Below are 65,946 nucleotides of genomic sequence, written 5' to 3'. Positions count from 1 at the left end.
ATCAGTTTAACGTTATAGTATTTTGTAATTTTTAAATATTACGTACAAAAATCAAGGTGCATAGATTGTAAAATATAGTCTTTATTCTAAGTAAATAGATCTACAATCCTCTCTGACGTAATATAACGGCCCCTCCTGCGAAGTTTAAAGTTCCGACTTCTCGCGCTTTGGTCCATATAACATCATTAAAATATCTCTATTCTATATTATAGACATTTAGAAGATACCTTATTGATTCGCGATCCGACGATTTATAGAACAAGCTAGAGTCACACGCCAGGAGGCCCACCAAAATCGCGCGCTATGCGATCTTGTTAAAATATCTCCCAAGATTTATAAGGGAACGTCAATATTTTAATGAATTCGCTTTGCTAGTTGCTACTGTAAAGAAACTATGTATATAAAAAGGCCAGGCTGTTTTTTATGAAATTTATGATCAATTATTAAGTAGCCTAAACTGCCACAGGCCTGGCACAGTTTGAATAGTAGAACTTTTTATACTTAGTAGAAATTTGATTCCCGTTTTATAATAATGTTCATAAAGATTATGATAGGTTAAGGTTATCAAGTAGTACCTAATTATCGATTTATATTAATTTTCACTCCGTACTTAAGTCTGCTAATCCACACCTGGCCAATTGGAAACCCTTCTCATCTGAGAGGAGCACTGGCTCAATAGTGAACCGCGGCGATGGGTTGATGACGATGATGATTTAAATATGAAAGGTAATAAAGCGCGAAAGTAGCTAGTCTGAATCGGCTGTGGTTTTTGCAAAAGTTCTATAATTTTAGAGACATTGGGTGTTTGTATTTTTTTTTGTTAAATTTGTTGGCTTGCGCTTGGCTGTAATCAGACCTGGTCGCAAGTGATGATGCAGCCCAAGATGGAGCGCGCTTACCTAGAAGGTGCCTTTCTCTCTTGACTTGAAGGTACCCATATGACAAATTGGCGGGGAAAACTGATGCTGGCAGGGGATTTTAAATCGGCTCGAATTACTTAGAAATGAGACAAATTATAAAAAGGTATTCAATAAAACTACCAAATTATATTGTATGTTTCAATATTATATTACTTTAAAAGTATAAATAGGTTTATTCATAACATACATAAAATACTATAACTACATAGGTACACTTCTTACTCAATAAACTAAACTTAAATCTAGAGCTTATATTCTAACAAGTTACACGGTGGTTACACGCGAACAAAGAAACTTTGGGTTTAGATCATAGAGTTATGATAATCAGTGGTTTAGAATTTTAGATACATAAATATCTACAGAAAATTCAGTGCAACTCTATGCATAAATAAGCATACAGGGTGTAAGCAGAACGCTAGCAAAACCGAAGGCAGGTGAAATTTTTATGAGTACTGATATGGTAACACAAAAAACGCGAAAAAAAAACCATCTGACTGACGCTAGAGGTCAACGAACGTTGCGTAAGTAGGCCACTCGAAGTCAATGTTGTGTTGTAGGTGGGCATTGACCCCAGTTTTGCACGCTATACATTGCGGGTTTGAAAAATATTAAATCACTAAAACTACAAAATGGATTGGATGGTGTTTAGATACTTAGTATAACAATTACGCTAAGTTTCTGCTAGCGTTCTGTTCACACCATGTATAATACGTACGAAGTGACAACTGACTCGCCATATTTGCTCTATCTATCATTTGACATTTCAAAAGTACGGTTAGCAATTAAAGTATTTTACTTACAGAACTTTTTTTATACAAATTATTTAAATATCATTACATATTGCATAAAACCCGACATTAAATTGTAATATTTAATATTGGTAAATCTCAAAGCACGAGTATTTAATCAGGGATTATTGGCAGATAGAGAAACTAAATGATATCAAGCGAATTGAAAAGAAAAACCAGCAAGGAAGATGAGGGGGACAACTTTAGTTTTATATAAACACTGGTAATAAACCACCTTTTAAATAACAGTCAGTAGTAGAAATACTCGTATTTAGTTCCTATATAAGCCTATGTTCTATTTTTTTTATAGTGGAAGGCAGCTATGATGCTTATGAAGATGATAACTAGTCTGAATGACGCAGATATCAGTGGATTTTATATACACAAATGTACTTGATTCGTAATAAATACAATTACTTATTCTTTTCTTTAAAATTGTTATTTTGTATAATATTTATGTATATAGAGGAATGTGCAGCGCCAAGACAAGTTGACAAGACTTAAACCTATGTAAATATCGATTTTTGTTATGGAGATAGGTACTATAAAATAAAAAAATAAAATAAAACTGACAAAATCCCTCACATTTTTTGAAACGCATAGAATAGTATTTTCATTTCAATATAATATTTTCTCAGAAATAAAATATTTTTTGTTGAAATTATTTCATTTCGAAGTTAGTGGTAATATACTTTAATCCTAGACTTTATTGAAAAGGTTTCATATTTTTCATTTATAAAAGTGCATCAATACATCAAATGTTTTACATCGAAATCCATTTTTTCCAACAGACACTAAAATAATGATATGGTGGATATGAGTGTTATTTCACTCCAAAGTTAATGGAATTATTTGAACCCCAGCTCGCGATTTCAACTTTTATTCTACTTTTTAGTACTTTTAGTTAGTAGTGTTTTAGTTTTTAGGATTTCGTACCTTAAAAGGAAAAAAAGAACTATTACAGGATCATTTCGTTGTCTGTCTGTCTGTCTGTCTGTTTGTCCGTCTGTCCGTCGTGTCTGTCAAGAAAACCTATAGTACTTCCCGTTGACCTAAAATTATGAAATCTGATAGGTAGGTAGGTTTTATAGCACAAATAAAATTGTCGTTACTTCACAAAAAAAAATTGTGTTCATGAACAAATAATTTGTGCTTATTTTCAACTTTCAAAGTAAGATAATTATACAAAGTGGGATATCATATGAAAGGGCTTTACGTGTACATTCTTAAACAGATTTTTATTTATTTTCATATTTAATAGTTTTTGGATTATCGTGCTAAACGTTAAAAAATACGACTGTAGTACGGAATCGTAGGTGCGCGAGTTTGACTCGGACTTGGCCGGTTTTTAATACATGGTCATATTTGGGCAACCCAAATATTAAACGAATACTATTGTTTTGAAGTCTCTCATGATTCGGTTCCGTGGAATAAAGTCCTAAGGGACAATTTTAATGCTTGCAATTAAAGAAAAACCCCTTTATAATAACTCTAAAATCCTTTACCAACATTGTGAACTAAGATTGCACACATGCTTCTGAAAAATAGACCTCTTGTAACAGTATCCTTATTCGTAGGGTCCGACGATATGTAGGTGAGATATAATGTTATCGCAGGTATGTTTTAAGGAAAATGTAGGTACTTATTGGTCAATCAACTTCTATGTATATCTCGTATACCTATTAGTAGTTAACCTGCGTTCAATACTTGCCTTCATGTTCAAACATCAAACTAAACTGACTAGTATCACTGCTTATATTATAATAACATTATATTATGATTATCATGATTACATTGTCAGTTCACAGTGACGTTTGCGCCTCTTACGCCTTTCAGCGAGAAGCTACCTTCTTGTTATAGATTATTTATTTACAAAAACATATATAATAAAATAACAGAATATATTAAGTATTTTAGCAATATTTAACTAATAAAACTATAATTAACTTAAACAAAGTGACCAAGACTGGCAGCATATTGGTTACTAGGTAGTATATTAAAATAGTCCTATATCAGTCATAGCATTGAAAAAAAGATGCTCAATGATGATGATTATAAATGCAATTGGTCATGCGATAGTAGCCAATGTGCGCCCAGCCTAACAAGAAATAAAGGATGAGTATTTAGGGTACTAATATCATATTGTAATTTACATTTTAATTCTAGTTACAAACGATTTTTACAGGATTCTCAAATTCTACATTTACTATACCTCATTATTTTAATTTCCTTCTATTTGTTATCGATATGCATGAAATAATTAAATTATATTACACTGGAATATTAAATAATAATTTAACAAACAATGTTTTTCAAAGGTAGGTATTAGGTATTTAGAAAAGTAGGTATTTAAAATTTAGGTATTTAAAATTACATGTCAACGGTTAAAATGTTAGTGTTAGTTGTTAACCAAATTATTGTGCCGTTTATCAAACTAACACGTGTATATTACATTATAATACGATATGAGTAAATTTACCTGTTAACAAACGTGATACTCGAATTTTGGTAATAAATGTATCGGTACGTTAAATCACAACGTTTGGCCCTCGTTAATTTCGCTTTCATTGAAACTGATACCTCAATGCAAATGTTTACGTTAGTCAGTGCCGGCCCAGACATAAAGCTGTAGGCGACCGTCTAGGCCCCTAGGGTGCTCGATTTCGGAGGACAGCAATCTAACTAGCTAGACTACCATGCTTGCAACAAGCGTGTTTGACTGGCTGGCGCGGGCACGTGCAATTAGCTCGCGCTTGTAGCTACCTACCTACTATTATATCGCATTCTGTGCTCGCGCTCTTCTTCTGTAAATCTAGAGTTTGGCAGGGTAGCAAAATTATAAAAGTATTTGTTTTCAAAAGCGCCATTCAGCCCCCGTGTCCTGGAGGGTTACTAAAAGTTAAAAAAACTCTTTTTAGTCAAATCCCAAATAAGAAAGTTTAATAAATAAGTAGATACCAATTTGAAGGCCTCTGCTTATGCCCTCGCAAAAACTAATAAGTGACGAAACGTTATGAGTACTTATCTAAGGATCGTAGTTGTAAAATTAAAGAAAATTTAACTATATTTATTGGATTGATGATAAAGGAAAAATGGAACCCTTATAGGATCACTTTGTTGTCTGTCTGTCTGTCCGTCTGTCATGTCTGTCAAGAAAACTTATGGGGTACTTTCCGTTGATCTTGAATCATGAAATATGGCAGAAATAGGTCGGTCTTATAGCATAAGTAAAGGAACAATCCGAAAACCATAAATTTGTGGTTACATCACAAAAAAAATGTGTTAACGGAAAAAAAATACTAAATCACATGATCACTTAGCAGCGCAGTCCGTCAGTAATTAACTTGCAGTACTTTACATAAAAGTGTTCGATGGTACGGAACCCTTCGTGTGCGATCCGACTCGCACTTGGCCGTTTTCTTTAACAAAAATTACATTTGCGTTTTTTTTAGATTCTTTTCTCACAGGATGCGATAGGTTCCATTTATTCGCTTAGGGCACCGAGTTGGCTTGGGTTGGTGCTGATGTTAGTTACCTTGAAAAGTTACATGAGGACCATTGGATTTAGTGCGAGGTAATCAGTACCCTTATTATAAATGCGGAAGTGTGTTTGGTTGTGGGTTTGTTGGTTTATTGGTTTGTACTTGACGTGACGTGATTGACGTGATTTTTTGTATGGGTATAGATAAAGACCTGGAGAGTGACATAGGCTACTTTTTATCCTAGAAAATTAAAGAGTTCCCACGGGATTTTTAAAACATAATTCCACGCGGACGAAGTCGCGGGTATCAGCTAGTTATTTCAATAATTGAGATAACAAAAATCGCTATTACCTACATAAGGACAAAGAGCACAAGTTTACTAGCCAGAAAAAGTTGGTGAAATCTGGTTTATCCGTACTTCTTTCAATTGTCAGTACATTTCATTAAAGCTCATTGGATGGGGAGTGTGAACCCTTAAATCGTCCAAAGCTTGCAGTGGTTCTGATAACATCAGTGTGCCAGGCACGCAGGGTGGAGGAACGCCTGCTGCCAGACTTCCGTTTGTTGAGTGACCCGCATTACCGTTCGATACTGACCCGTGGTGGTTGGACTCTTGCCTCATCATATTCCGGCGCCATTTCGCCCTTGCATTTTGGAACCATACCTACAAATAATCTACATTTGAAAAGTTCTCACGCCGTAAAACATACTATTAAAATATTATGCTACCACGCGATGCATGTTGAGACCATGCTATAGCAAAGGCTAATCAATTCGTCTGTAGTTTCTTTTTCACACGCTTCGAGTGGTGTCAGTAAGAATAGCATGTTATATTATGTAATTGTTTATTATTACTCAGCCTTTCTGTTTGTAAAACGAAATATTTGGCAAAAATTATGACAAAAATGCACTCAAATTTCTTAATAGGTATTAGTATCCTCTATAATAATAATAGAAAGAAAGGAAGAAAGAAAAGACGTTTATTTACCAAACTGTGCCACACATCACATCTTATAACTAAGAGCTAGTTATTCTGGCGCTTCTTCCACCTGAGCATAAGCCTAACGGGCTTCAAGCAAAAGAAGCGCCGGAACAAACTGTCATGTATGGCACAACCCAAAAAAGGGTCCCAGCTCAGCATCATGCTGTATGCCTTGTTGCACAAGAACATACAGCGCTGATTTTCAGCTATGTGTTTTATAATATGTTTTATAATGCACTGACCTGCAACACACGTTTGGAAAGACCAGTCTTTTGAGCCAGTTGCTTAAGATCCTTCGCGTCAGGATTCTGGTTGATTGCGAAGTACGATTTCATGGTGCGAAGCTGGTGGTGCTTAAAGCTGGTACGCATGCGCTTTGTTCGTTGAGTGTGACTTGACACGCTACCTGGAGACGCCACTGAGGAGTCGTAAGCCAGTGACTCCATGGAGGATGAGAGATCGCCGCGATGGAGTATTTCTGGAAAGATTCACACATTGTTACCGAAGAGTTTCTGCCATCACAAGTCCCTTGTTCGTCCTAATATTAATTAATGTACCTACGTTTACATCAGTAGTAGGTTCACAAGGGGAAGAAGAAAATGAAATTTTAAGTAGGTAGGTACCTACTTAAAGCTACACGGGTTCAACGATTTACACACAAATCTTTGAGCTCTTGTAACTTTGAAACATTTTAAAATTTTAAAAACGTTACGGAAATCTTGCAAACCACAGACACGGATATCTACTTATTTGTTCTAAAACGTGTCTACAAAATTTCATTGAGTGTTATTGGTTAGTATTTAAATGAGTTATATAAGTTAGTATTCAAACGAGTTATAAATAGTACAACCGATAGACGTTGGGGTCCCAAGGTGGAATGGCGACCTTGCACCGGAAAACGCAGCGTTGGAAGACCCCCCACTAGGTGGACGGACGGCATCAGACGAGCCGCTGGATTCAGGCGGCGCAAGACCGTGGCGTGTGGAAGTCCCTACAAGAGACCTATGTCCAGCAGTGGACGTTTATTGGTTGATGATGATGATGATGATGATTCAAATGAGAACCAAACTCGTGCGCAACTTGCCATAAATAAATAAGCAAAAAAACGCTCCAACCTAGCCATCGGTCTCGGCCACATCCTACAGTTTTTCTATTGTTGGTGACAGGAAGACCACGGACTGATGCTGCCTCTGATTGCAGATCCGGTTGTGGTTTCAGACAAATTGCATCGATTTCAGAGCTTTTTGCTGTTACATCACGAACACATTTAAATAAAATCGAGAATAGTGGAAACCGCGTTCAAATAAATTGTGTTTGTACTAACAACCAAAATATCGCCAATATTTTATTTACGTATGTACGCAATGATATTTTTTTTCTGGATAAATTTCATTTATCTATTACTTTTATAATAGGTATATGTACATAAAATTATTTATTTAAAAATAATTTCGTTATTACGTATATAATGTAAAAATATTTACATTTATACGCGCATGATACCTATTATTATAATTTCATTTATATTTTATCAAAAATACATGGTTTTATACTATTAACGAACAAAATCAGTAGGTACCCTTATTATAAATGCGAAAGTTTGTTTGTTTGTTGGTTTGTCCTTCAATTACGTCGCAACTGTGTGACGGGTTGACGTGATTTTTTGCATGGGTGACCAAATGGCATGGCATAAAGACCTGGAGAGTGACATAGGTTTATCCCGGAAAATTAAAGAGTTCCCACGGGATTTAAAAAACCTAATTCCACACGTACGAAGTCGCGGGCATCAGCTAGTATAAAATATACGTAAAACAGCATGAGTAGATATCAAAAGCGTGTGATGCATAAAAAAATTAATAACCTTTCCAACAGTTACATGGCTGTCCGGGCAAATAACAGGGGATGATAAATGTTAAAATAATTGAAAGATCGTGATCTATAGATAGTATCATATCGGTGGTTGGTTAGAAAGAGCCGGTGGCTTAATTTATTAGTTTCTCGCCCCAAACCCCTGGGTGGTTGCGGTTAAGCGCACCGCTCAAGAACAACTAATTATTTATAATTAAATATTACAAACCTTGTTTCGTTAATTTACTAACCGTTATGAAAGACGGGCTAGAAAGAAAAAAGTCCATTTATTTTTTCCCGTCTCATAGAGTCCACAGGTGACCGGAAGGCCAGGAGTACCTCGACGCGCATTATCGCATAATATCAGCCTGGCGACATTATAATAATAGGTAATGCTGACAACACTCTAGACACCTTTTCTTATTGAAATTAAATTAAATATTTTTAACAGTTTTTTAAATCCCGTGTGAACTCTTTGATTTTCCGAAAAAATCACCTATCCAGGTCTGTAAATAAGTATATCCATGTAAAAAATTACGTCGATCCGTTGTTAGGTTGCCGGTGGCGGCACGATTGAAGGACAAGCTAGCAAGCTAACAAACAAACACACATTCGTACTTATAATATGGGTAGGGATCAGGCCCATCTTCCCCACATGGGCACTCTGGGCACGTGCCCAGGGCCCACCATAGATAGGGGCCCAGCCAGATCACCGAACTATAACCAACCGACCGATATTTTATTAGCAAAAAACATATTTATTTCGATAAAATCAAAGGTCAAAAAGGCCCACTCAAACAGAGGACCATAGAGATAGTTAACTATAGTCAAGACTGACTTATATTTGATCCTTCTCGTTTACTCCCGACCCACTACTCTGTCAAGGTCATATTCAAGGCCTAATTATTCTATATATATATATATCCAATAGGTAGGCCTCCAATAGGTTAAAGATGGCCCTGTAGGGATAGAGCAATACGAACTGGAAATGGTTCGTTTTAAAATATTATAAAATACCTACTTACCTAAATACAAATTACTTAATACTTAGTATAGTTTTAAAGAAGAGCTGGCTTGTGTTGCAATGAGTCTATGTATCTCTATTCTCTATGTATTTGATGGTAGGTGCTATGTCAGAAGCCTTACTGAAAGTCCCAAAAATTACTAAGTTTTAACTCAGTCGGATAACAATGCTTCATCCATTTGAGCCTCAATAGCTCAACCGGTATAGGAGTGGACTGAAAACCGAAAGGTCGACGGTTCAAATCCCGCCTGTTGCACTATTGTGAAAAAAAAAAAAAAAAAAAAACTTTTACCTGTAGTCCTGTACAGTTGTCCGGTCAACCGAACCACGGAAAAAAAATATTTTCCGGATATACGATTTAAAAATACAAATTTATTGTGGCCACTAAAAAAATTAAATATTAACACAGGTAACGAACCAACAGACAGCCACACAAACGTTATTATTTTTGTTTGAAATTGGAAGAATATGCGATGTAATCTAAATGACTGTCTGACTGACTGACTGACTGATCTATCAACGCACAGCTCCAACTACTGGACAGATCGGGCTGAAATTTGGCATGAAGATAGCTATTATGACGTAGGCATCCGCTAAGAAAGGGTTTTTGAAAATGCTATCTCGAAGGGGGTAAAATAGGGGTTTGAAGGGGTTTTGTGTAGTCTGCGCGGATGAAGTCGCGGGCATCAGCTAGTATTATAATAATTCTGATAATCTGCCGCTTACCTACTGTGTTAGTTATGTCATTCTCTAGGTATTTAACTACACCCATGCTAAAAATCACGTCGATCCGTTGCACCGTTGTGAATTGTGGCGTGATTGAAGAACAAACCAACAAACGAATAAACCAACACACTAACAAACAAACATTTTGCATTCGCATATATGTATACCTATAATATGAGTAGTGAATGTACGAAATGCGAAAGTACGTGTACCTATCTGCGATGTCTGTCTGTCTGATTGCTTTTCATGGCCAATCCGTTTAGCCGGTGTTGACATTTGGTACAGAGATAGCTTGGGTCTTGGGGACTGACTGACATAGGCTACTTACCTACTTTTGGTCCCGGAACAAAGAATTCCCTAGGAATATTTAAAACTTCTAAAACCAACATCTATGGTACGCGATAGGTCGAGATGCCAATCGGGGAGGGAACGCCCCGCTCCTCCGCACAGCCCCCGTGCTAGCACGGGTGAATTGCGGGTGTGCGTGGCGTCCCCCCGCCTCATACCCCGATTGCCATCTCGATGTCGTGTAATATACTTGATACGGAGTCAGCTTGCATCCTGGAGTCGGAAATTATACCTTTTCCCCAGCTAGGTGCTTACTATTTATCACAAAAAAATCAAAGAGTTCCCACAAAAATTAAAAAAAAACCTAAATACACGCGGACAAAGTCGCGGGCTTTATATAGTCTTTAATAAAATACAGTGTTAAGTACCAAAACAAACTTCAGTTCAACTTAAAATGATTCAAAACAGTCGTTGTTCAAAGGTATTGTACGCTCGTCCGGCTGGGTGAGGCGAGGATCGTACCTACACACGGAAACAATGATCGGTAGAATTGTATTTTTATTGCACACACAAAGTTTAATCTTATTATAAGTAGTTACTGTAGATCATAACATAAGTGATCTTATTATAATATTGTAATTATTGAATCTTCACAGGCCGTGACCTAGAGTCAGTGTGAGGTCTGTGTCCGCAGACTCACAACCTCTGAAATGCCAAGTCCCTTTTCGCTGGGTATACAGAGCACAACCGCTCTACAGACCACAGCGAAAAGAGACGGCATTATTATGCCGCCACAGTATCTATGTCCCTATCTTCGATCATCAAAACATAGCGGCATGTTTGTTTGGAAAAATACTAACGACTTCGCTATCTCGAGCAGTTGCTCTCACCATTAAATAACTAGATTTTATTGACAGAATTAACATGTTACCGACTTTACGTGAAACCGTTTTTTCTCTTTAAAACCCGGTAATAAAGCATCGCGGTCGTAAAGGCTTCGATATTAACGATTGGTTATAAAAAAATAAAGGAGCCATCCAGGAATACGTGTTTTATTGCACAGATAGGCGCCGCGGCCTGTGGTACGAGTTAAAAGTTAAATAAGGTTTTTAAAATTTACCATCTTCACCATAATCAACCCATTCCCGTACTGAGTACGGATCTTCTTTCAGAATGAAAAGAGTTTGGCCATAGTTTACCACGCTGGTCAAGTGCGGAATGGCAAACTTCACACATGTTTGAAAACATTGTGGAAAACTCTCAGAGCGGTTACGGCGATGACGCACTACACTTCCGTCATCCGAGTTCTATCCGTCATCCGCGAGAAGACCAGCGATTATCTACGACATACTTCATAAGCTTCCATGCTAAACAAAAACCTTTTATAATAAAATCCCGCAAACTATTTTGGACTTACCTTTGCACAAGTTTAAAAAATCTATTAAAAATATGCTCCTGAAAAAGCATATTACACAATTGAAGATTATCTAAATGATAAAAGAGCGTGGATTTGACCTGACTCGTTCCAGCAACGCACAAGACTGCAAATACTATTTTATACATGGCATAATCTTGTACCTATATCAAATATTTGAAAAGAGCAACCGCCGAGTTTCTTGCTGGTTCTTCTCGGCAGGAAAGGCATTCCGAACCAGTGGTAGATGCATCCGACTATTCGTAAGCACTTGTAAAAGTTTATACGAATAAAAAAGATTTTCATTTTCATTTTCGTTTTCATTTTCAAAAAGAATGTATTTTTACGGACTCGGATCTCATGTAGTGCGTAACCCCTCTTACGGATGACTGAAGTGTAGTGCGTAATCGCCGTCAGGCATGCAGGTTTCCTCATGATGTTTTCCTTCACCGTTAAAGAAAAATTGCGCCGAAGTTCGAGTAGGTAGGCCCAGTATCGATCCCCGGCCCCCCCGACCGGAAGGCTGACGTTTTAACCCATACGCTATCACCGCTTTTTTACTATTATTTACTTTTTGTTATTTACTTTATTTATTTTTACTTTACCAACTGACGCGCTACGGCGCAGTTTTTAATGGGCGCCTTTTTCATAAACCAAAAGTCAATATGTGATGCAATTTCTCCCTTTTGAAATGTTCTAAATGACGGTAAAAATTCAACTGAAATCCACTGGTATGTACTTATACGTTTACGTATTTATAGAGCCAGTAAAAAAAGGAAATCGTGTGAATATTTTGTGTGCGTTGCTCTAAGATATTTTAAAAACTGTTTTTGAATCAGGGTTTTGATATTTTGGTTAACCCACTTGCTTTTTATTATTAGATGATGATTTCATAGGAAAGAAATTATTAAAGAAGATGGTTCAAGGGCCGTTGTGGCAAAATTTCATGACATGACGTCGTCTCCGCAAGTATTGTGAAAGGGCCCATAGGGCATTCTAACATCCTTACAGGGCGACGTCGCATCGCAAGAACAACGTTCACACTAATTCACACGCAAGCACGATGCGTTCTGCGTTGTCGTAGTATTTTACAATGTGACGTCACACCGCAAGTAAGTAAAATAAAACATTATATTATTATGTATTAAAAACAACCCAAGGAATTAATCTCGCTGTAGTCTGTCACTTGGAACATTAAGCATTCATAAAATTTTGGTAGACCTTGTAAAACGATATTGATGTGAAAGGAAAGCTGCCAGTTTGGGTACATATTTTATTTAGATACATTCAGACCTTTGGTAGCTATCAAACAGTTCATGGTAAATCAAAGTATGCCATAGTTTAACGTTAACATTGCTTATACCAATAGTATCCTCAGGGCAATAGCTGACAGGTTCGATTTTCAGTTCTTGAACAACTATTGTTACGATTCATGTTTCCTCTATAGCAAAAAAAGATTCCGACGAATTAAGAACCTCCTCCTTTTTTTTTGAAGTCAGTTAATTAGTTAAATGCCGATTAGGTATCTGGATTTTTTAACTTTAAATCGGATACGGCACTTGATTGTTTTTGTAGTTTCTCTAATGTGGGTAGTTACAAATTCCAAAAGTGTCATGTTTGTTTTTCGATTGTTAATTAATTTTATAATTTAACTAGCTTATGCTCGCGACTTCGTCCACGTGGACTACACAATTTTTGAAAAAGCTATTTCACCCCCTTAGGGGTTGAATTTTCAAAAATACTTTCTTAGCGGATGCCTACGTCATATTAGCTACCTGCATGCCAAATTTCAGACCGATCCGTCCAGAAGTTTGAGCTGTGCGTTGATAGATCAGTCAATCAGTCACCTTTTCCTTTTATATATTTAGATTATAAGTCATTCCGAACCTTTCACATTCAAAAGTACTTGTAAAAAGTTTAATTAAATATGAAAAAATATGATTTGATTTAATTTGATTTGATAAGCTGTTGCTTGCTTTGTGCTTTTGTTTCCTATAATCACAATATTAAGTGAAATTCCGTGAGTGGGAAAATGTGTACCGCGAGTTGAACGCCAATGTGTCTATTGAAATACCTATCAGCTTTCTAGCGTCATCCAGACCGAAGCTATGAATGCTCGAAAATACGATGAAACGCTTCGAGAAAAGGTACGTAGTGCCCCGTCCTTTAGTTTGGCTCGTCTTGGCGGGGGCACTGCCGTGCCCCCTGATAAGAGGAAAGCCATTTTATTTTGGGAGGATAAGACACGCGCGTGTGTTTGTCCGTGCGTCACTCGTGGACATTGCTCAGCGAAATTCCGGCAAGTTTTACCGAATCCTACCACTTAACACTCTTTTTCCAATGTCACAGAACCGATCAAGGAGAATTTTTGTAGCGAATTAAATTTCGTGCGCTGAATTTCCGCTAGATTTGTTCCTAGCGCATTATATCGTCACCATTTATGGTCACTATGTTAAATCCAGCCATCGGTTGAAGAATTTTTTTTTAAGAAATCAGATTCGATCGGCACTTTTGGCCACCGCCGCCGCCTGACCGGAATGCCGCTTATCTGAACTCAACTATCTGAGGACACTCGGCCAATAAAGTTGTTAGTAGTCTGTATTGAGTAATAAATAAGTAGTCGTAGGTGTCGAGTACTGACAAGACAGCTTATCCGACATGCACTTTGAATAAATTCTGTAGTTTTCTACACACCTACTACCTATAACCTACCCATACGACCTGTATATAGAGTCTAGACTTATTTATTTATCAAAGCAATGGCAGTCTTTGGTAGCCTTATGAGTGGCAGTGGCTTTGAGTCAGTTAAACATTATGTAGTGTCTAATATTTATTTAGTAAACTATTATTTATTTAGTAAATATTAGACCATTGAGAATGGTATACTGAAACATACCTACATGTAATAATATTATGAGTTATGACATAGATAGGTATTATTTTATCATCATCATCGACCCACTACTACTATAAGTCCCGCAAATTGCTATTGCACTGGAACGATGTCTCATTATGGAAATGACATCATTTTGACGTCAATATACTATGAGCTCGAAAGTTCAGTCAGTCTAGTGCCGACGTCACTAAATTGGAGGTCACGCGCATTGCAATATGCGAGTCTTATACTATATTAAGACGGCTAAGTGCAAATTGGTAGACTTTACACAAACACACTCTTGCATTTATAATATTAGTATGATAATACGGTTTCTTCAAGCTATCGTGCAATGACGAGATTAGGCACATGTCGATGATATCTGTGTGACGTATCGGGGCCCAACAACGAATATCCTAAATACATGATAAGTAAGTAGGTTAATTGTTTTCGGGAAAGCACGTCGCCGGAAAAATAAGTAAATTTTCTTATTAAGAGGAGTAGGTATAAGCCAATTTTAATCTTTACATTGACTCATAATAATCGTACGTTACAATAAAAAGGAGCACGTTTTAATAAACTAGATGAAAGTTAATTAAGGCTTATTAGTAGGTTTCTTAAATAAAAAAGTTAAGCTGTTCTTGTGACATTGAAATGTAGGTAAATAAATGCATGTGTGAACTGAACGATTATGGAAGTTAATTACGGGTTTCACTATGTTCGACGGAGTGCGCGTTCGGTTTCGATTATTATCACAAACATCTGATGGTTATCATTTACCCTAAGTGGTAAATTATACTAACCTATGCGGTGTGGTTCATTATTATTAATGGCTAAATTCAGACGACAGCCTTACCTTAGTTACTTTTAAAAGATTATGTAGGTATACCTACTCCTAGTTAGGGGGATTTATATATACCTACGTGATATAAAAAATCCATACCTATTCATATTGTATACCTACCTATTGTATGTTCTGTGTAAAGCTTTGTACTGAACGGCTGAACCGGTTTTGATCAATGATACGTCATTAGATTTTTCTTCATGACGCAAGTGTCACTACGAAGCTAAAATTCTTAAAAAGTCAAAATGGCGAATTTAACGCACTTTAATGTGCGGGCTGATTTTTTTTTTCAAGACCCTCAAGTGGGGTATCAAAATAAAGGGCTTTAAAAGACGAGTACGAAAAAATATATAATTTATATGTTTGAAAACTGTTTGGAGTGAAAAAAATCCTTCCGCATAGTAGAACCGGATCGATAAAAGTACGCGATTTCAACTCTGGTTCAACTATTTTTATCAGATGTTAATGACAATAACCCAGGCTAGCTAAAGTGCTCTCCGAACCACGGGGGAAGGGATATGCCCATTGCCTAATTTAATCCCTCTTTGGTCATTTCGCCAGTTACTTATCGACTTAGGTCAACTCGACTGATTTGTACTTACTATTGCAACACTTGTTCCAAACTAGACCTCAAATAGGTAGGTAACAAAAATAAAAAGTAGGTGCATAGCAATGAATAAAGTATCAATCTAAATACTTACTTATATAAAAGGAAAAGGTGACTGATCTATCGACGCACAGCTCAAACTACTGGACGGATCGGGCTGAAATTTAGCATGCAGATAGCTATTATGACGTAGGCATCCGCTAAGAAAGGATTTTTGAAAATTCAACCCCTAAGGGGGTCAAATAGGGGTTTGAAATTTATGTAATCCACGTGGACAAAGTCGCGAGCATAAGCTAGTTGGTAAGATAATCCTAATTTAAAAAGAATGTTTGGGAAAAAAATATATTTTTTACGCACGACAGGTGAATGCTTGGCGCATTTAGGTCGGCGATTGAACGATTTAGTTTTGAGGGGCCTATTCCAAACGATAGGCCTTGTTTACTATTCTAATTTAGTTTTTTATAAGTAGGTCTGAAATGTTGGCGGCTCTTTAAGCGAATCATTAATTTTTAATTAAACTTGTGGGCGATGCAATCGTTACGATTATTGCATTTAATGTTGTATGTTAACTTGGTTTGATTAGTTTTATCAAATGTGGTTTTTATTTGCATAATTAAATAATAGATAAGTACTTACCTTCGTAAGCTTTATCACTTGCTTTAGTGGTGAAGAAAACCCTCAAAAGGACACTAAGTAAGTCCCTGGATGCCCGATTACTTACCTTTTGCGTAACGTTCTCAAAGATCTGAAGTCATATGTGTATTTAGCGAGCGTGGTGGATTATGACCTAAATACTTTATTAGGTGACCTCTTAATACTACTTATGCAACTTTTTTTACTAACATGACATGTGTAATGTGCGTTGCTGTACCTAAATCTGCCTAATTCATAGCTACTTGATTGTCTAGTGGGAGGCTTCGGCCGTAGCTAGTTAGGTACCACCCTACCGGCAAAGCCGTGCCGCCATTTAGCGTTCCGGTACGATGCCGTGTAGAAACCAAAAGGGTATGGGTTTAATAAAAACTGCCATACCCCTTCCAGGTTAGCCCGCATCCATCTTAGATTGTTATCACTTACCACCAGGTGAGATTGCAGTCAAGGGCTAACTTGTATCTTAATAAATTGCAGATAGTTATTTTTAGATTATTATTAATAATTTCGGCTAGTAAGTACGTGACAGGTCAAGATGGCAATCGGGGTATGAGGCGGAGGGGACCCCGCACACCCGCACGCCACCAGCGCTATCACACATTGGGTTAGTGCGGGTGACGTGCGGGTGTGCGGCGTGGCATGATGTCCCCATCCCGATTGCCATCTCGACCTGTCGCGTACTATAAGTACCTACATATTATTTGCATATTTCAACAACGTTGATGTATTGACAAATTTCAAAGCAAGTTAAGTTAGTTAAACAGACGCATTAAGCTCTGTTCAAACTGAGGCGAATAACGCGCGGGACGCGGGACGGAAGTCGCTCGCGCCGATTGTGTTAGCTAACTTGTATGGACGTGTTCAAATTGACGCGAGTAGTCGCTCAAGTTGAAGCGAAACTAAAGCGGGACGCCCGGCGGGATTTTTCGATCTCGCAATGCCGTTCAATATGGAACTATTTTTACAAAATTGAAATAGAATGTATATTACTTACCTCGGATCTTGTGATTCTTCTTCTGCTACTGCTAACAACAGTAAAACTTCATCTTCGAAATCAAGAGACATGATGTTTGTCTATTGAAGAACCAAAAATGACACGCGGGAAGTCGCATCAGTTTGAGAAGCTGCGAGCGAGCGAATTGCTCTAAATCGCGTCCCGCGTCCCGCGCGTTATTCGCCTCAGTTTGAACAGAGCTTTAAAATGTTTATTTATGTTTTCTTATATCTCAAAAAAACCGCTAGCATCGGCATTACTAAAAAGCCGCTTGCCACAGTGTAGGTAAGATAACTTTTTGAAACGGTTGTTATGCCAAAGAAAAATTGACCTTATTACTAGTACATAATGGTTTAAAATATATCTACTAATTTAGTACACTCATGCTCACTTTGTTCACGATTGAGTAAAAGATAAGCAGCAGAATGTCATTCTACGCGATGCCTCCATTTAATTTTTCCATTAGTTGGTTTTTTGAGAAATTAATTAATTATAAGTTTTATTTAGTGTTGTTTGACGGTTATTATATCTATTTATATTAAGTATAAATGTTCTGATCTATCTATACTAATTAATAAAATTGAGGTGTCTGTCTGTAATTTCGAAATAGGTAGGTACCTACCTCATAATGGTTAATTTGAAATGTACCATAACTGAATCACACGTTTTAAAATTTTTGTCTGTCAGTCTGTCTGTTTGAACGGGCTATTCTTCGGAACGGCTAAACGTATTTTGACGGTCTGCTAGCTTTTCACGGCCCATCCGTTCATCCTGGGGAATGACATAGGCTACTCTTTATCCCGGAAAATCAAAGAGTTCCCACAGGATTTTCAAAAACCGAAATCCACGCGGACAAAGTCGCAGGCATCATCTAGTTATTAATAATTTAATTTGCAATGGTTGGAGACAAAGTTCTGATTCATTTTTAAATGTGCCTATCATCATAATACTCATAAGATCTAATACTGCGATCGGTTTTAGATCGCAGTCACCCTATTGAGTGACTTTTCAATAATCAACATTTCGATTGTCGATAAGTCACGTAACATTTTCAAGAGTGCTTAGTTCCCATTATCGATGTCACGCGCGCGTCTCTAGTGGCCGTGTTTGCCAACATGGCGAATTGCTTGGCGGGAAAGCACTAATTGATAACTTGTAGTGGCTGCAAAAGATCGTAGATATACCTATTGGTGTAATTGATAATAATAGGTCCTTCTATTCATTAGGTACATATTGTATTATACCGAATCTTGAACAGATTCATATAGTTAGTACAGTAATGTAGGTACATCGGCCTTTAGAATGACGTTTCGGTTATGTGACGTTTTGTCGGTCTCAACGACAGAGACAGCGCTCTTCAAAACCTCTTTCTAAAGGTCGATGTACATTACTTTCTGCCGCGTACTGTAGGTAGTACCTAAGGGAAGTACATGTTTGTAGGTTCGATAAGATAAGATGGACAAAAAAGGTGACTGAGTGGGTTCCAAGAAACAGAAGAAGGAAAAGGGGACGACAAAGAAAGAGATGGCGATATTTTTTAGCCCAATATGCAGGACCGAACTGGATGAGGAAAGCTCGGGATAGGGAGCTTTGGAGAGATTTGGGGAGGCCTATACGCCAGTGAGACGACTAAAACGTTTTGACATACCTAAATATCAATTTTATATGACGATGAATGGACTGATATATTTTATGTATTGATATTGCTTTAAGTATGACGAATTTATGAACAAAGATAATGCAAAATAAATAAATTATTCTAATAGGAGATATAATTTTACTCAATTGAAATTAACGTAGATACTTAGTACCTACCTACATATTAGATAATAAAGGCTTTTTTATTTTTTATTTTAATTTTATTAGATATCTACTTATAGTAGGTACGCGACTGGTCGAGATAGCAATCGGTGTGGGAATGCCCCGCATACCGGCACAGCCCCCGCGCTACTCGGTGCGGGCAAGCGCGAGTGACGTGCGGGTGGGCGAGGCGTCTCCCCGCCTTGCCATCTCGACCTGTCGCGAACTATACCTATAGGTATTACCTACTAGTGCTCATGATGTATTTCAGTTCTTCATAGTACCTACTTCCCTACCCATAGGTACTTACGTACAGTACGCGACAGGTTGAAATGGCAATCGGGGAGGGAATGCTCCGCACACCCTCCGTGCTAACCCGGTGCGGTCGAGCGCGGGCGAGCGCGGGTGGATGCGGGTGTGTGGGGCGTCCCGACTCATACTCCGATTGCCATCTCAACATGTCGCGGACTATAGTTATGTACCTAGAATTGGGTAAGAGAATAAGATTGTTGTTATTTTTATCATATTAAGTACTTAGTAATAATATTTCAACAGCATTTCAACAACACAACTCAAAGGTACCTATTAAAAGGTTTTTGTCTTCGTTAAATACCTATAGTAGGTATCTATGCGACAGGTCGAGATGGCAACCAGGGTATGACACCGGTTTAGCGCGGGGGCTGTATGGGTGTGCGAGGGTCCCCACCCTGATTGCCATCTCAACATGGCGCATACTACAGGTACCTACCTACTTTGACGGCATTCCGAACCAGTGGTAAATTAAACTAGTTGACGATTCAAAAGCACTGGTAAAAGATTACTTGAACAAAAATATTCTATTCTATTCTATTTCTTAAGAGTTCAAAAGGAAATACAAAGAACAGCTTATCATATTAATCTAAAGTTTGTCGACACTAAGCTCTAATCTCAGATTAGTCTGTGGCTCCACTCCAACTATCGATATGTCTGAATTTCGAGCGTAAAGCCAGAAACATAACGATGTGTCATTCCGTAGTCCATTCAGACTAGCGCCATGATTAATCGGGTCGAGAAGTCACACAACCTGAATTCACCTCAACGAGTGCCTCGCGTTTCGACGCCATAAAGAATAATCCAGACGGCCGACCTCACCAATGGGTCCAACATTTTCAACCACGTTTTTCCTACTCCAGTGAATGAAGCTTCCGCGTGCGAAAGGGAGACGAGAACAGTTTTAAGAGTATGTCGTCTATTCATTAGTTGTGATTACGACCGAGTCGGGATGAATTGACATCTGGGACGCCCGCGCGGGGAATCCGTCCTCGTACTTTCCCTTCTGAGGTTTTTGCTAAATTTTAAGCGACCATTTTATTCTATGAAATATGTAACGAATATTATCAGACGAACGATCGGGCTCTGATGTAGGGAATAGTTCCTAGAACAACCTGCTTGAGCAAACGCTTGGGAAAGTCGTACGCGTAATTCGCTAGTGGAACATCACATTAAAATCTTTCAAAGGTAAGCGGGTTGAGTCGTAGGCATTCTTTTGCGGCGAAACGAAGTGAGGAAAAGTAAGGGCTTTTTGTAAGCGTTTTCCGAGTCGGACGAGGAAAATAATTAAGGGGCTGACAGTTTTTAATTACATTGAGAGTGTATAAAGAAAAATTCGCTTGATAAAAGACAAAATTCGCAGTCGGCGGCATTGCGTTAATTGAAAAAAAAAAATATATATATTGCTTACCTAGTGCTGTGCTAGCCATTCTCATCGTTTGGACTTGCATGTCTTCCGGAGAACCTTGGTGCACTTTTCTCTTCCTTGGTCTTCCTTTTAGGCTCGGACCTCCTGTGTAATATTGGTTTGGAGAATCACCCTCGCTATGCATTTCTTGGCACCTATTATAATAGAACAAAGAAGTTTAACACATTTTGCTTCTACTTACAGAAGTTTACTACATTTTACTTATTCATCATAGGTATTTCTAGTTAGATTTACATAACTTGATAAGTTGTTGCAATAATATTCAACTTGAAAAAAATCTAATATATTTAGGCTTTGGATTAAAAATGAAAAAATAAGGGTATCTATACCTACTAGGTACCTAGGTAATGTAGGTGTGTTTTCCGATTTTTCGAAAAGGGATGCCTTGGAGTTAAATAGAAGACGAGTAGTCCGACATTTTAATTAATTTATAAATTCAGGAAAATTGGTATCTACCTATTAGACATTTGATTAAAAATAAAGAGATCCATGTTCCGGAAATTTCGTAAATTCCACCCTCAAGGGGATTACCTAAATGTTGGAAGGTTTGAAAATTCGCCATTTTCCATGAAAATTCATATTTAGAACAGATATACCTAAGAAAGAAGTAGAACAGGCGTGCGAAGTCAAGGGAGGTCAGCTACTTATAGTATAAACTATTTTTCCTTAGCTGACTTAAGAAATAAGACCGCGGCGCCGAAGATTTAAAGTTGCTTTTCACTTCTATCAAGGTTTAATTGTAAGAACATGAGTAACATTGTGTAACAACAAATTGACAGTAAGAACGTTTTGAAAATCTTACTTGTTTATAAGAGTTCTGGTTTGTTTGCCTTTCAAATCAGCTAAGGAAAAATAGCTGGGTAATTTGACTAAAGGCGTCATTACCTGTAAACGCTATTGATATCCTCATCACAGTAATCGTCCATACATGCGCTATCATAGTGCGGCCTGCAGTAAATGAGGCCGTTCCTTATGCCGAAGACATCGCCTTTCGAAAGCAAGGTCCCACATGCGACACATGTGAAGCAAGTGAGGTGAAAGACCATATCCCGCGCTCTCATGACCAGCTCGTTCGCCGTGATACCGTTGCCGCACCGAGCGCATCTCTTCACACAAAACAACCTGAAACAATTTTCTGACTTTGGTTTGTGGTGTATGACTATCAAATTCATTTGGTAACTAGATGTTCTTCCCGTCCTCAGTCCTCACCTATGGACTATGGTGCTGAAACGTGGACACTGACAAACGGCCTTGTTCACAAATTCAAAGTCGCTCAGCGAGCTATGGAGAGGACTATGTTAGGAGTTTCCCTGAGGGATGAGATCAGAAATGAGGAGATCCGCAGGGGAACTAAGATCACTGAGATAGCCCAAACTATTAGCAAGCTGAACTGGCAGTGGGCAGGTCATGACTGTCGTAGAGGCGATGGCCGTTGGAGCCGGAAAGTCCTTGAGTGGAGACCGCGTTTAAGCAAGCGTAGTGTGGGACGACCTCCAGCACGATGGACCGACGATATAAAGAGGCTGGTGGGAAGTGGCTGGATGAGGAAGGATGAGGACCGGGTGTGGTGGCGCTCTTTAGGGAAGGCCTATGTCCAACAGTGGACGTCCACAGGCTGATGATGATGATGATGAGGAACTAGTTTTTGCCCACGACTTCATCCGCGTGGATTTAGGTTTTTAAAAATCCCGTGGAAACTCTTTAATTTACCTGGATAAAAAGTAACCTATGTCCGTCCCCGGGATGTAAGCTCCGTATCAAATTTCATCAAAATCGGTTAAACTGTTGGGCCGTGAAAAGCTAGCAGACAGACAGACAGAAACACTTCCGCATTTATAATATTAGTATGGACTATGTATAAATTTTTCGACACAACAATATTGATCTCTATACACTACGCTCTATCATTTAAAGGTACTAGCTCAAAGTAGGAAACATTATTTTTTCAACCAACATAACAACATATTGAACACAAACAATATAAAAGAATATAGCAAATAATAAAGACAACTAAGTCACGAAAGGGGTTCCAGACGGTAGTAAATGGTAAATCCATGATAATTAAATGCCTGGTTCTAAGTGTACCTACTACTTTCTATCTGGAACTAGCTTATGCTCGGGACTTTATCCGCGTGGACTACACAAATTTCAAACCCCTATTTCACCCCCTCAGGGGTTGAATTTTCAAAAATCCTTTCTTAGCGGATGCCTACGTCATAACAAGTAGCTATCTGTAGTTTGAGCTGTGCGTTGATAGATCAGTCAGTCAGTCAGTCAGTCAGTCACCATTTCCTTTTATATATTTAGATAAATATAATTTCTTTATTTATGCAGGTCAAAATGTATGGGCCGGGCCTACTTTAGTTATTTGAAACATACGGTTCGTATCCGTACACGTACCTAATCGTACGGTTTGTACTTATACGGTTACGAGTACCTACTTCAATTATTACTATAAGTCCCGCAAATTTCTAATGCGCGTGGCTGCCATTTTAGTGACGTCAGCATTAGACTGAAGTTTAGAGCTGATTCCTGATGGTATATTTATAAAATGACGTCATTTCGATGTTAATGAGACATTATTCCAGCGCAATAGCAATTTGCGGGACTTATACATGTAACAAACCTAGTTCCTAAAATATTTTAAAAATCAATTACACCATATGGCAGACAAAGAGGTCTATAGGGGAGAATGTTTGTCAAATTATGTCAAGTTACAATCTCAAGTGTCAGTCTCGATAAGGGAACACCGGATAATGACGGGCATACACCTGTTATGTTTAGACAACTTACCTGGTTAGTAAAAGTTTTTTTTCGTAGCTTTATAAATAGATAGTACGAAAAACTTAATTTTACTGAAAATAATTCGTAAACCAAGTTTTGAACAGTTTTATTTAGCGGTTTTTTTTACCCGACTGCGGCAAAGCCAAAAGGAAGGGTTATGATGTTAGCCTACTACTACCTACTACTTACTTACTACTAGTACATCGGCCTTTAGAATGACATTTTGGCTTTGTAGAGCGTTGTCTCTGTCACTCATACCTATATGACGTTTTGTCGGTCTCAACGACAGAAACAATGCTCTACAAATCTGCTATCTCCTTCTAAAGGTCGATGTACATAAGTATTTTTATCTCACGAAGCGACGCGCGCTTTACTTGTGGTAACCAAGTGTACAATACAAGGTACGTATGTGTGCGTGAAGACTAGTAGCGTTAGCACATACATCCTAACAAATGGAATTAGGAATTATATTCCCAAGCGTGAATATGAATCTGTGTTACTTATTTTTTCTTTATATTTTAGTCTTTTTGTTGTTTATTGTGTAAAATAAAAGATTAAATAAAAAATAAATGATATACTGAAGGAACAGATCTTTTAAGAACTGCATAAAATAACAAATGGTTACTTTCTAAATATTAAATCAAATCAATCAGAATCATTCGAATCATCATCATTATCAGTGTCAGTTTCATCGAAATCAGCTTAAAATCATAAGTTTATAATCATACTTACAAAAAAACATACAAAATTCATACTTATAAATTACATCTATCGATAATAATAATTTACGAGTAAAACGTTGTTTTTGACACAATATTAGTCTATCTTATCTGTAAATACATAAAAAAATCTAAAAATTAAAAAAGTAAATAAAATAATATGTAAAATAATGAACCAACCTCACTATGAACGACTTTTCAACGGTTACTTTCTATACTGACGTTACCTCACACGCCGCTCGCGCGCTGACGCACACATTCACAACGTGTTTGTACATTGGTTACCACAAGTAAAGCGCGCGTCGCTTCGTGAGATAAAAATACTATACTTTCTGCGACGTAAGTACCTACTGTAATATTTTGCTACGACTCAGTCTCGAAGCTAAAAATAACAATTAAACAATAATAATTACAGTCGGTACCTATTAATCTGTAATGACTAGGACCAATGAATACAACCTTAACAAAATACAAACTTAGGCTCAAAGCACACACGATATTTTTTGCATAGTGATCTGTGTTGTAGCAATTTCTTTAAACCTAATTAATTTGTTGCGTTTGAACATGAAATGCCAGATTCCACTGCACTGACCTATACACAAGTAGGTATGTTGGATCCGCAGAAGCAACTTGATTTTCGCCATTTTGGCATTGATAACAGTAGTGAGCGTCATGTGAGCGTACCCGGAACCGGTTAGTGATGAGAGATTAGTCGACGTAGTGTCAACACGAAGACCGTTTGACACAACGTGTCAATTTTAATCCCCGGCAGCACTGAACCAACGAAAGGCGATCACATCGCCGATCGCCGATGCTAAAAGTATCGAGTGTACGGAGACCCTTATAAGAACGCGTGTTTGAGCACAAACAGATGCATAATGTATTTAGCTCGGCGAACAGGTGTGTGAACCGAGCAAGTGTGTCGGATCTTGAGTGACGTAGACACCGCCCCTTAACTGCAAGAGTTGACACGTGACAACATTGGAAAACTGAAATATTTATTTCATCTTTTTTATCCCCACATGCTCAACAATTTTACTCACTAGGTACATATACGGTCGGCCTCAGAATTCAAGCATAAGTCCCGCAAATTGCTAATGTGCGTAGCCGCCATTTTAGTGACGTTAGCACTAGACCGAAGTTTCGAGCTGTTGGTATATTTTTATTTCGGCTGACATCAAAATGACGTCATTTCGATGTTAATGAGACATGATTCCAGTGCTGTGATCAATTTGCGGGACTTATAGAAATTCCGCAAAACTGTTGCTTCAAAATCCAGTCGCACTTATGACCTTTTTCTATAAACACACCACACAAACACTCAAATGTGCGCACAACCGTGCCGTGCAGTGCGAGCGAAAAACGAAACGAATATTGCCTTTACTGTACTTGAATAAAATTATTGTAATCATTGGTAAAAATAATGCAATTTCAACTGAGGGTTACCATTATTTTATGACCACTATTTTAATCGTCACGTAACGCGTTGTAGTATTGAACAGTGCACATTTAAATACGGGATGAAATAAATGACAAAATAACAACGCCCAGCCTCAATTTCGCATCGACAAAAGTTCGGTGTCGCAAAATAACGCCAGCCAGTAATTACACGTTTTTATACAGTTTATGGTGAAATTGGTTTACAAATTACAAAGATCAACATTTGTTATTTTTTTTATAAGTTAAAACTTAAAGGTCCAAACGCATGCGATGCGCTGCGCGACGACGCAGTGCCTTGGTCCATACAAACTCATATGTAATAATCTTATATTTGCCGCGTCGCTCGCCGCCAACACGCCGCGTCCCTCAAGTGCGCTTTGCACCATACAAACTCATATAGACTACTAGATGATGCCAGCGGCTTCGTCAGCATGGATTTAGGTTTTCCCCGTGGCGTAAGTAAACTGTACCAAATTTCATCAAAATCGGTTAAACTGTTGGGCTGTGAAAATCTAGCAGACAGACAGACGGACAGACTCACTTTTGCATTTATAATATTGGTATGGATTAGTACTTATTGATATTTGCTGCACAGCTCAAGTGTGTTTTAGGACCTTTAAAATGAAATCTGAGTAAGTTTACTACCCCAACACACATACGGATTACTTTGTAAACCATTTTCTGAGGCACCTCAGTAACTTTTCAAAGTTAAACGTGACACTAGAGTAACGTAGGTACCTATATCTGCCACATAAATACGTTTGATTTACGGCCAAAGTTTATAATCAATCTATCTGTAATCTGTCGATAAGTTACTAAGTAATGTTGTTATTTATTGAAAATTGTATGATATTTTCCGCCACATAACAATGTTGCTAAGTAACTTATCGACAGCTATATTATTAGGTATGTCTTGAGGTTTGATGGTAGTCTTCAAATTCTTAAATCGAATCCCATGTAGCCTTACGACAACTCAGAGGCGTCTCTAGCCCTTGTGGCGCCCGTGTGCAACCAGTACCCTGGCGCCCTCTAGTCTAGCCGGAGCAGGGTCAAAATGTTATATTTTCAAACGGAAATTCGGATGCAAATGGTGCAATTTTAAATGATGATTTTAAATGATGACGGCGTCGGCCATAAAACGAGCGCAGGGTCTTTGAGAGCGCCGGCATCGACGCATCTTTGGCGGTGTCGCATTAGAGCGCGCTCGGCGCCCCTTTAGACCCGGCGCCCGTGTGCGCCGCACACCCTGCATCATAGGTAAAGACGCCTCTGCGACAACTCACATGACATTCTTGAAAAGTTAATCTAGGGCCTTGTTAACAACGTTAAATATCTGCAGATATATGAATCTGTATATACCTACCACAGTTTCGTAATATAGGCACCTACGTGCGTAAGCGTTTTACGTCCAGATAAAACAAATTAGGGTTTTATCTACAGACTAGCTTATGCTCGCGACTTCGTCTGCGTGGACTACACAAATTGCAAACCCTTATTTCATCCCCTCCCCTTAGGGATCCCCTTAGGAATTTAATTTTCAAAAATCCTTTCTTAGCGGATGTCTACGTCATAATAGCTACCTGCATGCCAAATTTCAGCCCGATCCGTCCAATAGTTTGAGCTGTGCGTTGATAGATCAGTCAGTCAGTCAGTCGGTCACCTTTTCGTTTTATTTACTTATTTAGATTCTGCTAGGCAAATACCTACCTACCTTTGATATCGCATAACGTATTCATAATTTGAAAACTTCAACACCGCGGCTAATTGCCTCTTCATGGTGACAGAAGGACTACCTCATTTTTTGCGCAAATAATCGCCTGGGTAGTAATTACGTAATGCAGCTGACATTCTTGACACCATTCCGCGCAGGCATGATGCAGTAATTAGGTAACTTTTATAAAATTGTAGTGATTAAGTTAAAAGCTGTGATAGCCTAGGCAGTGGTTAGGACGTCTGCCTTCTAATCGGAGGTCCGGGGGTTCGATCCCGGGCACGCACCTCTAACTTTTCGGAGTTATGTGCGTTTTAATTAATTAAATATCACTTGCTTTAACGGTGAAGGAAAACATCGTGAGGAAACCTGCATGCCTAAAAGTTCTCCATAATGTTCTCAAAGGTGTGTGAAGTCAGCGTGGTAGACTATGGCCAAACCCCTTCTCACTCTGAGAGGAGACCCGTGCTCTGTAGTGAGCCGGTGATGGGTTGATCATGATGATGAGTGATTAAGTACCTATAGTAGTCCTCCTTGCAATAGATATTCCCGTCTCTCGAGAAGCAGGTCAACTCACTGTCCAAAGGCAGACGGCATTCGCAGCAGCGGAGGCAGGTGCCGTGCCATTGTCGGTCCACTGCCAGCAGGTAATATCTACGCACAGTACAATAAACAGTTCATTAATAAACCTTTCCCAATTATTTTACAAAATACAATAGGTACATACCTACCTACGTCTTTACCTACCGATTTCGTAGTTGAAACTGCAGCTTTACTAGTAACAATTAAAATAATTTAGTTTCTACTTGGTACCTAGCGAGTCTAATCATTATACCTATATCTTTACCGATTTCAATTAAAATAGTGGAAAAACATTGTATGTAGGTATTGCCCATTATGACAAACATCATTTCGAAGAGTGTTTTAGGTAACAAATAGGTAAATAAAATATTTGTATGTATTTGTTAGGTAATTATAAGGAATACTAATTAATAATGTTATTATACTTAAATAACAATATAACAAGTAAATAAGTTGAAAAGACCACAACTGATACGTTTCTAATAGTAAATAATGGAATTATTAATGGGATGATTGTTATTCAAATGAGCTAAAATACGTCAATGTGACGTCAATGTTTCCTTCTTTAATTGTTATCAATTTATAATAATTAAACATAGATTTTATTTTACTTTGCAACATATCAAACATTTTTGTCTCTAAGCTTTGGAGAATCAGCGAATTCAAAACTTTATGTACCTACTCTCCAAATGCTGTCAAGCAGAAGCTAACTAAAAAACGTTCATCAAAATCGTTTAATTGCCGAAATTAAAATAAATAAATAAACGAATAAAAATATTTTTATTCAAATGAACTTTTACAAGTATTTTTGAATCGTCAGCTGCATCTACCAATAAAAAAAAGGCAATATACTACGTATTTATAATCTGTCGATAAGTTACTTAGCAACATTGTCATTTGTCAAAAAACCAAGAGCCATACAATTAATCAAACATATTTGACAAAATATCAACGTTGTAAGTACCCATGAAGGTAAAGTTGTACGTAATTGCCGAAATTAATAAGCATCTATCAGTAACAATAATATGTCGATAAGTTACTTAGCAATGTTGTTATTTTGTCAATAAAGATAACATAATTCAGCACCCATATTATTTGGGAAAATAACAACATTGTAGTAACTTATCCACAAATATCCGATAGATAGATGAAGTAGGTAAGTACCTATTAATTCTGACCCCATGCGAATCCCATGAAAGAGGTTCAACGGATTGCAGAAATCTTGCTCTTGTATTTATTTAACCATGTATCGGTGCACTTTTATGAAGATGCATTTAGCAATATCAATTTTGAGATAATGATAATATTATGTACTTATCTATAGTCATGGTGTATGGACATTGGAGAGAGATAGGTAGGTACACGTCAGTAGAACGTTAATAATTTATTAAACTTTAAAGGTGTCTGGCAGGGGATTGCCACCATACTAAGTGTCTGGCAATGCATGACGTGATTTCTAGTACTATTCTGAAGAAAATATAAAATTGTTAGATTTTATTTATTCATTTTTATTTTTCATGTACCAAAATTGTAGTTACAAAGTAATAATAAATTAAGTAATAAGTTAGTAGTAATAATAATTTTTATATTTTGACGTAAAATTATTTACACTTCTATTGCCTGTTTTCTCCCAAAGCCACCACGATTCAAACAAATATTCGAACAGACGTTCCTCCCAGTGTTGGGGACAATACGCAGAGAAACTTTCAGCTTTTATAAAATATCGAAGGTCTGGCACACGCTGGCTCTTAGGCCATCCATAACTGAAGATAATAACATAGTACGAGTAGTAATTATTATAAAACACCCACTTGCATATATAGCTTTTATAATATAGTATATTTATAGCTTTTTACCTGTCCTGTATCCTGCCTCCGCATCCCGCACATTCGTCTGGGGTTGCAGGCGACCCCTCTGAGCTCTCTCTCTCCTTCAGCATATTGTTATCCGTCTTGCTCTCCGGAATCGAGTCTTGGTCTCAAATAACAAGGTTCAATTCCCCTTGCACCTTCTCCTCGATACCGTTTAAAACAGACATAGTGCGATTTTTTCTCGATAGATTCGTAGCAGAATTCCTTGAAAGGATCTGTATACAAAATAAAAACAACAGTCAATAATTTTATAACGTACATATAAATACTGTGGAGATAACGTGATTATTTTATGTTTCAGCTACTTGTCATAAGATTAATTAATTACCACTACTTTTTTCTTAATTTCGTTAATGTTGAGGTTGGGTGAGCTTCATGCTTTGATTTCTAGTTTTTTTTATTATGCTCGCCCGATTTCATACATACATACATACAGGTGTAGAAACAAAAAATATTTTTTAATTTGTAGTGGTTTTAGAAGTCGGTTTTTTTTAAATATTTTATTTTATTTTAAGCTTTTCAATGTAAGTAGTCCTAAAATATCAATTCACCAGCAAAACTTTCCAATCCAGGTAGATATTTACAATAATATTTCACCAGGAACAGTTCCTGAATCTCTATAGTTTAGGAGTGCTGTACCTGCCTATGCATCAGGTGTGAGGAGTTCAGACTTGGAGTGTAGCCGTTGCTTGATGCTTAAGATATCAATTCACCATCAGAAATTCCCGAATCCCCACGGCTCAGCAGTTCAGTACCTTGCAGCATCTATTTTTTTTTTTATTTTTTTGGGATTAAAGAGTTGGGATCCGAAGTTCTTAATACCTACCTGCCTATGCTTGATACTTAAAATAATATTGCACCATCCGCAATCCCTGAATCACTATAGTTTAGGAGTGCTGTACCCTGCATCATCAAGGTTGAGGATTTGGGACTTGCAGTCCAAGCATGAAGTCTTTGCTAAGTACCTACCTACAATATAAATTCACTATGAAAACTTCCCGAATCTTGATAACTTAGGCGGGCAGTAGCCCTGCAGCATCAGAATGAAGTAGTTGGATCCAGAATTTTTTTAGGACCACCACAGAAACTTCTACTAGGTATTGATGAAAAAATTGCAAATCGTTCCAGAAACCTCGAGAAAAATCGGTGAAGGTACATTAAAAAAGGCTGAATTGAGCACCCCCTCCTGTTTGGAAGTCGGTTAAAAAGACAAGCAAATGTTGTTTAAGGTATGATTCCGAACCACGCTGCACGCAGCAGTGCTGCCGCAACAGTGCTGTCGCGGCACTACTGGTCCCCATACAATCTCTATAAGCTTATATCAGATTACATTCCAAGCTAGGCAGCAATGTTCCGCTACAATGCTGCCGCGACATTGCTGCCTAGCTCGGAATGTAATCTCATATAAGCTTATAGAGATTGTATGGGCAACAGTAGTGCCGCGACAGCACTGCTGCGGCAGCACTGCTGCGTGCAGCGTGTTTCGGAATCATACCTTTATTTAGCAACTGCATTGCAGAAATTAAAAAGGTGAATTCAATACGTAAATTTGAATGCGCTGCCATAAGTTTCCCACAATATAAAATGCTAGCTTCTGCCTTCTTAGCATATCATTTATAATTCTCCTGCGTCGACTGGCACAAATCAGCATCTGTACACAATGGGACATCTATAGGATCTTATGGAGGTTTATACTAACGTCCCTTTTATTGGGAGAGACAATGGAGATTGTTTGTAGGTTTTTGTTTTGTTCTGGTCTGGAAGACCGTCGCGTACCTTTATAAAACGGCAAATATTAAGTAAATAATGTACTCCCCATTATCCACCCCCAATCCATCATCCTTGCTATTTTAGCTAGTTATATAAAACTAACTTTTCCTGTGACTTCATCCGATACGGTAGCATTTTTAAGTAGTTCGGTAGGTTTAGGTAGGTTGGTATTTATGTACACATCTAGTTGCATTATAAATACCTATAAAGCTTAATCAAAACAGATAGGACCTCTTTATGATAACTCTGTTTTTCTATAAATGTGTCTTTTTGTCCACTTGGGACTCTTATTTTAAACATTTACGAATTATTGTTAAAAAACCTGCAAATGGTTTTAGTGGTAAAATAATATGGTGGTAATTAGTAAAATATATGAAAAAAGAACAACAAATAAGATAATCAACCCTTCTTGGAAGAATTTTTTAATTAGGTAGCTATTCTTATTAAAACTTACACTTGTATAGGTAGGTACCTACCTAGTAACTTGTGATCACAACGGGAGCGACTAGGCAAAATCGGCTTAATAAAGTTGTATTTCTAATCTTCATCGTCAAAGGATACGTACTTAGGTAGGTATCCCACCTCAATGTGATGACGAGTAAGTCAAGACTACTTCTCGAATTTGATTTTTACTAGGAGTCCTAAATGCTAAGTTTATGTTTTACTAAGGTCTAAGGACCAAATGCGACACCCAAACTGGGTATCCATAATACTTTGTACATACTTAATATGATGTAGGTAGTTTATGAAAATGCAATAAATGAAAATTGAAATTGAAATTGAAATTGAAATGCTACTACTTACTTAGTAATATTCATTTTTGAATTTACAAATATTAGAAACGCAGTCAAAATTTATATCAATAACTCGTGATTCAAATAAACGTAGAGAAACGACGATTACATGGAAAAATAGACAATAATAATATTTTGTAGACAAACGTAGTAGTCCTAACTCAAATCAGCAAAAAAGTGAAATAGGACAGTTATAAGTAGGTACCGGTTATACGCACTCGTCCGATCCGAGTTCGTGAAAATACGAATATAAAAAACTCGGACCGAACTCTGATATTGCTTACGCACTAATCCGATCTCTGATCCAAATCCAAGCTATTCAAGTGACATCTTTGACATAACTACGTCAGACCTATGTCCTATATTTGATTCTGAGGCACATCCGAGATATTCTCACGGATGATGGAGAGAACTCGGATGACGGAAGTGTAGTGCGTAATCGCTCTTAGTCAAGCGAGCGACGAATTGCTTACGTATCAATTATTATTTACCATACACATCACTACCCCTATTATAAATGTAAAAGTGTGTTTGTTTGTTGGTTTATCCTTCAATCACGTCGCAACTGAGCAACGGATTGACGTGATCTTTTGCATGGGTACCTCTATCTATAGTTTAAGACCTGGAAAGGGACATAGGCTACTCTTTATTCCTGAAAATCACAGAGTTCTCACGGGATTTTAAAAAACCTAAATCCACGGTTACGAAGTCGCGGGTATCAGCTTATAGTTCCTAATATTTTAGCACCACTAAGAAGTATTTACTTACATAGCTACCTATATGGAAATCCATTAAAACACAAAACACAAATGACCAGTTGCCTTATCTAATCAGAAACAAAATAGCTCCTAAAGTTTTTATCAAACGTTGCTTTTATTAACCTAAAAACTGTAAATAGTTTTATTATAGTTGTTAGTTTTGATAAGGGTGCTCTAAAACTGGGGTTTTCAAATCAAGAGCAATCAAAGGTTTTATTGTTGCACGTTTATGTTTGCTTTCTATGCCTATACTTACTCGATACGGTAATTACGAGCAAGGTTTAAACATACCACACATAAATAATAATATTGGTAATAACTAATAATTCGAAATAAAAATTAGAATCAGGCGTACCTATAATACTTATACTCGTATGTCTAATATAGATATCTAAAATTGATAGTTAAATTGCATATAATTTTTTTTATGTTCCAATGCTGTAGTAAATAAAATAATGGGAACTGCCATGCTTTGCTTCATTGAAGGCGAAATTAGGTACCTACTTACTAGGTATACGAGTTGGAACATTGTGCCTTAGTTGGCAGTCTTCACTTTAGACGCTTATGTAAAATAAACCTCTTTTATACATATTGTAGGTACTAGTTTATTCCCGCGACTTCGTCCGCGTGGACTACACAAATTTACAAAAATCCTTTCTTAGCGGATGTGTACCTACTTACGTCATAATAGCTATCTGCATTCTGCAAGTCAACTTTCAGCCCGATCCGTTCAGTAGTTTGAGCTGTGCGTTGAGATTACAATATTTGTAAATAGGTACCTGATGAAATCGATCCAATTGCAGTAGCCAAAAAAAAACACAACACGGAAAAAATTCACAAATATGAAAAATAAACATCAAAACATCGATAGCCGCAAAACTACGCCACGTCGCGACGCGGATAAATGGAAATACTTTTCGCTTTAACAATACACAATATTCGAATACGAAATTTGCAACTGCAATGTATTCGAATCTCGAGCGAGGGTAAAAAGTGTGCTTCATCCCCTCTGGGCGGCCTCACTCAGCCTCCACGCCACCCTCCGACACACCCCTCAAACTTGAGCTCACACAGAATTTGTTACCAAGAAATTCCAAAGGACATAACCAAACGCGAATCCTGCTTTGAATCATGTCTACATTTTACTTACCTCTTACAAAGACGACCTCGTACGTACTTAGTCCTTTTATAGAGGGGCGTAGAGTGTAGTGACTAGAGATGCTATAACACACAGTTAACTTGCTCTTTTTAAATCTGGTAGATACTTACCTACTTCTAACCATCACAATCGCTAAAATGCTAATAAAAAAAATTGGCAGTCACTTTAGACATAATACATCTATCGAGACTCCGAACCTCCGAGACGCGACCTTGAAGTTTTACCCATCCCAAAAGCTCAGCCATTGATGCGCCTGAAGAAGTTTTCATTCGCAAAAATTTAGGTAGGTTTAAAAATATATAAGTCTAATAGTCTTACATAATATTATTCCATCAGATAGTTTTATTTAAAAATGTTCTCTTCACTTGAAATATTATATTAATATATGTATTTAAGTACCTACCTACCTACTTACCTAGCTCCTACATTACCTAATGTAGTGGTTTAATTTTCGTTACCAGCTAATGGTTTCCGAATCCCGATACTGATACTTTAATTATCTACTAACAATGTTGCGTATAAGCGTAAGCGTAGCGTAAACTAGCGTGAGTGATTATTCGTTAAAAATCTATAGGTACCTACGTTCTTAAATATGACCGGTTTAAATCACTTGTTTGTTAGAGTATCCAATATCATACATATTATTATACTTAGATACAATATATTATTAGACTAAGATTGTAAGTAGGTACCTATATACCTACGTATAGTCCGCGACAGGTCGAGATGGGAATCATCGGGAAAATAATACGTAGATTTTTTTTTCAGATATTGCTATAGTTCATCTTTTACAGTTCACCCTTATTAAACCGGCCAAGTGCGAGTCAGGCTCGCGCAACGAGAGTTCCGTAGGTAGTACTACAGTCGTATTTTTTCGACATTTTGCACGATAATTCAAAAACTATGATGCATAAAAATAAATAAAAATCTCTTTTATGAATGCACCAGGTGAAGAACTTTCATAGGATACCCCACTTGATATACCTAGTTATCTTACTTCGAAAATTGAAAATCCTAATTATTAGTTTATGGCCACAATTAAATATTTTTTTGTGATATAACCACAAATTCACGGTTTTCAGATTTTTCCCCTACTGTCAGCTACAAGACCTACCTACATGCCGAATTTTATGATTCTAGGTCAACGGGAAGTACCCTGTAGGTTTCTTGACAGACAGACAGACAGCTGACAGACAGACAACAAAGTGATCCTATAAGGGTTCCGTTATTCCTTTTGAGGTACGGAGCCCTAAAAACCGGCCAAGTGCGAGTCAATCTCGCGCAACGAGGGCTCCGTACTACAGTCGTATTTTTTCGACAATTTGCACGTGTACAGACCGACAGACAGACAGACAACCAAGTGAGGTCCTATAAGGGTGCCGTTTATCCTTTTGAGGTAGGTACGGCATCCTAAAAATAGAGAACATAATAATAGTAGTAATAAGAAATATTAATGTGATAGGTATGCAGAATAATGTTTAAAATATAGTACATATTTGAAATCGCGAAAATAATCAGGAAAGTATATCTATATAATACATAATACTTAAATAAATAATCAACCGGACGAAGATTCCATTTAATAAGAAAATTAATTAAAAGAAGTAATGAGACAGACTATAGGTAACCTTACGGAACGCTAGAGATTGATTACGCCTCAATTAAAAATGTTAAATTAAAAAGAAATATTGCTCGGCCAGTTTCTTACATTACAGGAATGCAATTTTTAATTGCGTAATATATGCTTTGTATTAAAAGTATATATATTGACATTTGTAACAAAAAGTTTGTCCTGAGCATCAAGCGTAGGAAATAGAGAGAGAGCCAGCGCGTGCCAGACCTTCGTTATTTTATAAAAGCTGAAAGTTTCGCTACGTACCTATTGTCCCCAACACAGGTAGGTAGGTACGATCAGCAACTATGAATTTTCGCTCATACTTAGTGGCTTTGGAAGATAACAGTTAAGTAATTTTTTTTTATATAAGTATTTTCTTCGGAGTACTTAGTAGCAGGGTCTCGCTAGCGACCTTCGGGTACGGAACCTTAAAAATGTACCTATAGTACGCGACAGGTTGAGATGGCAAGCGGGGTAAAAGGCGGGGGGACGCATTGCACACCCGCACGTCACCCACACTAAGTATACCGCACCAAGTTAGCGTGTGGGCTGTGCAAGTGTGCGAGGCACCCCATCCTGATTATAGACCCTGATTAGAGGTATTTATACTTACAAAATACTGGCAAAATCATTCCAATTATATTGAAGTAACTTTCGAATAAGTTGGTTTCAGATGTTCTCCGCACAACCAAGTTTCACTGCAAACTTGCAACTCGCTTGCCAACTTAACATTCTTATTACACATTTATTAATACGGCAGATAAAGTAAGAGTTGTATAGTCCATTCAATGTTAACTGGCGCGTTTCCCCTAAGGGGATAAAATAGGGGTTTGAAGTTTGTGTAGTCCAAACGTTCGAAGTCGTGGGCATAAGCTAGTTAAGTACGTATAAATGGCGAAACTAATACATATTTATTAATGGGTAAGTTCTCTAGCTGGTCGGAAAAACAATATTGTAAACATCATTCATTAATGAAATCAATGGAGCTTAAATATCGGAAAAAGTTGGTTTCATTCATACATTCATTCAGCTAGTTAAGTGATGTGCCTCTTTATAAAAATACTTGAAGTGCGTCTTATATGTAAGAGAGCTGGTGGAGGTGTAATTTACCGACCTACCTACCTTAATCTACCTTTTTCTTTTATAAAAATGAATTGACGTTTGTTAGTAGGTATCAAACAAAAAACTCGAGAACGGCTGAATCGATTAGCCTAATTTTGGTTTTGCAATAATTGTTGGTACAAGTCAAAGGAAGGTTTAAAAAGTGACTTGCTGATTAAGGGAGGTACCTATCCCCTTTTGTCTAAAGTCATGAACCAAATTATTAACACCCAGCTGCTGGTATATCTCGAGGAGCATCAGCTGATCAGTGATCGTCGTTACGGTTTTCGCCACGGCCGATCAGCTGGTGATCTTCTTATACTTATGTCTCACGCACCGCTGGGCGGAAGTCATTGATTGCAAGGGAGAGGCCCTGGCGGTTAGTCTTGGTATTGCAAAAGCCTTTGATACGGTTTGACATGGGTCACTTCTATCGAAACTACTATCCTACGGACTACCAGTGAAGTTGTGTATAATTGGGTCACCAGCTTCCTTAATGGTCACAGTATCAAAGTCGCTGTCGACGGTTTTTGCTCGGAACTCAAGCCCATCAATGCTAGCGTCCCACAGGGCTCGGTTTTATCACCCACACTGTTCATTCTTCATATCAATGACATGTTGCATGATAATAACATCCATTGCTATACGGATGACAGTACGGGTGATGCCCTTTACAAATAACATGCACAGCTTTCTCGTACAGTGCTGGAGGAGTGTAGAGCCAAACTTGTGTCTTACATAGAAACCTGCCTATAAAGTGTCAGAATGGGGTTTACAAAACCTAGTGCAATTTAACACGACACAAACACAAGATTGTGCGTTTACCGCCAAGAAGACCCCGTTTACATTACCTCTTCTCTTTCAGAGCACTCCCCTCATCCTTTCCAACAGAATTGGGATTTTTGGAGTCCACAAGTCGAGCGAGGTCCAATTTCGGGATCACTTGGAAGGTAAAGCCAAATTAGCCTTTAAAAATCTTGGGATGCTTAACAGGGCTAAGCGGTACCTACTTTGCGCCCGAGTGAGCCCCCATTATGGAGTAAGTACCTACTGCTCACACTTTTGGGCTGAAGAACCCCAGTGCCGACTCCTTCCATTTGATTCGATCCAAAGGCGTGCTATTCGACCTGTGACTCGATATGTGAGTCATATGAATAAATGGGTGTTATTTATAATAAAAATATCCTCAACTTATAGGAACTGACTTTATTCCATTTAGACAATACTTAATAAACTTCAATCTTAGTTCTAAACTATTAACTTCTTCAAGACATAATTATAAATTCTAATTTTCCCTGCTTCAAATCAATAGCTCCCGCTCTTATTGCCGCCATTTTTCCCTCTCCTCATAATTCTTTTTTTAAATTCAACTGTAGGCAAAGCAATGTCGCTAACATTTACTACCGAATTTATGTATTATGTATATGTATACCTAGGTAGTTTTTTAATAATATTTTTGGAGACGGTGCCAATTAGGTGTTATTGTGGAGTCTCAAAAAAAATAAAGAGTAGGTAGACGATTCGCGCTGCTAATTGGTAGGTAGGTACCTACTGGCTCTAAAAAATATTATTAGGTATAGAACTACCTACATTAGCTCTTACCTATTCGGCAATAAATTATTACTTTTTAATTTCTAGTGTTTGTGGTTATTCCTCGGTGGTGGTTATAGGAATCAGTCTTTTTTTTTAATTTTGGAGCGCGTTAAGACATTAAGTATTTACCTAAATAGGTACCTAAATTATTAGGTAAGTACCTACCTACACACCTACATACCTAGCTACTCTTCTAACGTTACTACAAAAAAAGTTGTGTCTACACTGTAGTGTTGTCATTCTCTTATTTACGTTTTCACTACGCAACAGATAAGTAGGCAGGTAAACAAAGTGGATGCCGGCTAGAAAAAATAAAATTGAAGTAATAAAACGAAATGGAGCAAACGTAAACAGGTGTAAGCTTTATAATAATTACCCCTTCTATAAGTAACGGGGCCAAAAATATCATAATTCAATTACCTCCGAAGTCCTTAACCAGCACGGACTGGCAACGTCGCGTTTAAATTTCACCGCCAAACAGTTACAATACGCATTCAACTGTTCGTGAACGCGGCACTGTTCAAGCCCGGCAGACATCTGAGGGGGCGCAGCGATGCTGCGACGTTGCCACGCCTCCACCTCCGAAATCGCCAATCGCACGCCTCACTCACCGAATGCGGTTTGGTATTCGAAATGTTCGGTGTTGTTCTTATCTCTTTCTACACCGCAAAATGCTGTTTGTACCAAGCGAGATGAATTGATTACAGTCATTTAGACCTATTTTTTGTTTTGACAAATCGAATGGAGGAAAACCGCATAAGTTAGAAACTTGCCTAGCGATTTAGAACTCTATACCTCTAGGTCAAAGTGAATTATTTTATGCACAATTATTCGGTTTCAGCGAAATTCCGGGCGATATCGAACTATGGAGTTTAAGATAAACACATCACATAAGTATGACGTGGTTTAATATCCATCAATATCAACAGGAATACCTACTATACCCTTAAAATTAAACTTTGAAATTTATTTATGCTGAACAAGACACAGGTCCACAACATAGACAAGTAGGTAATAGAGAGAGAGCCAGCGCATGCCAGACCTTCGTTATTTTATAAAAGCTGAAAGTTTCTCTGCGTATAGACGCATGTACTTATGTATGAAGTTTGGATCATGGTGGCTTTGGGAGATAATTTTAAAAGTTCAAGTCAAGAATCGAAGGATGTGCCTACCTAGGTAGCTACGTACTTACTCAAATCTGATACCTACCTACCTGGGTAATAGAATAGCACAGCTTTGAAATATACAGTCCAATTACGAATACTACTTGTACCTACAGTGCAACGGTGGGGTGGGTTGCGGAGCGCGGGCGGCGCGGCTCGCTGCGCGCAGATTCGCGTAGTCTGAGCGTTTGATGGACGAGGGTTTACGTGAGCGTGGTTTTAAATATTTTAAGTGTCGTTTAGTAAGTTCTACCATAAAATGGTGCATTACTGTTCTGTCTACGGATGCTATGCGAATTCTAAACAGACCAAGGGTCTAAAATTTCACCGGTTTCCCCGCGATTTTAATCCCAACTTTGTGACAACCCTTGCATATTTGCGTAGGAACACGTACTTATATACCTACACGAGCGGTGACATTGCTCGACTTCAAAGGCGTCGAACAACTGGTAGTATTTCGTTAAACTGTGGTAGGTAGGTAATAGGTAGGTAAAAATTTTTTGAATTTTGTACCTACTGATAGGTATGGAAAACACAGGTACCTAAACTGAAAATCATGATGGTTACCTATACCTAGTTTACATCATTATCATCATGAACATCATGATCAATCATAATTATCATTTTGGCTGCGTTTTATTTTTATTAAGTAAGTAGGTAGGTAGGTATACCTAGTAGGTAGGTAAGCGACAGGTCGAGAAATCACAATACACTATATAAGTCATCTTGCCGTCTTTAATCGGGGTCTGCAGGGAAGTTGCCATAGAGACCCCTCTTCAAAAACTGATCCTGTAGATAGATAGATACCTACCTACCTACACGACCGCAGAGGTCTATCTTGGGACCACTCCTGTGGAATATTGGTTACGACTGGGTGCTGCGCGGAGCGCTTCTCCCTGGCCTTGGCGTCACATGCTACGCTGACGACACGCTGGTCACGCCGTGTGGAAACACGCACCGGCAGGCGACGTTGTTGGCAACGGCCTTTTTTTTAAAGAATATTAGCCATGTTAAATTCCCCTTTCCTCTCCAACTAAGCGTCAGGCTTGTGCTAGGAGTAGGTACGAGGCAACGGGCGTGTTTTGAACCGTCGACCTTTCGGTTTTCTGTCCACTCCTTTACCGGTTGAGCTATTGAGGCTCTTGCACAGGACATGAAGTTCGAGCTGTCAAGTTCCAGCGAAAAGTACAAGAAAGAGGGTAGTTCGCTACTGCCCTTGACAGCTCGAACTTCATCTCTCGTATAGCACCGCAGTCCCGTCGAGACCACGACCCGCGCAATGGGCTGAAATATCGACTAATAAAAACATCAAATTAATCGTGCTATATGTACCTACTTACCTACCCGTTATAATAATTCATCATCATGATCAACCCATCGCTGGCTCACTGCAGAGCACGCGTCTCTTCTCAGAGAGAAGGGTTTTGGGCATAGTCAACCACGCTGGCCATATGCGGATTGGTAGACTTCACATAGGTACTTACCTTATAGAACTCTAAGGCATACCTACAGGTTTCGGGTTTCCTCACGAATCATGATGTTTTCCTTCACCGTAAAGCAAATGATATTTAATTAGGTAGGTAGGTACTTAAAACGCACATAACTCTGAAAAGTAGGTAAGACGTACCTACGTGCCAGGGATCGAACCCCCGACCTCTGATTAGAAGGCGGACGTCCTAACCACTAGGCTTTCAGAGCTTTTTAGGGGGTAGGTAATTAAAAATCTGCTAAAAAAGATTTTGCGAAAATCCACTCTAGAGGGGGTGAAATGGGGATTGAAAGGTTATATGAAAGTCTAATGTTTTTGAAGTTAGAGATATGAAAATTGGCATTTAGGTATTCTGGGTTCCGTGCCTTCTAAATGAGTAGGTAGGTAAGTGAGGCCTTTTGTAGCGGGAAATTTCTGATCTCATGAGAAACCAGAAATTTTTCGCGGACGTAGTTGCGGGCAACTGCTAGTATAATATACTTACTTTCGAGTTAGATTCAAGAAACAATGGCCGACCATATCCTGCCGGTCCTACACCTGCAGAATACTCAAGAGGCCTGATTCCGAATCCTGTCTCAATTGGTCACAAAGAACTTGTTTTTATATGGCTATAGAAGGGAGCCCACAATTATTGATATTAATTTCATGAAATGGAATTGATGTAAAAACGAGCAGTCGCGATCAACGCTTCCCAATGAGACAAGATACTTACTTAGCTGTGTTGTGTTTTGCTCAAATCTTGGATGATTGCATTACACCAGTAAAGATCGTTACACACTTACTTACCTATCTTGGACTTATTTGGTGCTATAGGTACCTTCCTAGATTATATTATTATCATAAGGTATATTGGGTTTTATTCATCGATATAAAATATCGAATGTAATCGATACAAAATATCTGTCCACTAGCTTGTGCCCGCGACTTCATCCGCGTAGGGGTTGAATTTTCAAAAATCCTTTCTTAGCGGATGTCTACAACGTCATAATAGCTATCTGCATGTCAAATTTCAGCCCGATCCATCCAGTAGTTTGAGCTGTGCGTTGATAGATCAGTGAGAGTCAGCTTTTCGTTTTATGAATATTTATGTATAGGTATAGATTTATATTACCTAGGTAGGTTATTATGCCAATAAATACCAATCCGCAAATGGCCAGCGTGGTAGACTATGGCCAAACCCTTCTCACTCTGAGAGGAGACCCGTGCTCTGTAGTGAGCCGGGGCGATGCATATGGGTTGCTCATGCTGATACCTATTAGCAGTGGCGTGCAGCTCGTAGAGGCATAAACACACTGCTTACCCTCATTGTAATAAATCAATGCTTATTTTTTATTATAACCTGCTATAGGAGAAGTTCATACCTAAATGCATACCCTGGCTTGAACTCGTGTGCACGCCACTGCCTATTAGGTATGCAGTACCTACTCATACCTACTGAAACGTTTAATTGTAATACTTAGTGGTACTTAATAGGTATTATGTATGTACTCGTAATATCAAGAATTTTGGCTTTTTTGAAAGAATTTTTAAATAGTAAATACCTACCTACTACGTATTTTAGACCTTACGTCGTCGAGTTACAACGTAAACGCGGTGTCGTCAATCAGCGGAGATATAATTGTCCTTCTATAACGAGATGAAAGCAATGGCATCTATTTTTGGCTGCTGAGGTAGCAAGGGACACACAAATAATCTGTTAAGCCAACATAAAAAATTAAATAAAATACCTTGCTTGATATCCATACTTCCATACTACTTAATACTTATTATAAATGCAAAAGTGTGTCTGTCTGTCTGCTAGCCTTTCACGACCCATCCGTTCAATAAATTTTGACGAAATTTGGTACAGATATAGCTTGCATCCCGGGGAAGGACATAGGTTACATTTATCCCGGAAAATCAATGGGTTCCTACGGGATTTTTAAAAACCTAAATCCACGCGGATGAAGTCGCGGGCATCATCTAGCAATTTATATGTATGAAACTTTATTCCTTTTATACGTGTCATTATTTGAATTAGGTAAGTTTTAGGTTCTTAATTTTTTTTGGTTGCTTCAAAATTATGCTCTCGGCAAATCATCATTCATCAAAGCCGCAAAATACCAGATTTTTGTAGGTACCTACCTTTCACAAACGAAACGTAAGACGTACCTACCTAAGGTGCTCCAAAGATTCTGATTGAAATTAAAAGCACAGTTAAGGTAATTATTATTACACTAGAGGATACCCGCGACTTCGTCCACGTGGATTTAGGCTTTAATAATCCCGTGGGAACTCTTTGATTTTCCGAGATAAAAATTTGCCTATTTCTGGGATGCAACTTGCAAGCTGCCAAGTTGGGCCGTGAAAAACTAGCAGACAGACAGACGGACAGACAGACACACTTTCGTACTTATAACATCAGTATGGAAGTATGAATGCATATATGGATGACTTGACATTGGCGAGCGCTGTGTGTAGAGCTTCTAATTATTATAAATCTGTCGGCGATGGTGAGACGAGACATTGTGTAGTTTTATTTGTACGAAGCGAGTAAATTCATGCGGACAAGTGTTAGAGATGTTAATAACATGTTCTTGTGTTAGGTATATTGACACCGATGACTTCAATGTTTTGTTTGCGGAATGGCTACCACTAATAGCTACCTATGGCTAATTTGTTTACTATGGGTAATGTTATACTAATATATTTCGTTCCTTATTAGGGTTCCGTACCGTAAAAGGAAAAAAAGGAACCCTTGTTGATCACTTCGTTGTCTGTCTGACGGTCAATCTGCCCGTCTGTCTGTTTGCCTGTCTGACGTGTCTGTCAAGAAAATATACCTACTTACCTACATACTTACCGTTGAACTTAGAATCATGAAATTTGGCTGGTAGTTATATGTATATATATATATAGGTAGTTATAACACAGTTCACATAATGGAAAAAACCCGAAAACCGTGAATTTGAGGTTAAGATCAACACAAAAAAAATTGTGTTCATGAAAAAATAACTAGTATTTTGAAATTTCTAAGTAAGATTACTGTACCTAGTGGCGTAGCATGTGGAAGAGCTGTATGTACATTCTAAAACATTTTTCATTTATTTTTATGCATACCTAATAGTTTTTGATTTATCGTGTAAAATGACGTAAAAATACTACTTCGGTGCTCCTTTAGCTTTAGGGACTCCAAAGTGCTAGTCAATTTGGGACTGTCCACAAGTCAAACGGTCCATTTTTATCCAGTTGGAAGGAGCTGGTTGTGAGGTGGTCCGGCCCAAAATGTATCTCAGGCTCCTGTTGTAAACTGCGCTTGACCGTGAAGTACCTTTCGTTCTGTTAAGCACTAAGTTTTTGAAGTTAGTTTGGCTTTTCGCATTAAGTCATCACGAAACTGGACTCGTTTGTTATCTTGATACCAAGAATCCCAATATCCCAAATTCCCAAAGCAGCGTTGGAAGACCCCCTAGGTGGAAGGACGACATCAGACGAGTCCCAGGGAGCCGCTGGATTCAGGCGGCGTAAGACCGTGGCGTGTGGAAGTCCCTACATGAGACTTATGTCCAGCACGGACGTCTATCGGCTCATGATGATGATGATGAAGTAGAACCCCAATGCTGTTGGATGGAGTTAGGCGAATGTTCTATTAAAAAGGAATAGGCAATTGAAAAGAATTATCTTATCCTAACGGATCATCTCGTAGGTACCTAGGAATACCATTCCCCTTATACCTGCGGTAATTTTTAATTTCCTTGTTTTGTAATAGTACCTATGAAGTGATATTTAAATTACATTCATACTCCATGCTAATATTATAAATGCGAAAGTGTATCTGTCTGTCTGCTAAACTTTCCGATTTTGATGTTTGGTACAGAGTTAGCTTACATCCTGGTAACGGACATACCTAGGCTAAGTACTTTTAATCTCAGAAAATCAAAGAGTTCCCACGGGATTTTCAAGAACCTGACTCCACCTTCCTTTCACCAACCTGAGGCCGCCTTTGCATACAATAATTTTGTTAGTTTAAGTTTCTGTAATAGTTATGTAATATTTTTTGTGTGCAATAAAGTATTTCTATCTATCTATCTATCTATCCACGTGGACGAAGTCGCAGGCATCATCTTAGTAGTAGGAAATAAATTATGTACCTACCTACACGTATAGTTGGTACGGAATCTCTCAAGTTAAAACGATAAGTTTATCAGTAGGTACACCCTAATAAAAACATTAACATAAAAACAAGCTCCATAACCCAAGACCCAAATAATTAAAAAGTAAGAATAATTATCAATCTAACTAATATATTTTTAGTGTTCCGTGGGTACTTTAAAAGAAAAAAACGAGATATCATATACAGCTGTACTCAGAGTCCCTAATCGTTACTTAAGAATTAAGATGGAGTTAAAACGAGACAGATTTAGGTACCTGTGTGAGAGATATAGCTCTGTCTCGTTTTAACGAAACTTAAGTAACGATTAAGCATGTCTAAGTGCGGCTGATAGACACTTGTTACGGGTTACCACTTGCCTAACAGTTTTTCGAAAATATTGACCGTTTTTTCATCGGACACCGTTGACAATAGTCGGTACTACCGTACCTATCCTCTAGCTCGTAGGAAGATCTTTCTAATGTAACGGTCGAGCCCACAACACACTGCTCCCATTCAATCTGGTCGTCGATTTTTCAATTCAAAACAATTTTTCCGAAATTTTAAAACGTTACTTACCCAATCACTAGTGGTCAATTAGAAACTAATGATACTTATTCTACTGAAAGTTTATTAGCTTTTAACTAACTGTCTGTTTTTCAATTAAGATATCGCGAGCATTAGTTTCTTGCTGGTTCTTCTCGGTAGGAAAGGCATTCCGAACCAGTGGTAGATGCATCCGACTATTCGAAAGTACTTTTAAAAGTTTATTCGAATAAAAAAGTTTTTTTTTATTTTATTAGATATATTTTTTCATAATTACAAATTTTGTTTATTGTACGTTATGTGTACGTGTCATTTTTATTACGGAACACTGATAGCGCAACAACAAGTTACCCTTGTCCGTTTTATTGCCCAACGCTATCAGCGGAAGAAGCTGATACGGTATCGCGCGGCCCCATCGCTTTTCTATGTATATTTTATTTCCTACTGTTAATAAGTAGTATTTACCGCTGCATTCCTAATTACGGATGATTGGCTTTGGCGCCTAAAGTAACTAGGTATATTGCATGGAGATGATACTATATTTTTTAATTTTTGATGACACGGTAGCCCTGGGGCAAGGGCTAACTTGTAAGTGCTTTATGTTAATCCATTTTAATAATAGTGTGGTTAGGTAGAGAATGACCACAACTTCACCCGCGTGTTTATAGATCCTTTAGGGACTTTTTGATTCTCCCGGTTAAAAAGTTACAAATTACAAATTTACTCTCGGTTACAAATTAACTCTGCAAGTAGGTAGGTACTAAATTTTGTCAAAACTAGTTGCATGGATCAGTCGTGAAAAGCTAGCAGACAGACAGACAGTTTCACCTCTATACCTATGGATTGTGATAATGGACGATGTAGTCTAAGGCAGAAGTGGGTTAGCCTAGAAGAGGTAGGTATGACATTGAGTGTAATTCAACTCTAACTTAGGCATAAGTGTGCCTAATTTCACCAAGTAAATTAATCATGGTTTAGTTCTTTGTATCTCTCTCTCCTTTTTGAAATTCGCGTATGTCATCTGCCAAAAAGGGATAGCATTACAATGGCACCGATTCTAAGCACAACCTAATTTTAGAGTATTCGCACCCTCTTCTTACTATTGTAATATGAAAAGGACAGAAGCAGTTTGACATTTCTAAATTTAATTTTTAGATGGTAAAACCCGTGATTTTAGCACGCACTCGCGAACCTACTGTTTAAATTTGTATTGTGCACTAAAATTTAGAGTCTTTAAATGTGAAAGTCATGTTCCGTTCCTTTTTTAGCATTAGTAAAAAGAAAAGGATGCAGATATTTTAAATTTAGTTTAGAGAGAGACTAGAGAATCGGGGCCAATGTTTAACTAAACGGGGGTTAAATGCTTGGTGAAATTGGGTCTTAACCGGTTTACATGCGGTATCGTATGTACCGAAGAAATTCCCAAATTGCTCATGCAGATCGTCAGAGGTGGTCGTGGTTGATTGATAAATTATTGCTAGGACACTGGAGTCGTAAGGCCCTCAAGGAGAGGTTGGAGTGTAGAACACCCACTGACTAGATGGGATGTTGACATCCGGAAAGTGGCTGGCAAGGACTGGATGAGTAAAACCGTTGTGAAGTTGGGTCTACATACGAGTAAAAGGGTTCTAAGTTATAACCAAAAGAGAATGATGATGACGATGGCCTAGAACTAAAGACGACTAGATTGTATGAGTGGGAGCAATGTGTTGTGGGTTCGACCGCAACAATGGAAATATCTTCCTTTGAGTAGATGTTATGCTCAGGGCGCACCTGATCCGATCTGAACTGTATAATATATTATGTAGGTTTCTGGGATTAACACTTCGTTAGCGTAATTCAGGCTTTATAGTGAGTGACTGTGGTGTAATGTAGTTAGAACGTTCTGTTACTTTCCGTCTTAGGTTATGTCCCTTATAATCCCTTCGTATAAATTTGAAAAGCTTCATCTAATGTCTAATCAATGTGGCGACCGCCACAAAAGCCAATTTTTCGCCATTTTTTCGAATCCTTAATTACTTTTCCAATACCTCTTACTAAAAGGTAAAATCTACTCTATGTGAATCTATTTTATATTTTAATATAACTAAACAAAAGTAATTCGATATTATAAAATTACCTAGTTTATTTTAATATGAAACTTGTTTCTTGGAATTTGTTTTAGTGATATTTAGCAGTAGACTAATTTTATATATTTTTTTATCTACTCTTATCGTTACTTAGAAATTATAGACAAGATCAAAGGCGGCGAAATCTAACAACCACTTAAGGCGATATTTGTTAGATATAACATTATCTAAGCTGTCATCATCGTCATCATCATCATCATCAACCGGTAGACGTCCACTGCTGGACATACTTAGGTCTCTTGTAGGGACCTCCACACGCCACTTGCGCCGCCTGAATCCAGTGACTCTCTGCGACTCGTCTGATGTCGTCCGTCCACCTAGCGGGGGGGTTTTCCTACTGCCAGGTCGCCATTCCAACACCTTATCTAAGCTCTGTAATGCAATAAACCCCATAAAAGTCGGCTCAGTAGCTTTTTACTAAAATTTTAGCATATCTAGGTACCTACTAAAAAAAATTGCAGCACCCCCTTGTGGTCCATAACTATAAAACATAAAATCTTAGTAGGTACCTTTCCAAAAGTGAGTGCAAAAATAAGTGAATTAAAATCGACCCAGTAAGTAGTTTTCACGCACAAACACACAAACAAACCCACACAATCTTTAAACGCATATATAGCTACTGTCTCCGTTCCGTCATGGGTAATTAATTACCTTAAGGTAGGTATTCCTTGTTTATATAATTGAACAACATTCAACAAAAACAAAACTCCAGGTCAGAGCAAGGAAAATCTTATAATTTATTATTGTAAATTACGTTACGATTAGGTACAGAATTATTGTTTTGATTTTTAAATAATTTAATAAATAGATCTAAGAATAATAATAATCAGGACTAGTTAGGTAGGGTAAAGGCGGGATAGATGCCCCACTTTTTGAAAAAGCGTAAAAAATATTAAGTAAGTATTTGAATGATTCCTGTTAGTGTAGCTAGTTTCTTTCATGTAACGTCACGACTAGTTTTTGTTGACCTAACAATTACTGGTTTTGCAGAAATTGAAGTTTTGCAGACCCCTTTTTTTGGGGATAGATGCCTTTTGGTATGGATAGATACCCCGCCATGAAAATGCCAAGGAGGATATATGCCCTATGGTGAAAGATAAGTAAAATATGTAATTATTAAAATGTTTTATTTAGAATCTTTGAACATAATTCTAAAATGAGTCTCACAACCATATTGAAACTTTAAAAAAATCCTTTCCTACAAAAAATAATTCAACATTTAACTTTTAACGTTCCCTACGTCATTTCATTGATTCCCATGTTGTTTTGGTCTATTTCTGAGAACTATATTTCAAAATATATTGTAGTTCCAGAAGAACAGTAAAATTGTTAAAATACGGCTGACATATTATATGTAAAAGGGCATGGGGGATAGATGCCCCTAAGGAACTCCTAAGGGCATCTATCCCGCCAAAAATCGAGGCGTCTATCCTTTTTGATAAGGATAGATGCCTTTTCATTTTTAACTAAATTAAATACAAAACAGAGATTAACAACTAGGTTAAGGATACTTTATGAACCAATGTATTGACATAAAGAAAAAACAGAACGGAACTTATTGGTACTTATAAAGTTATGCAACAATAAATACTTACGTTTGAGCATTTTCAAGCATTTTTCGCGTTCGCTGCGGAGATGATCACACGCACAGGCCAAACGCATCTGTTCTGCGAGATGACCTGCGGGGACTTAGGTGTGTAGTGCCTAAGCTACTTATTTAAACTATTAATTCTTTGTTGCGATTTTGGGAAGTTAGGTTTTTTGAAAGTGTGGCATCTATCCCACTGGGGCATCTATCTCGCCTTTACCCAATAAAGTAATGAAACTTGGGGATTAATGCAAAGCAAATGTGGAAGGAAAAGATGTTTAAAATGTTTTAGTGTTCCGTGTTAAATTAGTTTTAAAGCAATATATTATTAAAAAAGCTTTTTAATTTCATTTATTCAAATTTTGCTAGAATTTGTAACGCTAGAGTTCACGTAAGCCGTAGATTTTACTGTTTTAATATTTTCTTAACTAAATACTAGAAAATAAAACGTACGAGCCTAGATTAAGGTATACTGAATCTGATGTGACCAAAATTGTCTATTTTTGTAAACGTTTGGGGGGTAAAAACGTTATCACCCAAAACAATATTTCAAGAATTACTTAAATGCCGACTGGACTTGCAACTCGCTCTATCTTTCACGAGGAGAAGGCAGCGAAGCGGCATGAAACAGGTAGCGTTTTTGAAAAGACCGTGTTGCGTTTTATCACTAGGCGATAATATGTACTTAGATAATCTTATAATATATGCTCGGCTAGCTTATGCTCGCGGCTTCGTCCGCGTGGACTACACAAATTTCAAACCCCTATTTCACCCCCTTAGGGGTTGAATTTTCAAAAATCCTTTCTTAGCGGATGTCTACGTCATAATAGCTATCTGCATGCCAAATATCAGCCAGATACGTCCAGTAGTTTGAGCTGTGCGTTGATAGATCAGTCAGTCAGTCAGTCAGTCACCTTTTCCTTTTATATATTTAGATATGGGCTCGTGCAACACTAAAACTATGACAGCGCGAATGTGCTGGGCATCCCCCCTTGCACGACTCACCTCATATCCCGATTGCCATCTCGACCTGTCGCGAACAATATGTACGCTTAGGTACTGCAGGTACCTACCTACTGAAAATTATGACATTGACGTTATTAAGGATACACCTAGTCCTAAAGATAAAATAATTGTTGAACGTATTTCCCTTTTATTCCAAAATAGACTGCCTTCACATAATAATGAGTTGAATAAGCTCTATAAGTACTTACATTGAACACAACAAACCGCAAAATTCTTGTGGCAATAAGTTTTTGTTACACGTTACTAACGCCAGAGTTACACTAACGGTTAAATCATTCGTAATAATACCTACCTACTCATTAAGTGTTCCGTACTTAAAATTACTTATACCTACATTTATAAAATCACCTCGGATAGACAGTCTGGCTAAGGAAAAAAATTAAGAAACTTGTCTGTAGCAAAAATAGTCTACCAATCCGCAATTGGTCAGCGTGGTGGACTATGGCAGAACCCTTTCATTCCGAGATGCGACCCGTGCTCAATATGTCCAGAAGCTTATTTCCCCTACATTACACATGTTATGCCCATGGATAGTACTCTCACAAGAAGCATTGTATTTTAAATTTTTTAATAATTTATTAAAGGTAATATAAAAACTTAATTTCTCAATAAGTTTCATGAATATTTGTTTAGGGTAAAAAAATCTGAAACTGACATAAAGACACTTTTTTACTTTCTAGCTGAACCTAACCTCATAATATTGTCATTTTTACTATGGTTAAAATTTCTTAAATGCAGAAACCATTTTCGTTAATTTTTTCTACAAATATTCTGATGATGTCATTGAACAGATAGAACTTGATTTGATAGTGATACAAAAATCTTGATTGGGCTCTCATTTGTTCATACTTGAATGGGCATTGTCTTTTTGAAACAAAAATCAGGATAGGTAGGATATTAACGTAGGTACTTTCTTATGTTGAACATGGCAAGTGAATGTCGAAAAATAACGAGTTTAGTAAGTGGGTATTCTTTTGAGTGGGTGATCTCTTATAATATTGAAGTTTGTAAAGATCTTTTACCTCAGTATGGAGCCCAGTCAGCAACGGCGTGTAAAATCGGTCATCAAAAATTCGGTGTGTCTCTCAGTCTCAGGTGTCACGGTGAAAGACGCATACACGCTCTCGCATTTCAAAGGGCGGTGGATCAAAGTGTTCCCGCATCGATACGCGCCTCCTGTGTCCTGATGTACCGCACGTGGCGCTCAAAAGGGGTGACATAATTGGACTTTTCGCGCGCGCTTAACGCGATTTTCCCCCAATTAACTCTAAATAGACTATAAAATTTTAATTATTATTGCTTACTATCAAAGTCAAATCATTTTAAATTTCATTTAGGTATCATAACTTTTAAATCGGTCAAGACAAATGCGCCAACCCTAAGAGCACTCACCTTGCTCAATGGTCTGATTGCTCAGCACCAACAATTGGATGTTTTTAATATTAGTTTATGTGAATTCTATAAAATATGTATCCTGTGTAACTTCTGACTCGGTATGCGATTTGGCGTTGTTGTAAGCACACCGAGGATATTCTTAATAAATTAATAAATCAATCAATAAATCAATCACAAAATCAATACCTACCTACCTAGTTAAGACTCTACCATCTGGTTCGAAAAGCAGATTTAATTGAAAATGAGACGGCATGAAACTCAGCACTAACACTTTCCAAACACAATAGGTATTTTACAGTCCATCATTTACATCATCATCATCAACCCATCACCGTACTTACCGGCTCGCTGTTGAGTAGGTACGGTCTACTTAATGTTCATAGTACTTAGTAAAGCATTCTTAGTAGGTAGAGTCTTCTCTCAGGACGAGAAGGGTTTGGTCACAGTCTACCACGCAGGCCAAGTTCATACATCTTTGAGAACATTATAGAGAACTCTCAGGCATGCAGGTTTCTTCACTGTTTTCCTTCACCATTAAAGCAAGTAATAAAAGTCCCGCGAATTGCTAATGCGCGTGGCCGCTATTTTAGTGACGGCTGCACTAGATTGAAGTTTCGAGCTGTTACGTATTTTTACTTAAATATACGTCAAATGACGTCATTTCGATGTTAATGAGATATGGTTCCAGCGCAATAGCAATTTGCGGGACTTGATTAGTAGGTTCTTAAAACTCACGTACCGACGGCCTCAGAATTCAAGTAGCAATTCCGCAAAACTATTGCATCAAAAACCAGTCGAATTTTTCTATAGGTAAACACACCACACAAACACTCAGATGTGCGCACAACCGTGCCGTGCAAGCGAATTCGAGTTTAAACGTAAACGAGTTTTTGCCTTTGACTGTACCTAACTTCTAAAAAGTTAGAGGTGCATGCCCGAGATTGAACCTCGGGCTGCCCCACTAGGAGGCTGATGTAGATATCACTTCTTTTTACACTTTAGGTAAGTGTAAAAAGAAGTGATATAGGTATAGGTAGGTACTATACATTTATTAAGACCCTAGGCGTAGGTATAGTGTCTCCGCTACTATTTCGTATCAATACAGTATTTAGCATTAGTGCAAACATAAAGTGCTCAAAACTAAGTACCTATTTGAGTCACTATACCTTTATTACGACAATCGTAATCTTTAAAAATACCGCAATGTTATAATACATCATATCACTATGCACCATTACACACGATAATATATATTTATTTTTTAAAGATTATTAGCCAATGATGACTAATATTCCCCTTTCCCCACCAACGGCGACCGGCGACCTTTCGGATTACAGTCCGCTCGTCTAACTGTTGAGCTGTTGAGGCTCTAAATATGAAACGAAAATTCTTTGTTTAATTTATTGTCCAGATGCCCAGGGATAGTAGGGAGGTGAAGGAGTAGGATTCGACATCGGCATAGGTGTGAATATCTCAATTTGAATTATAATGCGCAGGTGCCACGAACAAAGGACTTTTTGTTTAGAACTTTTTAGGTTAATAGAAGAGGTGTTAAATGTGGACGCACGGCCTTTTCTTAACGCAATGATAATTGGATAGTGTTTGTGAACTGGAGATTTTGAAATGGTTTCCTACAAGATGTTCCTACCTATCTACCAATTTAATAAAGTAAGTTTACTTGATTTTTTTAGGATTCCGTACCTCAAGAAACCTACAGGGTACTTCCCGTTGACCTAGAATCATGAAATTTGGCAGGTAGGTTCATCTTATAGCTGACATTTGGGGAAAAATCTGAAAACCGTGAATTTAGGGCTAGATCACACAAAAAAAATTGTGGTCATGAACTAATAATTAATATTTTCGAAGTGAGGTAACTATATCAACTGGGGTATCTTATGAAAAGTCTTCATCTGTACATTCTAAAACAGATTTTTATTTATTTTTATGCATCATAGTTTTGAATTATCGTGCAAAATGTCGAAAAAATACGACTGTAGTACGGAACCCTCATTGCGCGAGCCTGAGTCGCACTTGACCGGTTTTTTATGTTAACCATTCCATTCGGTGTAACCCATAGTTTCTCAGCAACTCCAAGAAGTTGCGTTACATGGCAGCAGCCGCACCCTGGTAACTGAGTGCCTTGACTGGTGGATCATCATCATCATCATCAACCGATAGAGGTCCACGGCTGGACATAGGTCTCTTGTAGAGACTTCCACGTGCCGCGGTCTTGCGCCGACTGGATCCAACGGTTCACTGCGACTCGTCTGATGTCATCCGTCTACCTAGTGGGAGGGTCTTCCAACACTGCGTCTTCCTTCCGGTGCGAGGTGCATTCCAGCACCTTGACACCCCAACGTCTATCGGTTTTACGAACTATGTGCCCTGCCGATTGCCACTTCAGCTTCGCAACCCGTTGAATCCGCGCAACTGGTGATTAACGTACCACAATTCAGATACCGCTCTCTATTAGGTAAAAATTATATGGGTTCAAATCCCACCGTTTCATTTTGTGATATTTAGGTACCTATTTAGAAATTTCTTTGAGTGTAGAAAACAACTTAGTTTTTAAGAATGTAGGTAGGTAAGTACGTCTCTATCGAAAGCCTAACATTTCTAAAAGGCCGGCAATGCATCGGCAGTTCCTCTGGTGCTGCAAATGTTCATGGGCGGCGGCTAATCACTTAACATCAGGTGACCCACCTGCTTGTTTGCTCGCTATCTCTATTAAAAAAAAAGTGCTAACCTGGAAGATGTACCTATATTATAGACCCTTGTCCCTAATTGGCTTCCTTCGCGCCATCGTACCGTAAAACTAATCGCTTTTCAGAAAGGCTTTGCCGGTGGGGGACTTACGCCTCAGTACTCTAGGGAGGTCGGCTAAAAGTTATTATTACTGATAAATTATAATCTACTAGCTGCCCTCCCTGCCTTGCACGGATTTAATTCCTAGAACTACTTTCTTAGTGGGCGTAGGTAGTAGGTAGTAGGTACTTAAAGCACTGCTCAGTTAAGTATGCGTTATGCCTGTAATCATATATTTTTGAAAATTTAAAATATTATGCGCAATCGACATAAAGGAGATGTTTCAAATTGTGCCACATACGCTTCCTTAAAAAGTCTTCGTCTGCGTGGACTACATAAATTTCAAAGCCCTATTTTAAGTCCTTAGGGGTTGAGTTTTCTTAGCGGATGACTACGTCATAATAACTATCTGCATTTCAATTTTTATATATATAGTATAAATGTATAGTATATAGATCAGTCAGTAAGTCAGTCAGTCAGCTTTTCCTTTTATATATATATATATATATATAGATTATTTTTTGCAGGTGTGAAGTTATTTTGTTCTTTTATAATTTTTATGCCATTATTTACATTGAGCCGTCGATTTACAATGTTTGACACGTTAATAATGTAACCCGTGACGACTGTACGTACCTACTTTGAATAAATGCTTTGAGTTTGAGAGTTTGAGAGTAATAAAACGTATTACATGTATTTACAGCCCGTCGGCGCTTGCCCTATAATCAACGATTTATTGCTGTTAACTTTATCAAAACCGAACGCATGTCTTTATTTACTACCTCGTGAGAAAATTGACCTGACTCTTCTCAGAATTGTTACCTTTTAATTTCGAAATAAAGACAGAATCCTACAAGTTTTATTGAAGGTCTATTGGATGTTGGATTTATCCTTTTTTTGCTACCTTGGCATAACAGGCCTCAAGTGCCATATTTTTAGGGTTTCGTATCTCAAGAAATAAAAGGAAACCTTATCAGGATCACTTCGTTGTCTGTCTGTCTGTCAAGACCCGTCAAGGGAATAAAAACTAAATCAAATCACATAAGGTACTTCCATGAAATTCATCTAGAAATATAAAATTTGGCAGGTAGCAATGTGTTATAGCACTAATAACAAAAATCCGAAAACCGTAAACTAGTGGTGACATCATAAAAAAATAAAAAAGTTTTATATAAGTATTTCTTGTGTGATGGTACGGAACCCTTCGTGTGTGACTCCGACTCGCACTTAACTGATTGATCCTCAAGTGTTTTGGTAAACGGTACCGCGGTACCTTTGTGGCACTAAATTTACAGTAGCGTGTATGACAAAAAAATTGTGCCCCGTCAAATTATAAAATCAAGATGTTATTATAGGACCTAACAATAATTTCGTCGCCGCATTGATCAAAAGCGAAGCTATTATATTAATTTTAGTTGCAAATTGTAGCAGCTACTACCAATTATTGCATTTAGTAACAAAACATCTGATGTGCAGGAATTAAAAATACCTAATAATTTTCCACATGCACCTATAGGTAGCAGGTAGTGGTTAAGACGTCGGTCTCATATTCGGGAATCCGTGATTCTATCCCGGGAACGCACTTCTAACTTTTCGGAGTTATGTGCGCAATTACCTACTGTAACGGTGAAGAAAAACATCTTGAGGAAACCTGTTACCGTCCTGCCGTGAGCTGACGACGGAATGATGCTATTGGCGAATGCTACACACTTGATCTGGATCGGCGATATTTGGATCAAACCACAGTCTTAATAAACACTTCTTATGAGAGTCTTATGAGAGTCTTATGAGAGTCTCATAAGAAGTGTTTATTAAGACTGTGGTTTGATCCAAATATCGCCGATCCAGATCAAGTGTGTAGCATTCGCCAATAGCATCTTATGAGTACGTCTAAGCTGTGATAGCCTAGTGGTTAGGACGTCCGCCTTCTAATCGGAGGTCGGGGGTTCGATCCCGGGCACGCACCTCTAACTTTTCGGAGTTATGTGCGTTTTAATTAATTATATATCATTTGCTTTAACGGTGAAGGAAAACATCGTGAGGAAACCTGCATGCCTGAGAGTTCTCCATAATGTTCTCAAAGGTGTGTGAAGTCTACCAATCCGCACATGGCCAGCGTGGTAGACTATGGCCAAAAACCCTTCTCACTCTGAGAGGAGACCCGCGCTCTGTAGTGAGCCGGTGATGGGTTGATCATGATGATGAGTACGTCTAGGTAAATGCGAAAGTGTGTTGGTTTGTTAGCTTATCCTTCAATCACGTCAAAACGGAGCAACGGGTTGCCGTTATTTTTCGCATGGTCTTCATTTAGGTATACCTACGTAAACCTAATTAAAGACCTGGAAAATGGCAAAGACTACTTTTGGTCCTGGAAAATCAAAGAGTTCCCACAGGATTTTTAAAAATTAAATCCATGCGAATCCTAGACGTGAGCATGATCTAGTCTCACTATAATAGATTATAATAAAATGATTTTTTCACACAAAAAGCAAAAAAAAATTTCATTATGAGACCTAAAAGCTTATATAGTTCAGTCAACTTTACGATAATGCGTAATCAAGTTATTGTAACTTTTTTATGTAGTTAATAAACGGAAATGGCTAAATTACATCCGTAATACCGTTTTTATTCGCACCTACTTACCTACAACGTAATTGGTCCAAGAAATTACATAATTCAAAATGATTTACGCTTGCGTGACCTTGAATTACTCTTATTATCCACAAAACAAAAAAACAAAGTTATTTTTAATATTTTGGTGCTAGCATGTTTTTTTTAATGTTCATGACCATATAGAACTTATAAAATACATGCCTGCTCGAATATTCCTTTTCTATCACTCCATAACTCACAAGGGATTAGCATAAAATACCGATCAAAATCTGTTACCAACTAACTTTCCCGATCTCGGAACTTCTAAATAGCAAAAGCCGCCAATCAAAGGAATTTTACACTACCGAAAAAGTTATTACGAGTCTTTCGTAATAAAAAGACAAAAACGTCTCAATTGCAAAATAAAACAATGGTGTTTGACAGCAAATTCATTTAGCGCCGGCAGCCCATTCATCAGAGTCTAAACACACACGACCGGGCCAGGGTTCGATTCCAATAGTTATGCAAATAGCGACTGAGAATGTAATGAGTGGCCGGCAGTTATTTAGAACTGCCTCGTAAGTCAAACGCTGCTTCGGGATTGAAGCTCGTATTGGAAAAGTCATGGAGAGGGTATGTTTTACTTTGATTCCAGATTAATATTTAAAAATGAAAAAACATTATGAAATATTAATTTGTTTTGTATTATACCAGCTTCTTGGATATAAGTTGGATGTAGCTTTGCTCGCTTGGAACTAAGTTTTTAAAAATCCCGCGGTAACTCTTCGATTTTCCGGGACAAAAATTAACCTAATTATGTTCTTTTCTAAATAGATCATGTTAAGGACGATAGGTACCTACGGTATATAATAATGTCTTATTGGTAAGTCATCTAATAAGATAAAACACTAAAACTACCTATTACTTATGGTAATGTACCTACTTGCAACATTATATACTGGTATTCGTATATTTCCGAGCAATTCAGACAGTATGCTAATACTTCACGCTCTTTAAAAAAGGGCACTAATTGTTACAGAATAAAATTACAGATCCATCTCGCTGCTGAGCTATGTCTGCTTGTTTTCGAGAGTCAATTAGAATCGTCTCCGCTCGTAAGTTCAACAGACCTCCAGCCTCTCGAACAAGCCGTAATCCGATTATTACTATTCATAATAATTTAAATATATAATAGGTATATTATTACAATAATGTTTTTTTGTACACATTTTTTATAATTTTGCTCATGTTTTAAGCGTAATATTCGCACGCTATTCAAGTTATTTGTTATTCAAAATCCTTACGCTGACATTTTAACTTATGTAATATTTTAGGCCTGGGATTTTTTGTACGGCCGGTGGGCGTAGTTAAATTCCAAGAAAATAGTTTTAAGTAAGCCGGTGAAAGGAAAAATGTAACTGCAAATAATATAAAATGTCAATGCTACCTACTCTATAGACGTCGCTGTGAGCTCATCTCACACCTTGGCCGCGCACGAAATTAATAACATGTTGATTTTTAATTTTTGTTCTGCTCTTGCACTTATTATTATTTAAACTGAGTTTCGAGTCATTATTTATGACTATTTATATAAAATATGTTGATCATTTTTCAATGTTTCCACACAATTAACACTTCATTTCACTGTTAATATCTTTTTGTTTCGGGGATTTGTTTCTCTTACTTATGCCGCTTTGGCATCGGTGCAATGTTCCAATAAATTACAATATGGTGTTAAGGGTGTAAACTGTATGGAAACGAATATTTTACAAACACTTATGATTATGGTTGTATGTTCAATGGTCAGAAAATAATCCCAAGAGTAGTTGTAAATAAATTTTATACCTACTTACTCGTAATATCAAAAGTTTCTGTGACTGTAAACGCTAAGTGCATGCCAAGTACTCAATAATTTGATAGTGTATGCTGTGGTTCTAAAACCCTCTTCATCATCATGATCAACCCATTGACATCACTCTTCTCAGAGTGAGAAGGGTTTTGGCCATAGTCCACCAAGCTGCCGCGCTGGGCAAGTGCGGATTGGCAGACTTCACACACCTTTGAAAACATTATGGAGAACTCTCAGGCATGCAGGTTTCCTCACGATGTTTTCCTTCACCGTTAAGGCAAGTGATATTTTAAATACTTACTTAAAAACACACATAACTTCCAAAAGTTACAGATGCGTGCCCAGGATCGAGCCCTGACCTCTGATTTGGTGGCAGAGGTCATAACCATTAGAATATGGTAGTTTAAACCAAGACCCGAGACGTAGAATCTGACTATATATCATCCTATGTCTATGTCCAAGGCCATAATAACTACACTCTAGAGTAACAACAAAAAGTCAGCTAAAACTTCAAAGTAGTATAAAACATTCAATAAGTATAATAAAAGTACCGATTGTGTGGTTGTATTTATGTAGTTTTATCCAAGTTGGGCTCGAACCGTCAAGTGGTTCCGTCCAGCAGAAATAGCGGTCGTTTATGACCAAACAATTATATTGTTTTTTACTGTTTGGCCCGCGGTTTATTGTCGGTTAGTAAACGTGGCGATCCGATCGGATTTTGTTACGCTGTAAAATTTGATTGTTTGATTTTTAATTGCTTTAGTGCAGTGCTGTGTTTTGATTTTGAATGCAAGTTTCAAAACATAAAATTTACTGGTATAGTATGTATGGAACATATGGTGGGTATAAGGTATATTTATGAGCAGCATTATTCATTCATATCTGTAGGTATGGCTCTTGGCTAGTCAGACATCGAATTATATGCCACAGATTTATTAAATAGGTGTTACGTTATTTGTTATGTTCTACCAAAAACCAATAATTTAAGTAAGAAATCCATTATTGGATATTTAAGAATTATCTTTAAGAAATCCATAAATCCTAAATTAATTTACATTCTCCGCGCGAGCCCAATTTGGAAATTTCATGGACTACTCGATAACATGGATGCCACCCTTAAAAGTACACTAGAACAAATTCTAAATTTAACTTTTGATGAGCACTCCTGGAACCAAGCAACTTTACCGGTCAAGTACGGTGGCATCGGCGTGAGGAAAATTTCCAGTGTAGCTCTTCCGGCTTTTCTGTCCTCTGTGCATAGTATAAAAGAGCTTAGCTCTCAAATTCTCAAATCCAATTCATCATTGACCTATGCCACAGAGGCCCTAGAGAGTTGGAAGGTCAGATGTCCCAATGTCGACATCCCGAAGGAACGTACTACACAAAAACTTTGGGATTTGCCATTGGTTCAACTGACACATACGAATTTGGTTCAAAATCTTACAAGTGACAGAGATCGTGCCAGGCTTCTAGCATTATCCGAAAAGGAATCTGGGTATTGGCTGCATGCCTTGCCATCAAAAAATCTCGGCACACTTTTAGATAACGAAAGTTTTCGTGTGGCTCTAGGCCTCAGATTGGGAACACCACTGTGCCATCAGCACAGATGTCCGTGTGGAAAAGAGGTTGATAAATTTGGAATCCACGGACTCTCTTGCCAAAGGAGCTCCGGTAGGCTGTTTAGGCATGGCTCTCTTAACGATACAATTAAAAGAGCTCTTGCCACCATAAATATTCCTGCGCTCATTGAGCCGGCAGGGATTAGTCGGGATGATGGCAAGAGACCTGATGGATTGACGCTGGTTCCCTGGGAACGGGGACGGGCGCTAATGTGGGACGCAACTTGCGTTGACACATTGGCCCCGTGTCATATCAGGAAGACAGCATCAAGACCGGGAGCCGCAGCAGAAACAGCTGAAAACGGCAAGCGGCGCAAGTATGCCTCTCTTATAGAGAGTTACATTTTTGTGCCGTTTGCCGTGGAGACCCTGGGGCCATGGAGTCTTAGTGCTAAAAATTTTTTACGAGACATTTCACCGCGATTAATAGCCTCAACTGGTGACAGAAGGGCTGGCTCATTTTTTGCGCAGCGGATCAGCCTGGCTGTCCAGCGCGGAAATGCAGCCAGTATTCTTGGCACCATTCCACGCGGTCATGATTTATATAGTAATTAGATAAGGCTAGCTTTAAGTTTTATTGTATTAAAAAAAAAAAAAAAAAAACTGAAAAAAAAAAAAAAAAAAAAAAAAAAAGAAATCCATCTACGATATATCAAGCGTTTTGTACAGGTGTAGTTACCTACCTATCTCCATATAGGAACTTTTTTTTAAAGAAATAAGTTATCCCGTGAAATTCTCAACTTTTGTATGTAAATTCAAGATAAGTATATATTTCGAGCAGCATTATTAATTCATATTCATGTATGGTTTTACGATAAATATTTGGTACGTTTTCATCCTACTAAAAATTAGGACTTACGATTAGGACGACGTTAATAAGATGACCATCTACGATCTATCAAGCATTTGATAGATGCAGGAGCCATCGTAAAGGAACTTTTCTTTTGAAAGAAATATTATATTCTTCTGTGAAATTTTCAACTTTTACGGTGTATTTAAAAACTACATAAAAATATCGTTCGTTATTTATGAGACAACTTAAGAGGCATTCTTGATTTTTTTAATTATGCTCGGATAAATAAACTCCTTTGGCAAAGATTTGATACTGCAATGTACAGTTCCATTACAGGAAAGGTTTTATGGCTGGCTTAAGTGTCAGACACTGTGTGATTTCCTTTTTATTTATAACTCACTATTAGAGGATTTATCTCTTTCAGAATTAGGTTTGCTTCCATATAATATTATTATTAAAGTTATAAAATATTTGATGGATTTATATGTTGGATTGTATCTGTGTTTGTGGTTTGCCAGATTTCCGTAAAAATATGTACTTAATTTTAAAGTAGCATGTAGTCGTAGGAACACTCACAGTTATACAAAAAAACTTAGACTCGGTTTTTTGGTTGATTTTATTTGTGTGTACTTACGTATCTAGTGTAATTATTTATTACGGTTCCGTACCTCAAAAGGAAAAAAGGAACCGTTATAGGATCACTTCGTTGTCTGTTTGTCTGTCCAGAAATCTAAAGGATTTTTCGCGTTGGCCTAGAATCATGAAATTTGGCAGGAAGGTAAGTATGTCTTATAGCAACGTGAAGAGGAAAATCCGAAAACCGTGAAATTGTGGTTACATCAAAAAAATGTGTCCATGAACAAATAAATAGTAATTTCAACTTTCAAAGTAAGATAACTATACCAAGTGAAGTATCATATGAAATTGCTTTATTTACCTGTACATTCTAAAATAGATTTTTATTTATTTTTATCCATATAGGTTTTTATTATAGGATTTACTTATCGTCTAAAATGTCAAAAAATACCATTGTAGTACGTACGGAACCCTCGGTGAGACCCCAACGTCTATCGGTTTTACGAACTGTGTGTCCTGCCCGTTGCCATTTCAGCTTCGCAATCCATTGAGCTATGTCGGTTACTCTTGTTCTCCTACGGATCTCCTCATTTCTGATTTGATCACGTAGAGAAACTCCAAGCATACCTTGCTCTCTCCATCGCCCGCTGAGTGACTCTGAGCTTTCTTATAATTTTCACTCATCATAACTGAACTGTGAAAATAATAACTATGATTGCTACCTATAACACACTGGCCTCTATTATTTAATATAAGTACGCTGGACGATAATTACTGCTGTTTTTGAAGCAACATGATTTCCGCCATTATGATCATTTTTAGTGATCAGTTGATGAGACATCTGTCAACATAATGTTCAACAGTTCAGCACGAAGACCATTTGACGCAAAGTGACTTTAATTCTCGGAATGTTCGGTGGGGTGTTTCGAATCAGCACAAAAATACTTAATATAAATATTTGTATGGCACCCCTTTCCCAGCGTACTTGTTGGTATATAATATCCATATCAGTGTATCTACTACTAGCTAATGCGTGAACTGAATTTAAATAAGTATCTTGAATGTTTTTGTTACTTTGTATGATTTCGACAGAAACTTTTAATGATTTGACTGATAACATTAAATTTACATAAACCTACCTTTATTAACCTATATTATAATTTGAATCTTATGTGATTCTCAACGAAGAGGTATTAAATTAGATAATTTAAAAAAACATTTATACAGTTCACGCATTAAAAATCTTGAGATTTCAAGATTTTCAAATTTAAGTTCATTCTGATCATAAAATTTAAAAGCATATATTTTACTATGGTTTACTACTTATATGGTTTATTAAAAAAATATTATTATAGTTTACTAAAATATTTTATACACATGGGTATCATAATATTAAATAAAAAAATAACGCAAGCAAAATTCATTCAGTCTACTAATACAAGATATATATAAAAATAAAAAGTAATAAATGTCTCTCTGACCAACCGCTGAACTCCGCTGATCCTAGAGACAGACATAAGTTACTTTTGCTTGTTTGTCCTGGAAAATCAAAGAGTTCCCACAGGATTGAAATAACTTTGGCCAGTGTTCGGGACACAAGTGTACCGAACACTGGCCTGTCCGGCGTCAGCAGTTTTCGCAGACCTCGTGCTGGCGCCTAACAGCTACCTAATTAAGACAGTGCACCACGGGCCACGGCACGAACCGCACTCGCACTCATATCAATATCATATCATATCAATATCAATCAATCAGCTATCGAAGGAAATATTACAGTCTATTATCAGTTTATCAATTTTATTATTGGCATCAAGCCCCCACTATTGCCAAACAAAATGGTTGGGAACCTACCTACGCAGAACAACAGCTAGGCCACACCAAAAGACATACATCACATATAGACAGGAAAATATAATAATGGCCTAAAGGGTTAAAGAAAGAATAGTGTATCATATATTCGATCTATACATCTCCTCCGGCGAAAACATCACATTTCATTTGTTTGGAAGTAATGATCTTGAAATGTATTCTGTCATTAAGTAATTCATCATTTTGACGTTTTTCTTTTATCATAAACATCCATGGATTTAGAAAGTAATAATTCTTATATAAGTACTTAATTTTTTTTATAAACATCACATTGAGTAGGTATTTTTGATTTGCATACCTACATGAAATGAATATAGAAATTACTCCATAGATATATACCAACAATCTTTTTCAAACTACCTAGCTGCAATCTACTCTAGATAAACAATCTTATTCTGATTTTGAATTTTTTTTTTTTTAAATTCAATCAAATAGAGAATAGAACCCACTACATTTAAGAGATAAACATCTGCCTCACTGCTGTAGGGAACTTTATTATTTATCATCACTTTATAATAATTTTAAATAACTGTTAGTTTAAGTAGCTAGTGAATATTTTAATCTGAATAATTACAAGAGGTAGTAGAGGCCTACTGAATAAATCATAATTAATTTAAATTTGAATATAAAAATTTATTTAGACTCATACCTTTTCCAGCAATAAACGTGCTATGTTTACGTAAAGTCTTATGTTTTTGAAGTTACAGACTAAAAAATCAACCTTAGGTTATTAGCATTTAATTAATAAAAATTTGAAAAGTTTAAGGCTGGTAAAATAGGGTATGAAAGTTTGTATGGTAAAGTTTATTATTGTTATTGTTCACTTGAAGATAGGAAAGTAGGTTCTTTCTGGAGGGTAAATGTCAGCAAAGATTTTTTTCTCATCTCATGAGAAACCAGAAAATTTATGTGATGCCGATCACGAATCTCGAGAACAGCTGAACCGATTTCGCTAATTCTTTTTTATAATTTTTCTTGAAGTACGAGGATGGTTCTTACGGAGAGAAAATTTAAAAAAATTGTAATTAAAAAAAAATAAAGACTCGACTGCTAGGCGGTAGTCGGTACGAAGTTCGCCGGGTCAGCTACTTAGTTCATAATAAAATGTATTATAATTTATAATGTACATAATAGGTACACCAAAACAGTTTCACTTCTTCCACACGTACGCAAATGGATATATGCAACCATTTTTGGATATTTTAGTTAAACGCAACTATGTTAGGCATTATGAATAAAAACAATTCTATATATTTTAGTTCAAAAAAATTCTAGATTTCTTACGGTTCGTTAACTTGGTAAAATTTAGAAAAACCATTGAGCGGCTGCATTCCTTCAGACGGATTCCTAATCGCCACATTTGTGAGACCAGGTTATAGTTACGCAATTATTTTTATGCAAAAACCTTAAGAGTTTTTCGTGGGGGACATGCCTCGAATAGTTGTATAGTTACATGCGATGGGAACACTAGCATTCAAACTGTTTAAATGTTACCTATTC

At 37.5% G+C, this 65,946-nt stretch overlaps 1 protein-coding gene across 3 annotated transcripts; it reads right to left on the bottom strand.

Moving 5' to 3' along the window:
* Positions 1 to 5,370: 5,370 nt before the first annotated feature.
* Positions 5,371 to 39,397, bottom strand: LOC117995615 (LIM/homeobox protein Lhx9-like). 3 transcript variants are annotated; one of them, XM_034983606.2, is made up of 7 exons: positions 39,299 to 39,397; positions 30,074 to 30,303; positions 28,155 to 28,289; positions 21,867 to 22,103; positions 20,964 to 21,115; positions 6,415 to 6,650; positions 5,371 to 5,854 (listed from the first exon to the last, which is right to left on the bottom strand). In XM_034983606.2, exons 2-7 carry the CDS (start codon positions 30,154 to 30,156, stop codon positions 5,621 to 5,623), a joined length of 1,077 nt encoding a protein of 358 aa, XP_034839497.1. In that variant the 5' UTR covers positions 30,157 to 30,303; positions 39,299 to 39,397; the 3' UTR covers positions 5,371 to 5,620. The 3 variants fall into 3 exon arrangements, with proteins under 3 accessions (XP_034839497.1, XP_069364635.1, XP_069364636.1); XM_069508535.1 differs by having other exon boundaries at positions 5,668 to 5,865; XM_069508534.1 differs by lacking the exons at positions 30,074 to 30,303; positions 39,299 to 39,397 and having other exon boundaries at positions 28,213 to 28,285.
* Between the last annotated feature and the right edge of the window lie 26,549 nt (positions 39,398 to 65,946).

Source organism: Maniola hyperantus, chromosome Z (assembly GCF_902806685.2).
Source record: "Maniola hyperantus chromosome Z, iAphHyp1.2, whole genome shotgun sequence".
NCBI classification, from domain to species: Eukaryota; Metazoa; Arthropoda; class Insecta; order Lepidoptera; family Nymphalidae; genus Maniola; species Maniola hyperantus.
This window is presented reverse-complemented; position numbering and strand designations above follow the sequence as displayed.

Excerpts from the sequence above, each read along its gene's own strand:
- LOC117995615 (XM_034983606.2), bottom strand. The coding sequence starts at position 30,156 with ATGCTGAAGGAGAGAGAGAGCTCAGAGGGGTCGCCTGCAACCCCAGAC. Across the intron at positions 21,116-21,866 it reads GATATCAATAGCGTTTACAG|GTGCCAAGAAATGCATAGCG; the intron begins GTAATGACGCCT and ends CTATTATAATAG. Across the intron at positions 6,651-20,963 it reads AATGGCTAGCACAGCACTAG|AAATACTCCATCGCGGCGAT; the intron begins GTAAGCAATATA and ends GAATCTTTCCAG.